We start from the raw sequence: 72,089 nt of genomic DNA, 5'->3' as shown, positions 1-72,089 counted from the left end.
ATAGTTTCTTGAACAAGAATATAGGATAATAGTTTCCATCTCAAATTCATAATTAAACAAGTAAAATCATGTATCTTCGTAAAATAATACAAATTTTTGGGCACAAGAACGAAAGAATGTTCTTGCTGAAAACCCCACATACATTTATGGTAACAGATTTGTTGAAAGATTGGACCCTCAATGTTGATTGCGCAACCCTAGTTATTTTTCTCCTTTAGTGCTCTTGGATGATGAACTTAGATTGATAATAGGGTTATGATATGTTTAGATTCTATTAAATTCGTAAGGTTAAGTTTAGGGGTGTGTAAGGAGTGCCAAAAGACTTAATTGCCCTCAAAATAACTCAAAACGGAGTGTTTTTACTACCTGAAACACCAAGTGTGCACCGTATTGCTTATCACATCATTTACGTGCGATTGGTTAGGCGACGCACTCTACTTCGCAAAGCCATAACTTCTTGCTCGGGTGTCGGATTTTGATGAAATTGGTATCGTTGGAAAGCTAATTCGATTCTCTATCAATTGGTAGGTAGAAATAGCAGAAATCCACATATTTATCAAGTTATGCTCATTCAAATATGACCCTTGAGAATTCAAACACTAAAACTTGATGGATTTCAAAACTCTTAGCTTGTACTACCTTAAGTGACTCATAAAACCACACTTAACACATCATAAGCTCTCTTATAACTAGGGCACTCTTGGTAATTCATGTGCCCAAATATGGCTTACAGAATTGGGGGTTTCACATGTACGAACAACGGTTCGCTTTCTAGCTTAGGAAAGTGCGGGGCATTACAATATCTCCCCCTTGGGGACATTCATTCTCGAATGACGCTGGGTATACTAAGAGTAAAGAGAAAATGAAGGGTACACAGCTGAAGTAACTTGCTAATCTTGACTCTACTTCAATCTACATTTCGGACACAACAAGGAGTGTATGACTCATGAAATCATAGCTGAATACTATAAAATAACTGCTGAACTACTGCAATTCTGCATAGAAAATGAATGATTTAGAGTAGAATGGTACCTTCGACAGGGCTTGCAGAAAACAGGTGCGGATACTTGGATTGCATATCCGTCTCGATTTCCCAAGTTGCACCTTCAATAGATTGGTTTCACCACAACACCTTGACCAAGGGAACTTCTTTGTTCCTTAGTCTTCGGACTTGGTGATCTGAAATCTCAACAGGAACTTCCTCAAAAGAAAGACTATCTTGCACATCAGGGTTTTCTGAAGGATCTACAACAACACTATCACCAACGTGTTTCCTAAGCAGGGAGACATGGAAGACAGAGTGAACGGAAGATAACTCTGAAGGCAACTCAACCTTATACGCTACCTTACCAACACGGCTAAGAACGCTGTAGGGGCCAACATAACGGGGACTAAGTTTCCCCTTCTTCCCGAATCTTTTCACTCCCTTCATGGGTGAAATCTTTAAATACACCAAGTCACCAACTTTAAATTCAAGATCTCTTTTTCTCACATCAGCATACGACTTCTGACGACTTTGTGCGGTTTTCAATCTTACTCTAATCACTTTGAATTTTTCCATAGCCTCAAAGACCGAATCAGGACCACTCACGGTAGCTTCACCCACTTCAAACCAACCTATGGGTGACCTACATTTCCTCTCATATAAAGCCTCAAATGGAGCCATGCCAATGCTAGAGTGAAAACTGTTATTGTAAGCAAACTCTATCAACGGTAAATGCTCATCCCAACTCCCCTTAAAGTCAAGAGCACACGCTCTCAACATATCCTCTAAGGTATGGATGGTCCTCTCAGCCTGACCATCTATTTGCGAATGGAAAGCAGAACTCAAATGCAGTTGGGTACCAAGACCCTTCTGAAAATCTCTCCAAAACTGCGAAGTGAACTGAGTACCCTTATCTAAAATGATGGACAAGGGAACTCTATGCAATCTGACTAATTCCGAAATGTACAATCTAGCGTAATCCTCAGCAGTATAAGAAGTATGCATAGGCAATAAGTGCACAAACTTAGTCAATCTATCCATAACAACCCAAATGAAATCATGATGGTGTCGGGAAGGAGGTAAACCAGTCACAAAATCCATGTTTATCTCTTCCCACTTCCAAGTAGGAATACCGAACTCCTGTATCATACCACCAGGTCTTTGGTGTTCTACCTTAACCTGTTGGCACGTCGCATACTTAGCCACACATGTTGCTATATCCTTCTTCATGCCACTCCACTAATAGATTTCCCGCAAGTCGCGGTACATCTTGGTGGCACCAGGATAAATAGAATATCGTGCGCCATGCGCTTCAGCCATAATTCCCTATCTCATATCATCGACATTCGAAACACATAATCTATCCTGCAATCTCAACACACCATCTCCCTCTTGGGAGAAAACCTCCACCTTTGGTCCTTGACTGATTCTTTCAGCCTGACAAAACTAGCATCTAAGTTTTGCTTCTCTTTTACTTCCGAAATCAAGAAGGATTCGGAACTACTCTGCACCCCTATACTACCTTCAACAGAGTCAAATAACCTAACCCTCAGTCTAGCCAAATGGTGCACATCACGAGCCAACTCTTTCTTACCCTCTTCAATAAGCGAAACACTACCCATAGACACGCTGCTTAGGGCATCTTCCACTATATTAGCCTTACTCGAATGGTACAACACACTCATATCATAATCTTTTAACAGCTCTAACCACCTTCTCTGCCTAAGGTTCAACTCTCTCTGGGTAAATACATATTGCAAACTCTTATGATCAATGAAAATATTAATGTGAACACCATACAAGTAGTGTCTCCAGATTTTTAGAGCAAACACAACAGCAGCTAACTCAAGATCATGGGTGGGGTAATTCTTCTCATGGGGTTTCAACTGTTTAGAAACATAAGCTATCACCTTACCCTTCTGCATCAATACACAGCCTAAACCAACTCTAGAAGCATCGTAATATACTACAAAACCCTCAACCCCATCAGGCAAAGTCAAAACAGAGGCTGAAGTAAGTCGAATCTTCAACTCCTGAAAACTCTTCTCACAAGAATCGGACTACAAGAACTTCACTTTATTTTGGGTCAATCGGGTTATAGGAGATGCTATAGAGGAGAAACCTTTAACAAAATGATGGTAATAGCTAGCTAGACCCAAGAAACTTTGGATATCATTCGGAGAGATAGGTCTAGGCCAGTTTCTAACAACTTTTGTCTTTTGGGGATCAACTCTAATACGCTCGAAAGAAATGATATGACCCAGAAAAGCAACCGACCTCAACCAAAACTAACACTTGCTGAATTTGGAAAATATTTAATGGTTTTTAAGAGTTTGCAAGACAATTCAGAGATGATCTGCATGTTCATTCTCACGACGGGAGTACACCAAAATATCATCTATAAATACGATAACAAACATGTCAAGATATGGTCTGAACACTCGATTCATGAGGTCTATGAAAACTGCTGGGGCATTAGTTAACCCAAAGGACATAACAAGAAACTCAAAATGACCATAGCGAGTTTGGAAAGCTGCTTTCGAGGTGTCACACTCCCTAATTTTGAGTTGATGATAGCCGGATCGAAGGTCTATCTTTGAGAAGTAGCTTGCACCTTGCAATTGGTCAAACAAATCGTCTATTCTAGGAAGAGGATACTTATTTTTGACAGTGACTTTATTCAACTGGCGATAGTCAATACACATATGCAGGGAACCATCTTTCTTTCTCACAAATAACACTGGAGCACCCCAAGGAGAAACACTGGGCCTTATGAAACCCTTATCTAACAGATCTTTGAGTTGCTCTTTAACTCCTTAAGTTCTGCAGGTGCCATACGGTAAGGAGGAATAGAAATGGGTTGAGTATTAGGAAGAAGATCGATCCTGAACTCTATCTCTCTATCAGGAGGTATCCCTGGGAGATCTTTTGGCAAGATATCAGAAAACTCATTGACTATGCTAATTGACTGAAGAGTTGGAGTCTTAGACTTAGTGTCCTTGACTCTAACCAGATGATAAATTGACCCCTTGGAAATAAGTTTTCTAGCTTTAATATATGAGATAAAATGGCTCTTGGGAGATACAGAACTCCCAAACCACTCAAACACAGGTTCATCAGGAAACTAAAACTTGACCACTCAGGTACGACAATATATAGAGGCATAACAAGAATGAAGACATTTCATACCCAGAATAACATCAAAATCCACCATGTCTAACTCAATCAGATCAGCCAATATGACTCTATGAAGGACTGTAACAGGACACTTTTTGGACAACAATCGAATCACCCATTGGGGTAGAAACTAAGATAGGCTCAGGAATATTTTGAGGACTCATTTCAAAATTCACAGCAACTAGAGGTGTAACATATAAAAAACTGGACCCAGGGTCCATCAAAACATAGACATCAAACTGAAGTATACGGAACATACCAGTAACAACATCGGAAGAGTCTTTCTGCTCCTGGCGAGATGGCAAAGCATAGAACCTATTCTAGCGCTGACCGCAAGCAGTGCTAGAAGAGGTGCCCTGAGTTGGGGCTGGGTGAGTCACCTGAACTAGAGCACTAGTAGTCTGAGTCTGAGTCTGAGGGCGATTATCACAACACCCTTGCCTAGCATGTGGGCACTCCCTAAGTTTGTGACCCAAGTCACCACACCCGAAATAACCTTTCTTCTCACCTCAATACTCACCCGGGTAGGTCCTACCATACTTAGGACACGGAGGATAATTTAGCTTACTGCCAAAACTGTACTGGGACCTAGCTGCATATGACCTGCTACCTTGCTCCTGCCTACCCCTAGGTATGGGAGCACTAGCTTATGATGGTGCTGGTGTAGATGAATGGTTCTAAAACTGAGGGCGATTCCCTCCCTGCGATCTAGTCTGACCCTGTCTGTACTGCTCGGACCTAGCACTTTTATTTTCTCTTATTCTATCCCTCTCTTTGATCTTGTCTGCTTCAATCTATTGGGCATGAGTCATCAGCCTGGAAAGATTTATCTCACTATTTAACATAGCATACCTACACTCCTTAACAACATAGCTAGACACTCCTATCACAAATTTACTTATACTGTCCCGATTATCAGCTACTAAGTCAGGAGCATATTTGGCTAACTGATTGAACTTCAGAAAGTAGTCTTTAACAGTCATAGAGCCCTGTTGCAAGTTCATGAACTTCTCTAGCTTTGCCTCTCTCATCTCTAAAGGGAAAAACTTATCCAGGAATGCATCCTGGAACTCCTGCCAAAATGTAAGGGCAGCACCCTTACCTCTACCCTTCCTCCAAGCAACTAACAAATCATAAGCAAGGTCTTTCAATGATATGTTTCCAACTCCACACTATGCTCTTCAGGGACATGCATCACCTGAGTAATCTTTTGTACCTCCTCCAAGTACAACTGTGGATCCACATCTAGCTTGGACCCATAAAATTCCAGCGGATTCATCCGTATAAAGTCATGAATCCTCATAGCAGCTGATTCACCTCCCTACTGCTGTGGAGAAGGGGCCAGATTGGCCTGAACATTCACAGTGACAGCTTGGGCCAGTACCTGAAAGGCTGCCTAAAATTCAGCATGGGACACATTTTCATTTAATGGGTCAGTAGGTTGGGGTTGCAGATCATCATTATTTCTTCTAGCTTGGAGTGGAGGCATATTCTGAAATAGAAGAGCACGAATTAACATCTAAAAGAAAACAACTGTAAGCACGATGGACTTCTGAAAGAAAGAAATAACACTTTTTCCTAAAATGTCTCATAGCCTCTTGCTCATAGATGTGGTGCGCTACACACCGATGATTAAGACTCTACTTAACGTGGCTTGCCAGACTCCCTAGGGCTCCAATAACATTAGGCTTTGATACCAAGTTTGTAACGCCCCAAAAATGGGTCCCGAAGCGTTACACGGAGCTTAAGGCTATAAGTAGCCCCAAGCTAACCCTTTGAGCCATTTTCATACCATTCAACACTCATCCACAGGATTACTATAATCAAACATCAAGATATTCTCCATAATATCATAATTCAAAATGAAAGAGATGCAGAAAGTAACAAAATACGACCTCTCCACAAGACTGATCAATCTAACCATCTAGTCTGACAAGCCTCTACTAAACTGTATAAAATTGAGCCATTGGGACAGACCCCAACTGACCCTAACATCAGGGAATAAAATGATAACTCAAAATAAAGAGTGAAATCTAAAATAACCAGTCCTTGAACCATGAGGACTCACCACTGTAGAAAATATGGACCAATGTGCTCAGAGAATCATGTTAAGCCTGGGAATGAGCACCTGAACCTACATTATAGGGAAAATGTAGCCCACGTCGAATACATAGGTCAGTACCATGGAATATAGATCGAGTATATGAGGGTGTATGCAAGTTTTCATGAAAGTCCTGTATCACAAATATTCATAGAAAAATATGCATGCTATAATAAGAGACTCACATAGCTCAAAACATGTGAGTCATCATAGTAAATCCCAATCATTTTCATGATCATTTTAAAGTCATCAAAACGAGTAGCTTTCATAACAATTCTCTTTAAGATATAGAAATATCCATCAAATTCTTCAGATAGGATAACTTTCTCAACTCACACTTTCAAACTATTACATTTTTCATCTCAATCAGAAGAATACACACACGTACTGGGAGTCTCTTACAACCGACATAAACTATGTAAGCTACATGGAGTTCAACGTCCAACCCACATTAGGGAGAGCTGTCTTATCCTTGCCATCAGAGTAGAACCTTAATCTTTTGTTCACTAGTGATCATTATATCAATCAGCCTTAGGCTCACATCCTACGGGGGCACGTAGTTCTAGAAAGTACCAATCACAGCTGTACCTCCCACTCGGTGCTAAATACTACTCCTGAACTGAGCTCAGATCATTTCAAAAGAAAATCCACAACAGCGCAATTCAATAATTCATATCGAGAGCTATCATGCTATCCCTTTTTCATAATAAATCAACATGTGGATTTCTTTTCTCATTCGAGTTCAAAAATAACTCTTTCAAGACCAAAAGGTCAAATCATTCAAATATCAAGGTGTGTATAACACATTACTTCACCAAAGATCATAATCACAAAGACGGTTTAAATCCCATATATCAACACTTGAGCAAAACATTTCAAGATTCATACTTTGTATAGCAAACAAGTATAACTCATATGAAAATCTAGAAATTCAAATTGAAACATGATATTAACATCAAAATTTAAGGAATTTATCTTTAAGAAATCACAAAAATATCATAGTTTCTTGAACAAGAATATAGGATAATAGTTTCCATCTCAAATTCATAATTAAACAAGTAAAATCATGTATCTTCATAAAATAATATAAATTTTTGGGCACAAGAACGAAAGGATGTTCTTGTTGAAAACCCCACACACCTTTATGGTAACGGATTCGTTGAAAGATTGGACCCTCAATGTTGATTGTGCAACCCTAGTTATTTTTCTCCTTTAGTTCTTTTGGATGATGAACTTAGATTGATAATAGGGTTATGATATGTTTAGATTCTATTAAATTCATAAGGTTAAGTTTGGGGGTGTGTAAGGAGTGCCAAAAGACTTAATTACCCTAAAAATAACTCAAAACGAAGTGTTTTTACTACCTGAAACACCAAGTGTGTACCGCATTGCTTGTCGCATACATTTACGTATACGTCGCATTGCTTATTGCACACATTTAAGTATGTGCCGCATTGATTATCGCACACATTTAGGTATGCACCATATTTCTTATCACACACCTATTCCAGTAGCCCTGTGCGATTGGTTAGGCGACACACTCTACTTCGCAAAGCCATTACTCCTTGCTCGGGTATCAGATTTTGATGAAATTGGTATTGTTGGAAAAATAATTCGATTATATGTAATTTGGTAGGTATAAATATGCATAAATACCACATATTTATCAAGTTATTCTCATTCAAAGATGACCCTTGTGAATTCAAACACTAAAACTTGATGAATTTTGAAAGTCTTAGCTTGTACTACCTTAAGTGACTCATATAACCACACTTAACACATAATAAGATCTATTATAACTAGGGTACTCTTGGTAATTCATGTGCCCTAATATGGCTTACAGAATTAGGGGTTTCACATGAACGAACAACGGTTCGCTTTCTAGCTTAGAAAAGTGTGGGGCATTATAGGTTTCGAGTCACTAGGTGTTACTTTGTTAATGAAGGTTGGTTAGTATGGTTGTGCCTACAGAAAATGTGGTTGTTCCTTCTAGTTTTGATGGGTTTTCTGTCTCTCCAACTCATCCTCTATACTTGTATCCCTCTGATAATCCTGGTACACATTTGGTGACTCCGTTATTTGACGGGTCTGATTTTATTGTATGGCAAAAAACATGATGACTGCTTTATCAGTTAAGAACAAATTGGGTTTAGTTATTGGGTTAGTATCCAAACTTGCACTAAATTCCCCATACTTTCCCTTTTATGAGAGGTGCAACAATATGGTTATAGCATGGATTGCGAATTCTTTATCCACTGAGCTGGCAACTAGTGTTATTTGTTTTGATTCAGCAAAAGACATTTCGTATGACATAAATGAACATTTTGGTCAGTCTAATGGTACTAAATATATTCAGATACAGAAAGAAATTAACTCTACTGTACCAGGTTCTTCTAATATCTCATCCTATTTCACTAAACTTCGTACTCTTTGGGATGAGTTGAGTATTTATTATGTGGGTCCAGTGTGTACTTGTGGGGCTTTAGGGAAGTTTATGGAACAACAACAACTATTTTAGTTTCTCAGTGGCTTAAACGATGAGTACTCCCTTTGCGAGAGTAATCTCCTAATGATGCCCACACTACTTTCCCTCAATAGTTCTTATGCTATGCTACAACATGTTGAGAAGAAAAATTAGACTTCCCCTCCCATTCCTGGCTATTCAAATGATTCAGTTGCTTTTAATTCAGTGTCTCAGAACACTTCTTTAGGAAGAGGCTATAGCCAAAGATTCCAATTTGATTCACAGATAAATCCTTCATTATCTGTGCCATGTGAAGCTAGAAGAACTATTCCTGTTAGCAGAAAATAAACATGGCCTTCCTCTTTTAAATTTGGTCCATCTCTTGCTTCTCTTATTTTCTGCAAATACTTTAAGAAGACTGGTCATCTTATTGACAAATGCTATAAGATCCATGGATATCCTGCTGATTTTAAATTCACAAAAGGGAGAAGGTCTGTGTCTTTTGCCCAAACTGACACCTCTCCTGCTGATCTTTCTATATCCTCTGTGAAGATTGATGATGATGGTTATAGATTAACAAAGGAACATTTTCAACATTACCAACATCTCCAACATCTTCACAGTCCCAGTACCAATGATAATAAATCTTCTTCCTCACATCAAGGGTCTCATCACCCTGTTGAGGAGTTTGCCCATTTTGCAGGTGTGTTTAATCACCCTGCTGTACTATCTACTGCATTTCATGCTAGTGTAGTGTTAAATCTAGGACTAAATCTTTGAATACTTGAATCTGGAGCTACAAATCATATGAAACCTCAAAAGAATCTTCTTCATAATCTCATTCCTTTAGATTTACCCATTTTAATTAGTCTTCCAAATGGTTACAAAGTTAAGGTTGTGTCCACTGGGTCTTTAACACTCAGATCAGACATGATTTTACATAATATTCTCTTAGTCCCCTCTTTTCATCTTAAGCTCGTTTCCATCCATAAGCTCCTTTCCCAACTTGAATGTACAACTATTTTAACCAAATATAACTATATTTTATAGGGACCTTCTCTAAAGAAGCAATTAGAAATTGGTAAAGCTGCACATGGCTGTACTATTTTGCTCCTTCTGATCTTATAATCCCTTCTGTATCCTGTAGTTTTACTAATTCAACTAGCTGTATTCCTCCTTCACATGGCAATAACACTAATGATTTGTTATGGCATCAAAGACTTGGTCATATTCCTTATAACAATATGAAGTCTATTGCTTGTTTAAATGGGAAAATTTCTCCTAAACAACATTTGCTTTGTGATATATTCCCCAAGGCTAGACAACATAGATTAACTTTTATCCCTATTTCTTCTCATTCATCTGTTCCCTTTCAACTGGTTCATATTGATGTTTGGGGTCCCTATCATACTCAAACCTATAATGGTTTCAGATATTTTCTAACTTTAGTAGATGATTTTACTAGATTGACCTAGGCACATCTTTTATCAACTAAATCCAATGCTTCTTGTGTTATAAAGGCTTTTGTATCTATGGTCCAAGTGCAATACAATCATACAATTAAAGTTTTCAGATCTGATAATGCTTTTGGATTGGGAAACAATTTTGATTTACAAAAAAAAAAATTCTACTCATGGTATTCTTCACCAGACCACTATTCCACATACTCAACAGAATGGAGTTGTGGAAAGGAAACACAAACACCTCTTAGAAGTGTCCAGAGCATTAATATTTCAGTCCAAACTCCCCTTGAAATACTGGGGTGACTGTGTTTTAACTGCTACATATTTGATCAACAGATTCTCTGCTGTACCTTTAAATCATGTCTCTTATTCTGAAAAACCTCATGGATACCCTCCATCTTGTGATCATTTGAGAAGTTTTGGATGTCATGTTTATGCAGCCACCCCTGCTCCTCTTAGAGATAAACTCAAACCTAGGTCTATTACTAGCTTATTTTTAGGTTATCCTTTTGGTAAGAAAGGTTATAAGCTTCTAAATATTTCAACTTTTTCTATTTTTTACTCCAGAGATGTTCACTTTCATGAACATATATTCCCTTACCCCACTTCTTCCCCTTCTTATCCTTTTTCTCCACCTCTTGATTTTGCTGATTTTCCTCCCTCTCCTATACCTATTTCTACTCGTACTCCTTCTTTTTATTCTCACCCTCCACTTAGGAAGAGTTCTAGATTAACTCGTCCTCCTGTTCACCTTCAGGACTGTGTCTGCTTCTCTATTATTCCCTCTCCTCTGCCAATTCCCTCCAAGGTATCTAGTGCTGATATACACATGTATGAACCTCTTTTTTACCAGCAGGTTACTTCTAGTCCTACTTGGAAAGAGGCCATACTATAAGAATTTAAGGCTCTTGAGGAAAATCATACTTGGGATATTGTTCCTCCACCTTCTAACAAGAAGACTATTCCTTGTAAATGGGTGTACAAGATCAAGCAAAGGTCTGATGGTACTGTTGAGAGGTATAAAGCTAGGCTTGTTATAAGGGGTGATACTCAGAAGGAAGGAATTGATTATCATGAGACTTTCTCTCCTGTGGTCAAACTTACCACTGTCAAATGTCTCTTATCTCTTGCTGCTAAGCATCACTGGACTGTTTTCCAGTTGGATGTCAATAATGCTTTCCTTCATGGTGATCTCCATGAAGATGTATACATAAAAGTTCTCCCTGGCCTTGTTGCTTCTTCCTTTTCTTCTTGTGCAACTCCTTTGGCTTGCAAACTCAGGAAATATTTATATGGCCTCAAACAGGCATCCAGACAGTGGTTCTCAAAGCTGTCTGAAGCCTTATTATCAAGAGGCTACATTGCTAGCAAAAATGATTATTATCTTTTCACTAAATCTGTTGATGCTTCTTTGGTTATTCTAGTGGTTTATGTTGATTATATTCTATTGGCTGGGTCAAATCTTGATGAAATGACCAGTCTAAAGTCTTTCCTTGATCATCAATTCAAGATTAAATACTTAGGCCGCGTTTACTATTTTCTGGGGATAGAAATCATTTCTCATGATGATGGTTATCTTATGCATCAACATAAATAAACTTCTGACCTGTTTGATGATTTCTACTACTCCCACTTCACTCTTGTGCTTCCCCTTTGGAACCCTCAGTGAAGCTGGGTGATCTTTTACCTGATCCTTCTGTGTACAGAAGACTGGTTGGCAAACTCAATTTTTTACAACTCACCAAACCTGATGTTTCTTTTGTTGTACAACATCTAAGTCAATTCCTGCAGTTCCCTTGTATAGCTCAAATAAAAGCTGGGATCCATGTTCTCCGGTATTTGCTTAACGCCCCAGATCAAGGCATTTTTTTCCCAGCTTCCCCCACTTTCTCTATTTTTTCTTTCACTAGCTCTGACTGGGTTGCTTGTCCTCTTTCGTGGATGTCTGTCACTGTTTATTATGTGTTTTTTGGTGGGTGTGCCATCTCTTGGAAAAGTAAAAAACGGTCCACCATTGCCCTTTCTTTAGCTGAGGCTGAATATTGAGCATTACACAACGTGGTTGCTGAGGTTGTTTGGCTTATATGTTTGTTTGCTGATTTGGGTCTTCATATTTCTTCTCCTATTCCTATTTACTGTGACAGCTAGGCTGCTCTTCATATTGCCAAGAACCCTATTTTCCATGAACGGACGAAGTACATTGAGATCGATTGTCACTATTTTTGTGATTATCTTGCTGCTGGGCTTATATCCTTACATCATGTTCATTCTGCTAATCAGGTTACTGATAGCATGACCAAGTCTCTCAGTGGCCCTCTTCATCATCATTTCCTATCCAATCTGGGCGTGCACACCCTCCAGTTTGAGGGGGGGGGGTGTTAATGAAGGCCCACTCACTAATACCCAAGCCCAATAGCAGTTAGAAACCGGAGGCCCAATTGTATTTTTCAATTTCATTAATGTGTAAATATAAAAGGACAAGGTCCTTCTAGACAGTTCAGTTTTTGGGAAATGTAAGAAGACATTATCCATTGTTTCTCTTTCCCTTTTCCGTTTATGATAGCTAGGTTTTGGAGTTGCATTTTGATGGTGATCTTGAGCTGTGTAGCTCTAACAAGACTAAGCATTACTATGCTGTCATTTCTCTTTTCCGAGAAATGCGGAAATAGGATATTCCAATTAATGAATTCATCTTGAGTAATTTGATTAACAATTATTGTTTGATGCATCGTGTTGATTGTACATTTTTGTTGTTACCCATTTACTTGAAAAGTGGCATTCCATTTAATGTTGTCACCTTTACCCATCTTATAAGGGGATTATTTGCTAAAAATAAAGTCACAGATGTAGTTGTCTTGTTCAAAAAATTGGTGAGGGAGAAGATTTGTGAGCCGAATGAAGTCATGTATGGAACCGTCATGAATGGACTCAGCAAAAAGGGACATACTAAGAAGACTTTAAGTTTGCTTCATTTATGGAACAAGGAAACACTAAGCCCGATACATTTAAGTATAACATTGCCATAGATGCCCTTTGTAAAGATAGAAACCTAGATGCTGCTATCAACATTATGAATGAGATGAAGCAGAAAAACATTCCTCCAGATAGAGTCACATATAAGTCATTAATGGATGGTTTGTGTAAACTTGGTCAGTGGGCAAAGGTTATGACTTTGTTCTCTGAGATGGTGAATCTTAATATTTATCCAAATGTGCATACCTTCAGCACACTAATAAATAGACTATGCAAAGAAGAGAAAGTCAAAGATGCCGAGGAAGTAATGAGGCACATGATAGAAAAAGGTGTAGATTAATGGAGCATGTATTCCTGATTGATAACTGATTGATAACTGAGATATGGAAGATCAGTTTAGTGATTTAGAAAATCAGTTTAGTGATTTAGTTTCTATTTAGGAGAAGATCACAATTCTTTATTAGTTGATACTTTCCTTATTTGTTTTGTGTTCTCTTGTATATATACACATACATATCAATGAAATCAATACAAATTCATCTTCATTCTCTACATTTATACGGTATCAGAGCCAAAATACTGTTAAAAGAGTCCAAGATCCATTTTTTCTTCTTCTCTTTGCACTGATGGCCTCTTCTACCCCCATCATTAATGCCGACGCAGCCCCTGTCCTCAAATACTTGATTCAATTCAATCCATCATCCCAGCTGCCCATTAAACTGACTGGCAGCACTAATTTTACCATCTGGAAAGCCCAGATTGCCATGTTGCTTCATGGCCATGACCTCTATGGTCATCTTTATGGCACCATGTTGTCCCCTGCTCAAACAATAACAACGAACGGCCTTGAGACAGCCAACCCTGCGTATAAGGATTGGTTTCGTTAGGATAAATTAATCCAAAATGCTCTCATGGCCTCTGTAGATGACACAATCGCACCCACGGTAGCTTCTACTATCAATACCAAAGCAGCGTGGGATCAACTTCACACTTCCTTTGCAAACAAATCGCAAACCCACGTCTTAAGCCTTCGGCACCATCTCAATCGAGTCAGTAAGGATAATAAATCCATTGCTGAATATATGCGAGAGATCCGCTCTCTATAATGAACTACCACTGCAGGTTCACCCGTCAATAATGAAGAACTAGTGGTGAAAATACTTAGTGGACTCGGGTCAGAATTCAGCGAGATCTCTGCAGCCATACGGGCAAGGGACTCTCCTATTAGCTATGAAGAACTTTTTGACAAGCTTCTTGATCATGAACTTTTCCTCAAACATTAGGACCTCAAGAAGACTTCTACCCAGATCAGAAGTTGTTGCTCAACAAGCAGCTCCATCAGCCCCACGCAACAATAGGCGCCCATCCAACAACAATAACTGGTGTCCCCAATACAGGCAGCCTAATCAAAACACTCATTCTCAGTATCCAACAGATAATTCTTAGTGGCGTAATCCAATGGATAATTCTCAGTGGCGTAACTTCCCCACCATTCATCACGAGGTCATTGCCAACTTTGTGATAAATTTAGGTATACAACAAATGTTTGTCGCTCTCGATCCCATAACCATTTTAAAGCAAAAGAAAATTTTGCCGGGCACTCAACACCGAGTGACCCCTGGATTCTTGACTTAAGTGATTCTTACCACATCACCTCGGATACCAACTCACTCCACAATGTTCAAGAATTCAAAGGTCTGGACGCAGTGACAATGGGCAATGGTAATGTGATTCCGATTAATCAAACTGGTAATACTTACTTAACTGCATCAAATACTGCCTTCAAACTCTCTAGTATTTTGTGTGCTCCAGCTATCAAACGCAAACTCATTTCAGAAAATCTAACCTCCATAGAATTTTTTTCTTTTACTTTTCTTGTAAAGGATCTGACTACGGGAGCTCCTCTTCTATGTGGCTCGGATAAAATAAGTCTCTATAAATGGCCGTCCCTGACTCGACCAAACATCAACATTGCCATTTCTGGACCTTCCTTACATCTCTGGCATCAAAGATTGGGCCATCCCCACTCTCGAATTTTGCTTTCTATTTTAAACAGTTCCTGTCTTTCATATTCTTCAAAAGAAAAGTTTACTTATTGTAATTCTTGTTCCTGCAATAAAGCTCATAGATTTCCATTTTATTCAAACACTTTGTTCAACAAACATCCATTAGAAATAATTTACAGTGATTTATGGGGTCCATCCCCTGTTCTCTTTATTGATAAAAAAGCGCTACTATTGTCTATTTGTTGATCAGTACACCAAATACATTTAGTTGTACACAATGAAAAACAAACATAAAGTGCAAAAACACTTTCAAAGCTTACATCCTATGCTTGAAAAATATTTTGGTCACAAAATCCTCACACTTTACATTGATGGAGGCAGAGAATATAAAGTCATGAAACCATACTTTAATTCTAATGGAATACAACACCTTGTCTCTCCCCCCATACTCCTCAAAGGGTTGCCTTGGCTGAAAGACGTCATCGACACCTTATTGAGACTGTCAAAAAGTTGCTTCATCAAGCAAGTTTTCCCTCCAATTTTTGGACATTTGCCTGCCATCATGCTGCCTTTCTCATTAATCGCCTGCCCACTGCCACTCTTGATAACAAGTCCCCATTTGAAGTTCTTTTCAACAAAACACTTGGATATGAATCTCTCCGTACATTTGGATGTCTATGCTACCCATGGTTACGACCATACACCCAAAATAAATTAGAACCATATTCCAAACCTTGTGTTTATCTTGATTTCTCCATCACTCATCATTGCCATCAATGTTTTGACCCCACCAGCTCTAAAGTTTTTCTCTCACAGGATGTAAAATTTTTAGAAGAAATTTTTCCATTTGATAATATTTTTTCTCACTTGAAACAAAGTTTTTCATATTTAAATTAGGAAACCACTTTACAACATCAAAATCCAGATGTGGAAATTAGTTCCACCGCTATTAATCCAGATCTCACCTTGCTTCTTCCCACTATTCCATTCAGGACAGGTGCACACCAAGATACCTGCTCAGTTCGCGCTGCGCAGGGAAATAACCCAGAGTCAAATCATTTCACCACTCCGGAATTAGGTAATCCTCAAACTACTTTCCTATCCCCTGTTATTGATACCCAACCATCCCACTTCACATTTCAAAGCCAACCCTTTACCCTCTCTGTGCATCCTCACAATCTACATCGCGGACCAACAATTACTCATGTTTATCAGCGTCGCCCAAAGCCATCATGATCCCTCCATGCTAACAGAGGTGCGAGTAGTTTTTCTCTTGACTTGACTCCACCCACTGAACCCATAGTTCAAGTTCCACAAATAGAGCAAAATTGTATAGTAACAAGATCGCAAAATAACATTGTCAAGCGACGAAAAACTGTTGACTACATTGCCCAAATAACCCAGTCTGTACCCACTATTTTACTTGTAATCTACAAACAAGCACAAAAATTATCATATTGGAGAGATGCTATGCAGGCTTAGTATGATGCACTAATAAAAAATCAGACTTGGGAGTTGGTTCCACCGGACTACACCAGAAATGTTGTTCCCTGCAAATGGTTGTTCCGAATCAAAACAAAGCTTGATGGCTCCACTGATAGGTACAAAGCACGTTTGGTTGAAAAAGGGTTCACCCAAATACCTGGGGTTGATTTTCATAAAACATACAGTCCATTGGTTAACCAACCATAATTTGGACCATCCTCACCATCACTGCACAAAAAAGTTGGCCCTTACATCAAATAGATTTCAACAATGCTTTTCTTCAAGAGAAGCTTCAGGAAGATGTCTATATGACCCAACCACCCGGGTATGAAAGTTCGGCACATCCAGACTATGTTTGTCATCCCCAAAAGGCTATCTACGGACTGGGACAAGCTCCTAAAGCCTGGTATGATGCACTCACTGATCAAAATGGGATTTCGTATGTCTGAATCTGATAATTCTTTGTTAGTTCTGCATAAATTTGGAGTAACTATATATATACTGATGTATGTGGACGACATCATACTCACGGGAAGCAATGAATCACTCCTTCAAGAAGTCATTTCTTCTCTTTCCAAAAGATTTTACTGCACTATTTCTTGGGCATTGAGGTAAACAAGGATGCCAACAGTTTATTTCTTAGCCCATATAAGTATATTCAAGAGGTGTTGCATGACACTCAGATGCAGGACTGCAAAGGCATTCAGTCCTAAATGAGTACATCTGAGGCACTACTGGTAGATGATGGAGCCCCTAAAACTGATGGAAAAGCGTATAGGAGTGTAATGGGTAAACTTTAGTACCTTTCCTTTACCAGACCGGATATCACATATTTGGTAAACAAGCCTACTCAGTTCAACAACTCTCCCTCCGTGGTTCATTGGAAGGCCGTTAAACGCATCCTTCGGTACCTCAAAGAAATATCCCAGAATGGTATTCATATTTCTCCATATCAGTCCACTGATCTTTATGCCTATGCTGACGCTGATTGGGCGGGTGATATTAATGATCGCCGTTCAATCTCTGGCTACATTGTTTTTCTAGGTATGACTCCTATCTGCTGGTGTTCTCGTAAGCAACCTACTGTCTCCCGATCCTCCACTAGGGGTCACATACATTGCTGAAAACGGGTACATCATACAAAAATGAAGCACCTCGAGGTCGATCTTCACTTTGTTCGCAATCAAGTTCGGAATGGCCTAGTCCGAGTATCACACATCCACTCCACTGATCAAGTTGCAGATCCACTCACCAAACCATTGTCTAAGCTAGCCTTCCAGCAGATGCTACCCAAGTTAGGTGTTGTCTCGTCACACCTAACTTGAGGGGGGCATAATGGAGAATGTATTCCTGATCGATAACTGATTGATAACTGAGATATGGAAGATCAGTTTAGTGATTTAGAAGATTAGTTTAGTGATTTAGTTTCTATTTAGGAGAAGATCACAATTCTTTATTAGAAGAAAAATGGAGAAGAATAGTTGTTTGCCAGACAATGCCGCTTACAATGTGTTTGCGCAAGGATTTCTCAGGTGGAGCAAATTTAATGAAATGAAAACTTGTATGAAGGAAATGGCTGATAGGGGCTTCTCTTTTGATGCAAGTACAACTGGACTTTTGGTAAACGTTGTAAGGGAGAATCCTTCTGTCCTTGACATGATACCAGAGCTTCACTCAAAAAATAAGTACTGAATATTTGTTTTGGTTGGTTTATTTGGCTATGCTATCGCTGTGATACGATTTCCTTTCATCCCTGCAAAAGAAATTACACCCAATGCAATTGCAAAAGGTGATGACAAATAGAGCATTGCTTGAGCTTTCTAGTCATCCTTATTGAGAAGGTACATCAATTTTGATTTGCGTTTTTTTGGCCATTCTTCTTTTTCTTAGAAATGCAGTATCTTAACAACTGCATTTGTGATGTGCTTTTCTTAAACTCTTTTCTTCCATGCCGGTGTCTCTAGCATCAGACTTTATGTACAACTAGAGTCTACATGTCTAGAGATGTTACAACAAGCTTTGGTTATGATTACATCCTTCAGCAGGTAACCTTTTGTTGTAATTTTTTTTTTTTTTTGAAATCTAACTTGATTTCCTACTGGCTAATGTTGGGCTTGGCACTTTACTTATGTGCATTTGCAGTAATTTCTGCAGTTTCCTGTTGGCCTTGAAATCTTTTTTCCTAGTTTCTAATTTGGCGGTCTGATCTTGGGTATCTTGGAAATTTGACATCACACCTATTGGTCAATCATGGATTCCTTGTGGTTCGTATTAAAGCTGTCTTGATTGAGGGTCAATATTGTATGAATAGCTTTTGTTGTAATTTCCGAGCATAGTTTTTTCAGAAGCTATAACGTCAAGACCATTGTCATTATTCTCCTTCCTCAATTGTAGGAATTGCAGATCTTCCAGATGCAAAAGTGTTTTATGTTATATCGTTTTGTCTTAGTGGGCGTTTGGCCATGAAAACTAAAATTTTTGAACCTGGAGTTGAACTTGGAGTTGGAGTTGTATTTGTCCATAAGAATAATTGGAGTTGTTCTTGAATTTTTGTGAGAGAAGGAAGATGGAACAAAGTGAAAACAACTTTTTCTTGTTTTTCACTTTTCCAAGTACAACTCCAAGTTGTATTTGAAATTCTCATGCCCAAACATCAACTTGGAGTTGTATTTGGCATATAATGAATTTTTTTTCCAGAAAAGTGAAAAAATTCTCATGGCCAAATGGGCCCTAGTAATTCCATTGATATTGTCGAAGAGGAACATCAAAATATTCATGTTTCTGAGTATAAACCCTCCCAAAGAGAACAGATCTATTATATTTTCTTATGCCGATTTCACCAGCATTAACTACTTGTAGTTGTGTTTTTCATAGGTGTCTTTCATCTTTCTAGGTTTTTCGTTTTTAATGTTTTGACGCTATTGAGTGTTTGTTAAGTTTATCTGCAGGTTGCTGCAGGGCAAATTGCTAGTGCTGGAATGGTTGCAGTGAGTTATGTTCAGAGAATTTCTGAAAAGGTTTTAAGATTTATTAGTATCTTAACAAATGTTTTTGTGACTTGCTTTTCTTAAACCCTTTTCTTCCGCGCAGGTGTCTCTAGCATCAGACTTTATGTACAACTACATGTCTTGAGATGTTACAGCAAGCTTTGGTTACAAATACATCCTTCTGCAGGTAACCTTTTGTCGTTATTATCTTTTCAAATATCTAACTTTATTTCCTGCTGGCTAGTGTTGGGCTTGGCACTTTAATTATGTACATTTATAGTAGTTTTGCAGTTTCCTTGTTGACTTTGAAATCTTTTTCCTAGTTTCTACTTTGGTGGTCCGATCTTGTGTAACTGTACTATTTGCTGCAACTGTGCAGAGTCTAGTAAAAAATGAAAGCTCCAAGTTTAGCACCTCAAAATTGTCATTATCTTTTTCAAAATGATTGTATGCAGACTCCAATAGATCATTTCTTGCTCTTAGGTTTTGACACCTTGATGGTAGAAAAGTGCTAGCATTATTATCCAGTTTACATTATAGACCAGCTACCATCTCTTCCCTGTATATGGCATGGCTAAACTTGTGTTGTGCCTGTGCGTCCACGTTCTTGCTTTGTGATTTTTTTTGTTGACAAGGGAATCCACGACAAAATCCTTTAGGTGCCCATAAGGTACCCCAGTCCAGTCCAATAGCCCGCAAACCACACAAGAAAAGTAAAACACACTAAGCAAGCCCTGTGGGATGAGCTCGGCCACCCTTGCAGATCTTGCTTGCTTCCTAATTTTCCGCTCTCTTCAGGAGTCAGGCTATATGTACTAGTAGTTTTCATTTGTTTTCTCGTTCAATCTGTATGCTATGTTACATCTCATTTCTTTTTGCTATGCAACGTCTTGTTCCTATAATGTTAAAGATTCAAAATACCAAACTCTGGTTGGAACCCTATGCACCTAAATTGGGCATCTTTTGTTGAGAATCATCTCACATAGACTTTCTTCTCTCTTGTTTTGGGATACCGCATGCATATGGGGTATTCTCCCCAAATTGTTATACAAGGTAAATTAACCTAACTACCGGGACTCCTAAATATGATAGAACTAAGGGGTTAGAGGTAGGGCCTAGTAGTATTATTTAGTATGTGGGTCGTTTCTTGTTCTTCTGGCCAAGTGGCATTATTCCATTTTTGTAACCGACATAGTGGAGACGAGTTGAGAGTACAAATCTGAGCGCCTCAACTTGGTCTCAGTTGGCAACCAAACACTCCAACTCCTTTTCATTGTGTCTCGTGGATATCTCCAATGCGGACATGGCACATAGATTTTGAAGGTGTCCAGATGATTATTTTGTAAGTTGGAGTGTTCAATTGACACAGTGGAAACGAGGTTAGGTGTTGAGATGTGCATACTCAAAGTTGGAGTGTTAACTCACTAGCTGAGTCCAAGATTGAGTGTCTGTCTATGTATTATTTACTGGATTTGACTAACAATTCTGATGTGTTGAAACCCAAATGAGTCACCACTTAAAAGTGTACTAAAAGAAGGAATATTCTATTGTAGGTCTCTCAGGTAGGCTGACATAGGACAAGATTAAACTATCTCAAGTGACCTTTTCTCATTTTATCCTCAATGTGTTCTACCTATACCTTCTACTGTTATACATAACGTCATCATTCTAATCTTGCATGATCGCGTATCGATATCAATATTTTTATTTTTCTCAACACTCATCTTGTGGATATGTTGGAACTCTGAGGCTCAACATTCACTCAACAACAACAACAACAACAACAAACCCAGTGTATTCCCACTTAGTGGGGTCTGGGGGGGGTAAGATGTACGCAGTCCATACCTCTACCTCTGATGAAGTAGAAAGGCTGTTTCCGAAAGACCCCCGGCTCAAGTCACGAGATATCACACAAACACATAGTACAGCACAGAAGCAGATGACATAACATAGATACGGCACCCATAAGGAATATAAAACAGAGTAAAGCAGGAATGCAGGAATATACAGCGGAGGAAAGCACACATATTCGTAATAAACATGGAACACGGAACACGGAACATTGAATACGGAATCATAACAGGAATACACCCCCACCAATTTATTCCCTACACTAGCGACCCGAACTGGCCCTAATCCTCTGCCGTAATTCGCATCTTCCATACCTTCCTATCTAGGGTCATGTCCTCGGTGAGCTGTAACTGTAACTGTAATAATTCTTAAAAAAAAAAAAATCACTTCCATATAACATTTATTATGGTCTTACTTACAACCATTCTACGAACTTGCCTTTCTCTTATTCTTGTGAAGATTATAATTTGGTTAGTTTTTTCTTCCAGGTGACTGGTGGCTCTCTTGAAGAATCAAAGGAAGCTCTCACCATTGCTGAAACAGATGGTTAGCATATGTCCTTAATTAGCTAATTTACTCTGAATAATGAAGTTGTTTTCCAGCGAGCTGGCTTCTCAAATATATTGGCATGTCTAACCATGAGAAGTAACTCTTTTTGCAGCAAGACTTTTCTGTACTGTGGGTGTGCACCCAACATGATGCAATGTGGGCTTCACTCTTAATGTTTTGTAATAACCTACTGAAAATATCTACCTGTTCATATATGTTGGATGCTTTGTCATTTTCTTCTTCTGTGCTCAATCAGGAATTTGAAGACAGTGGGGATCCGGAAAAGCATTTGCAGGATCTTTTGACATTGGCTAAAGAGGGAAAAGAAAAAGGAAAAGTACGTATAGTTTTCTGTATATAAGGTTATGGAGTCATTGAACTTACACCTTCTTAGTAAATGCCCTGTTCAATTAGCATATTTTGACAAGCTTTAATATTATACTTCTTAACATGTGAACCCTGAGCAGTTCAAGCTCCTGAGTTAACTGGTCTTGTGTTTCAATTGCTCCAAACTTTTTCGATAAGGATTTGTTCCTATAATGACACTAGTATAACCAAAATAATACTGAATCATTTGCCCTTTTTAAAGAACTTTTGAGCAATTTAAGCTTGTCCTTTAACTGCTTTGAGGTTTCATGCGAATCACAGTAGAAAAAAGGTTTTGCCGCAAAAAGAACTTGGAAGATTTTAAGAATTAGACAAGCTCTTAATTAGACTAGCACATTTGGAGGTCAACTTTCTGGGCTAACTTCCTAACATGTATTAGGGAACATGTCGAACAAACACCGGAGGCTGTAAGTAGTTTTTAATGACAAAGATTTGTTCATAAAATGCACATTTGTAATGCATTTTGATGATATAGCTCAAGTCACCCATCATGTGTTTCATTCCTTTTCTCTCGTGAATGTGAATATAAACTTCTACATGAATCTTTTATGTATTGGCTAGCAAGTTTGGAGCTATTTTAATTGTGACTATATCGCCTAGGTGCCTAAAGATAATTATAGTTTTATCTTTATTTACTTGCTTTGCTGATGATAAAATTCATTTCAAATAAGGTGGTTGCGATTGGCGAATGTGGATTGGACTATGATAGACTTCACTTTTGCCCATCTGATATTCAAAAGAAGTATGTATTTCCTTCAAATCACTCAACCCTATGAATTCTTCCTTCACAATTTACAACTCCCTCTCTCTCACACACATCCCACGCAAAAGCAAGTGGCGGAGCTGTGTCGTGAAAACTTGCTCAATCCTCCCACCCCTCCCCGAATGCCCTAACCCTCTTTCTGGTGGCATTTACTGATTTTCTCTGAAGGAATTACTTCTTTAACTTGTAGCCTAGGTGCACCTTTTGGTGACTATAATTCAGTAGGTTTGCCTTGTTTCCACTTTGCTGATGGTGGTTTTGCTTTCTCTTTCACTATTTTGAAATATAGGTACTTTGAAAAGCAGTTTGAGTTAGCATATACAACGAAGCTGCCAATGTTTCTTCACATGCGAGCAGCTGCTCAGGATTCTTGCGACATTCTAAATGAAATGAGGATCGGTAAATTTTTTGTACATGTTGGAGATAGCACAAGATGGCTTGGCTTTAGTTTTAGAAAGATCAGGTTAATTAACCTAAGATCTTATAGTTTGATTCTTAGTTTTTCCATAAGCCAGTTTAAAAGGGGAAGGAATAAATAAAGTGATGGATGAGCACCATGAGGTCTCAGGTTCAATTCCCAATAGAGACAAAACACTAGGTGATTTTTTTCATCTGTTCTAGCCTTGGTGGACAGAGTTACCCGGTACCTGTTGCTGGTGGGAGGTGACAGGTATCCCGTAGATTTAGTCGAGATGCGCGCAAGCTGGCCCAGACACCACGGTTATGAAAATAAATAAATAAATAAATAAAGTAATCAACCTCCAGTATCTCATGATTTCACAACTATGTCTGACTCCCATATCTCACTCACTGCTTTTGGGATGAAGCGGGGCCCCAATGCTAGAAGGCTCCCACCTATTTGTGTTCAGAGAAAAGTGAATTTAGACACCCTTACCTCCTCATGTCAGAAAATTTTATGGAGCTAGCTTATGCCGAGATATGCTATTGCAAGAATACTGAAGTAAACTTCAAAGGCTGTTTGACTGATAATTGCCTTATGGAGTTGAGGCAGTACCTTAGTCTTGTTTTGTTTGATTAGGAGAATTTAAGCAATGTTATCATGGTTCAAATTTAATTAATGATTAGCATTCATCGTTGCAGTTTTATATATGGCGTTTTCATGTACCAGTTGTGTTGAACAGGTTTGCTGCTGGTTGTGCGTACTCTTTCACTGGAAGTTCTGAAGACTGTGATAAACTTCTTTCATTTAGTAATGTTTTTGTAGGTGAAATTTCCAGTCCATAGTATTCTGTTTTTTTAATTTAGAAGTTGCCATATTCATGTGTTTTCCATCAGATACCTGAGATTGCTAGACCCTGATTTACTCATATCTCTTTATGTCTGTCTGTTTGAACTACTTATTAGGCGTAAATGGTTGCTCTCTCAAGACGGTTGAGAACCTTGAAGTTGTAAAAGGTATACCTGTTGAATTAATGATGATTGAAACGGATTCACCATACTGTGATATCAAGAATACGCATGCTGGGATAAGGTATGTGAAATCCTCGTGGCCTTCAAAGAAAAAGGATAAGCATGATCAAGAATGCCTGGTCAAAGGTCGCAATGAGCCTTGCTTAGTTCGGTGTCATAAAATTCTTATTGCTAGTTATATGATTGTTCTTCCATTTTTTATCACTGTGTTTCTGAGATCGAAGTTGATTGAAAATGAAAGCTACAACTTACATATAATTCACAATTTGATATTCGTTATAGGATACTAGTGTTCAGTATTAGTTTCTCCTTCGTTTATCCACTAAATACACTTTTGTATCTTAAAGGTTTACTTTCAATACTTATGTTGATTAAGAAAAGTAATTTTAGAGTTGGGCAAGGATGTAAAATTGGACAAACTCATTCTAAGTAAAGCTGGAAAAAGAGAATATCGAAATGTGGATGGAAGCAGAGGAGCTAGAACAACCGTCCTTACGACACATTCCACGGAACTTTAAATTGGCGAGTGCCACGGTCCGAAAAAAAAAGAAGAGAGAATCCAAGATTATGTGTGGAAAGTGTTAATCTTGTGAAAGAAGTTGTCTATTCGTCTGGGATATTTGAGCTTTCTTGAAATTTGTCTTTCTATTTATGATCTGTCAACATAAATGCTTCCACTACCATCGGGCCTTTTTTAACCAGTTACTAGAATAAGTATTGTTTGCTTCAACAGTAAAATGTGGTTGGGACTTGTAGGTTTTGAGTTTAAACTTAGGGTTAGAGACTGATGTTATTCTTTGGTAATTTTTTTTCCTTTCCCTTTTTCATCCCATGAACAAAAGCAAAGTACCAGCTTATTCCCTTTTTACTTTGTTCTGGATACTTGTTCTTTCTATTTGCTTCTGAATGAAGGCCTAAAGGAATTATATGCTGTACTACCTACGTTTTAATTTGTTTTTCTTATACTGTACTACCTACATTTTAATTTGTTTGTCTTACTTTCCTTTTTGGTTCGTTTCAAAAAGAATGTCCCTTCCTTTTCTGACAGATCTGTAATTTCAATCCTCTACATGGCATGTTTAAGGCCACAAGATTAAAAGACATTTTGGTAAATTGTACATCTCTTTAATTTAAGATCTATGGATTCATAAGTTTTCTTTATTTTCTTAACCTACGTGACTAGTCAAAACCAGGCAAACAAATTGAAACGGAGTGAGTAATATTCTTTCTGTTGTGGTTTTTCCACAACTTATGCCTCGGCAATATAGTATTACTTCTTGCTGCATATGATTCTCCCTATCTCGAGTTTGATCTTGATTTCTTGAAAAATATCAACTCCCTCCTTCCCAGGCAAGTGCTTGGAGTTGTTGCAGGCACTAAGGGTATCGCTGACATAGACCAACTGGGCAAGACACTGGACCACAATACGTGCAGGTGATTATAACGTTCTCTTTTTCCCATCTTTATTCTCGATCTGCAAGAAAGTAGATGATTTTTTTGTATAGAAAGACAGACATGCTAAACAATTGGGAAAATGAGGATTAATTTTCATTTCCTAAGACAACTTTTTTATGTTCTCTGTTTGGTACACTGTTATTTGTCATGAGCCGAGGGTCTATCGGTAACAACCTCTCTACTTCATCTGAGGTAGTGGTATGGACTGTACACTTTACCCTCTCCGGACCCCATTTTGTGGGAATACACTGGGTATGTTGTTGTTGTTGTAAGACAAAACTTGGATATGAGGTGATTAGGCAATTTATTTTACATATGTTCTCTATTCAGAAGTATTGGGGTGAGGTGATTAGGCACGATATGATGCAACTTCAGCTCATGAGCACATGACCCTTGATAGGAGGATGTGGAGGTCAAGAATTATGTTAAGAGGGTTAGTATGGTAGTTGGACATATTTCTTTTCCTTTTTCTAAGTATTAGTATTATTCTTGTTTTTCTTCATTTTTAGATTTCTATTACATATTCCTTTAGCCTTGGTTATCTTATTTTAGTGTTATGGTTTCTGCTTGTTGGTACTTCCTCTTTTTTATCGTTCTTTAAGCCGAGAGTCTATTGGATACATCCTCTCTACTTTCTCAAGGTATGGGTAAGGTCTGTGTGCACTCTACCCCTCCCCAGACCCCACTTGTGGCATTATATTACACTAGGTTTGCTGTTGTAATGATCTTGATTCACTCATGAAAATTTGAGCTCATTCGCGTGACCATGAATGTTTTCAGGGTTTTCTTTCCTCATGATTTGGATTCGTCAGCGGAAGCCCTTCTTGATAGTGGTAAGGAAGCTCTATGAAGTCGCGCGTTTAAGAGAAAAGCAACACTCAGCTAGTGTGGGCACGTATCCACTAGAAGTCTTTAATATGAGAAAACAAACAGATGGAAAATGCTTTACAACTCTACATGGAAAATTTCTGATTGACAATTTATGCTAAAGCTATCATGAAATGGAATATGTTCTTTATATTTTATATTCCCTCCATTTTAAAAAGAATAACCTTTTTCTTCTTTTTAGTCTGTTCCAAAAAGAATGACCTTTTTCTTCTTTTGTCAATACTTTTAATTCAAATTTTTCACATGACATGTTTAAGACCACAAAATTAAAGGACGTTTTGGTACATTTGACATAACTTTGATTTAGGACCACAAGTTTCAAAAGTCTTATTTATTTTCTTAAACTTCGTGCTAAGTCAAATTAGGTCATTCTTTTTTAAATGGTGGGAGTAGTTAGAAATTAGAAGTTTCATATAACTCTAGTCTAGTTTGTTATTTTGCAAATTGTGCTAGCAAGAGAGTTATATTGACATTATCCATATAAAAATAAATCAATCAAAGTCCATAAATGACCATTCATACATTTGTATTTTCTAAGAAATATATGGATATATAATATCATAGAAGTAGCAAAAATTGTTGGTCTACGTATATATTTTGTGTGAATTGAACGAGTTAGATTTTATTTAATATCCCTGCCATGAAAAGATATATCTGTGGATCGTGTGAGTACTAATACTAGTATCACTTAATATGAACGGGAGGAATGATAAAAAACCCATCTAAAATATCAATTTTTTGAGTTTCAAATCTAAATTGTTCATTGTTTTATTTACTTACCGAACTGTCATTCATATTACAACACACCTCAATGTTGAGTTGTCAAATTTTTATTTCAGTTTTCGGTCGACAACAGACGCGTATAGGTAACTTAGAATTGAGGTGTGTTTTAATATAATGAGTGATAGTTTAGGTAGGTAAATAGAACAATGGATAATTGAAGTATGAATTTATGAAATAAAATCATTTTCTCTCAAAAGAACTTACATTAACTTTCACAATTTATTTATGAGTTAATAATAAAAAATACATCTAAATCATCATTTTTTTTATGATTTTCATACCTCAACTAACCATTATTTCGTTTTCTTCTACACCCTCCTTATTTAAAAATGTCAAGTGACTTTTCACTTGATTAATTTTGTCCATCTATTAGTGATTTCAATTTTTAATTAAATGAATGGTAAGCAAGGTTAAAACTCAAACTTAAGAGTTTCTTTGGTAGAAAGAATAAAAGATAAAATATTTTAAAATTAATTTTAAGATAAGCTTATTTCTTAATTAGTTGGAATAAAATATATAATAATTTATCTTAGAGTTGGTTATTCTGTGTGATTATAATGTTATTTTTATTTCAACTTACGAATATGATAACTAATCTCGAATAGCTAATTCCGAATAAATAAAAGTAAAAATTAAATGAGTAAAAGTGTTGAGTCTTTATTCTTTCCCCCTTAACCTTGCATGTGTAATTAGGGGACACCACTTTTTACATTAACATAACGGAATTCCTCCTACATAGTCAGATATAGTTCAATAATTTATGATTTACGTATGTTTGATCAGTGGAAAAAAATTAAGACGTTGTTCTGTGAAATGATGGATCTTAGCATTTATCCAGATGAGCTCACCTTCATCATATTGATAGATGGACTACGTAATTACTTGGTGAAATTTCACAAAAAGGATTAAAAACTGATAAAGCTGCCTATACTACGTCTATATATATACATGTTTTTGTATATCTAAAAGATCATCCAGTTTTTCTAAAATCTTTTCTAAGATGTCTTTGTTATTCATTTAAACAAATTGTATTCTAGTTTGAACTCTAGATGCCAGATTTCTTGTTCTAGCTCAAAAATACTCTTCTTTTGATAAAACAAAGATTTTTTTGCAAACTCCTGCAAATGAGTTATAAGTATATCGCTCATATATATATATATATATATATATATATATATATATATATATATATATATACACGTCGATCATAGGTGGTTGAAATTTTTGATAATTTTGTTTTAAAAAAAAGGGCAACATATATACTGCATTTTTAAAATCAACCTTCTATATACAACTATTATAGCCCACCAGTTCAGATATAAACCATTCAAACATCAAAATCAAAGCGTTCATACATCAAAATTTACGAATCAAAAATAAACTACAAACCACCAAAACATATAAAATAGTAAGCTACAACCTATCCTCATCATCCTCGTCCCCATCCTCCTCCTCTTTCTCTTCTTCTTCCTCTTCTTCTTTCTCTGCAGTGTAATCCTCAAGTGGACCTGGGCCTCATAGTCCAAAGGGCATCTTTAAAAGGAAGAATTCATGAAAACTGAAGAAAATTATTAATGCTCTTGTATTATTTTCATTTGCGCAACACTTTTGTCTTCTTTCTCCTCGCTTTCAGTCGCTGCAACAAGTTCTTTAAAGAGACGAGAAATCATATTTTGTAACAAAATAACGATTTCTCTACTAACTAGTGAGGTAGAGGAGGATCCACAATGGGAAGACCTAAAATTCTCCGTTAAGCATTTTCTTAAGTAGCGGGTAGAGGAGGATCCATAATGGAAAGACCTAATATTCTCTGTTAAGCATTTTCTTGAGTAGCCATAGGCTACATTTCTAATCAGAGAACCCGCACATTGTGGTAAGTACTCCTCCTCTATATCTTGAGGCATTGGGTTCGCTAACTTTTAGGAGACTGAGTACTACATAATCATTAATTTTTAGCTTATCTTTGTTCTATATTTAAAGTAAATAAAAAATAATAAAAAGACACTAAACTATTCATATTTAAATAATATCAACTTCACTAAAAAAAAGTTATAAGTACGAATGTAGTTCTTACATGGGTAGCTTTTGCATGTGGTTTAACCTACACATCTTCATTCGTTGAGTTTTTTTTTTTTATGTGGGTCTCCATGAATAACTCATGTTGTGTTACGTTCCTACCCAATTTTTTTTCTGTACATGATAAAATTATAAATCTTCCAAAGCAAAAAATTAAAATAGAAATAAACATTTAAATTGATAAAATTTACGTACCATTTTATCATCAATAACAATCTAACGATAGCTCCTGCATTCTGTGGAGAGTCATCCTGATGCTTTGGTTTAACTTCTTTTTTTCTGCAATTTTTGGTATTCTTTGTTATTCTATTTGTTATTCTAATAGTGAAGAAAATCTTGCCACATTTCTGGCCTTATAAACTTTGGCATTTTCTAATTGTTCTTGCATAATCTAATAGACCATTAAGTCTAAGTCCGATTTTTCTAAAAAAAAATTTCTTTTGCAACATGGTTTGATCAATTATACCAAAATATTTCTACAACAAAAAAAATAGTTTAATATTCAAACTTTTTTTTTTTAAACTATTTTTCTTGATTGTTCAAGCAGATCTCTATTTTTGGAGGTGTTGTGATCAAACCAACACCATTCTGAGACTTGGACCAACGACGCGAGCAAAATCCAGACAACTTCGTCATCACTAGTCATTTCACGCATCGATCGAAGCTGTCAGATTTCAATAGACAGATCTAAATTTTTTTCTAGATTCTTGTAGACAAAACTCTCCAGTTCATTTTCTTTCAATTTGCAGTCAATTATTTGCTCAAGATTCCTATGATTGCAGATTTTTTTCAGATTCAAATTTCAGTAAACATTTTGCTTTCAGATTCTTGTGATTGCAGATTTTTTAAAATTTGACTTTCAGTAACTTTTTACTTCCAGAATTCTGCAATTGCCAATTTTTTTTATATTCGGATACATTATGTCCATTAGTTCATATATTTTAATAAACTTGTGATTTTCAGCCACCTAAACTACTCCATCACCACTGAACCCTTGATAGATAGTGCGAACTAATTATCTTGATCTTCCTTTGTTCAGGATCATTTGATTAAACAGGCTAATGACGTTGATGAAAAAGATAAGGTTGAATGAGAGAAGGTTGACACTCAATTGTGTAGCCTATTATGAAAGTGTATTGATTCGAAGTTGATGTTGTTGTTTCGATCACTCCAAATTTACTTCTTGATTTGATAAAAGACTCGTGGATTATACACAAATAACATCTCTCATTTTTATAATATTTTTTCTCTATTGACTAACCTTAGAAAGCAAGATTCAGATATGTGTATATATTTTATTTTTAAATTTTATGATTAATTTGAAGTTAAAAAGGTGAAAATAATTTATTTTATCAAAATTTTACGCCAAACACATTATTTGAACTTAAAAAAATAAATAAATAATATTTATGCACAAATGCCCCCATTTTTTGAAATTTAACTTAAAAAAAAAATTAAATAATATTGATGCCCAAATAACGCCTTAGTCTCACTCTCAACTAGCACAAAAGTTCTCCACAACTTTATTTATTAACACAAAGTTAGGGCACCCAAGTTCAATTTTAGAGATGAGGGGATTTTCTTTGCGTAAATAGAGTAAAGGCCCAAAATCATCCATTATCTTTACTTTAGACACAAAATAATACATATTGTCTTAATTGGTGCACTAATAGTCCTTTTTGTTTAAAAACAACAACAAACCCAGTGTATTCCCACCTAGTGGGGTCTGGGGGTAAGATGTACGCAGTCCATACCTCTACCTTTAAAGAAGTAGAAAGGCTATTTCCGATAGACCCCCGGCTCAAGTCACGAGATACCACACAAACTCATAGTAGAGCACAGAACTAGATTACATAACATAACATAAATACGGCACCCATAAGTATTAGAAAACAGAGGAAAGCACACAGATTCGTAATAAAACATGGAACACGGAATCATAACAAGAATAAAATCCCCACCAAGTAATTCTCTACACTAGCAACCCAAATCGGCCCTAGTCTTCTGCCCTAATTCGCGTCCTCCAAACCTTCCTATCTAGGGTCATGTCCTCGGTGAGCTGTAACTGCTCCATGTCCCGCCTAATCACCTCACCCCAGTACTTCTTCGGCCTACCCCTACCCCGCCTAAAACCATCCAACGCTAGCCTCCCACACCTACGAACCGGGGCATCCATGCCCCTCCTCTTCACGTGTCTGAGCCATCTCAATCGGGCTTCCCGCATCTTGCACTCCACTAGAGTCACACCAACCTTCTCCCGGATAGTCTCATTCCGCACTCTATCCCCTCTAGTTAGCCCACACATCCAGCGCAACATCCGCATTTCTGCCACCTTCATTTTTTGGATGTGGGAGTTCTTAACTGGCCAACACTCCGCTCCATACAACAAGGCCGGACGGACTACCACCCTGTAGAATTTGCCTTTCAGCTTAACACCCTAACTGTGAATTTTTTTAACAGAAGCCTCCTCATGTTCATATCAAGTAAACACGATCACCATTAGGCAAGGGAAATCAATGCAAAAACACATCAAATAAGTCTTGAGGCATCGATGCTGCATTAACAATTCAGACTTCTCTGTATCACTGCATCAACAATTGTTTCAATCTATTAATTTCATGGTCTGATAAGATTCATGAAGATAAAAGATGACGTCAACTTCTATGTTAGGTGATGCCAGATCCTTCAGTAGGTTAGTAGAGGTTGGTTAGAATTTTCATCAACATCGAAGATTTTGGCTAAGAGAAGCTTTATACGCTGCAACTCAGCCTTAGACTACAAAACCTTCCGATTTAACTTCTTTGAGGTGATTAAATGTCACATTTGTGAAACGTTCCACTTGAAGAGATTCTGGGATAGGAACATCATCATAAAAGTAGGTTTTACTGATGGATTAGTCAATGATATTTTACTTTCGTTTCAGTTGCTTGCTCTGTCGTTAACGTGTCATTTTTGGGTCGCAACTATCTTGCAGCGTGAAGCCACTGAAACTGCTCAAGTTCCGAGTTATCAACTCTGTCAGATGTTGGTAATTGCTTCCCTATCCACTGAAACTGCTCAAGCTCTGAGTTATCAACTCTGTCACGCTGATGTTGGTAATTGCTTCCTTATACTACTTATGGTGTGCAACCCAAATATACTTGGTTCGTCCTTGTCGGCCAGCTGTTGATGAAGAGGCTGATCTCGGAGTTCTTGTGTTTATGGGAATATATTTTTTCCTCCCTCATTGATTGTGCATTCAGTCCATGAACTCATGAGAACCCCAAGAACTTATGCCCTTATGACTAAATAAAAATCATAGTGACTAGTGACACAGAAAATCTCAAGGCTCAAATTGATTCAAGCCCTTGTCAGCAACATTTTGTAGGTGAGGTTTTTTTTGGAGGAAAAAAAATAGTGTGATAGAAAGGTAATTGGCTGATGTTAAAAAAAATTAACAGTGTTGGGGTGATGACTAAAAATGCACCACTTTTTAAAAAAAAGGACTATTAGTGCATCAATTGAAAAAATATGTATTATTTTGGGCCTTTACCAGGTAAATACAACAATTGTATTCCCTCTCTTCTTCCGCAATTAGATGTTATTCTTCAGTAAAGGGTAAAGTTGGGGTAACCATCAATGTTGAGAATGAGGTAAAGTGCTTAGATGATGCTGTTAGTCTCTTCCATCGAATGAATGAGTCCTCTTCCTTCAGTCGTTTCTCTTTTTCGAGAAATGCGGATATTAGGTATCCCAATTAATGAATTCATGTTGAATATTTTGATTAATAATTATTGCTTGATGCATCGTGTTGATTGTGCATTTTCGCTGTTACCCATTCACTTGAAGAGTGGCATTCCACTGAATGTTGTCACCTTTACCACTCTAAGGGAATTATTTGCTGAAAATAAAGTCACAGATGCAGTTGTCTTGTTCAAAAAATTGGTGAGAGAGAAGATCCTTGAGCCGAATGAAGTCATGTATGGAACCGTCATGAATGGACTCAGCAAAAGGGGACATACTGAGAAGACTTTAAGTTTGCTTCATTTAATGGAACAAGGGAGCACTAAGCCCGACACATTTAAGTACAACATTGTCATAGATGCCCTTTGTAAAGATAGAAACTTAGATGCTGCTATCAACCTGCTGAATGAGATGAAGCAGAAAAACATTCCTCCAGACAGAGTCACATATAATTCATTAATTGATGGTTTGTGTAAACTTGGTCTGTGGGAAAAGTTTAAGACTTTGTTCTCTGAGATGGTGAATCTTAATATTTATCCAAATGTCAATACCTTCAACATACTAATAGATGGACTATGCAAAGAAGGGAAAGTGGAAGATGCCGAGGAAGGAATGAAATGCAGGGTCGGAAAGGGTGTAGAGCCTGATATAATCACCTACAATGCGATAATGGATGGATATTGTTTGCGTGGTCAAGTGGATAGAGCAAGGAGAATTTTTGATATAATGATAGATAAGTGCATTGAACCTGACATTATTAGCTATAACGTACTAATAAATGGATACGGTAAGAAAAAGAAAGTGGCCAAGGCCATGCAATTGCTTGGTGAAATTTCTCAAAGGGGATCAAAACCTAATACTGTTACCTACAATACTATCTTGCAAGGTCTGTTTGTTGTTGGAAGAATTGGCGATGCAAAACGAGTTTATGCCGAGATGCTATCTAGGGGGCCTGTACCTAATTCATCCACTCATCGTACATTGCTCAAAGGTTATTTTAGGTATGGACTTGTTGAAGTTTATTTTAGGTATGGACTTGTTGAAGAGGCTATGTCACTCTTTAATAAGTTGAAAATAAATAGAGAAGATACTGATATTGAACTTTACAATGTTGTCATTAATGGATTGTGCAAAAATGGTAAACTGGATGAAGCTCAGTCTGTTTTTGAGAATCTTTCTTTGATTGGATTGCCTCCGGATGTGAGAACATACAATACAATGATAACTGGATTTTGTATACAAGGATTGTTAGATGAAGCTAAAAGTATGCTAAGAAAAATGGAGAAGAATCGTTGTTTGCCAAACAATGTCACTTACAATGTGTTTGTGCAAGGATTTCTCAAGTGGAGCAAATTTAGTGAAATGAGAACTTTTATGAAGGAAATGGCTGATAGGGGCTTCTCTTTTGATGCAAGTACAGCTGGATTTTTGCTAAACGTAGTAAGGGAGAATCCTTCTGTCCTTGACATGATACCAGAGCTTCACTCGAAAAATAACTATTGAATATTTGTTTTGGTTGGTTTATTGGGCTATGCTATCACTGTGATACAATTTCCTTTCATCCCTACAAAAGATATGGCATCCAATGCAATTGCAAAAGGTGATGACAAATAGAGCATTGCTTGAGCTTTCTAGGCAGCCGTATTGAGGAGGTACATCAATTTTGATTACTCTTTTTTATCATTCTTCTTTTTCTTACAATTCAAATGTTATTGCACTCTTAATATGAGAAAAAATGGTGACCAATAATGATCTTTTAAAAAAAGGAATAATGGTGAGTTCCCCTATGTGTACAAATTATAAGTGTAGTAATATCATTTTCAGTGCTATTTAGTTATCTTCAGGAACATCAAAATGTTCATGTTTCTGAGTAACCCTCCCAAATAGAAAAAACATTTGTGTTTTACAGTGTTGTCATTAATGGATTGTGCAAAAATAGTAAACTCGACGAAGCTCATGCTATTTTTGAGAAGCTTTCTTCCATTGAATTGCTTCCGGATGTGAGAACATACACTGTAATGATAAATGGGTTTTGTCTTGAAGGGTTGTTTGATGAAGTTAAAGGTATTCTAAGAAAAATGGAAGACAATGGTTGTCCTCTAAGCAATGAAACTTACAATGTTATTGTGCAAGGATTTCTCAGGTGCAATAAAATTAGTGAAATGGCATCTTTCATGAAGGAAATGGGTGGAAGGGGCTTCTTGTTTGATGCAACTACAACTCGACTTTTGATAAACATTGCAAGGGAGAATCCTTCCGTCGTTAACATGATACCAGAGCTTCACTCCAAAAATAAGAAGTGAATATATCTTTCAGTTGGTTTATTTGGTTATTATACCATTTTCTTTTGTCCCTGCATGAGCAATGGCATACAATGCAGTTGCAGAAGTTGAAAAATGGCAATTAGAACACCACTTGAGCTTTCCGGGCAGGCTTCAGAGGAGGAATATCACTTTTGACACTTTGGTTGTTTTTCTACTCTTATTTATCTTGACATCATGTCAATGCACTCTTAATATGAGTAATAATATGAGATCCCTTTATGTGTCTATATTATAAGTTTAGTTTCCTTTTATGTACTATTATTTTCCATCACTTTGAGATTCAATAACAGCTGCCTGTAACATAGAAAATATTTTGGAAAATCTTTCTAACTCAACCCCTATAGTATGAATATTTGTAACTTTCATGAAATTAAATAGAACTTGTTCAAATATGATAGGGTATATATATATATCTGATGTCTATGATTTTTCAGCTGACAATACAGATACGTGTTGGCCGGAAAGTTTTAAATCTCTTTTTTCTGCTGTCTAGTTTTGCAAGATGATTTATTGGACGCCGACATAAATAGTTGGTCATAGTTAGACATATGTAATGTATTACAACCAAATGCTCTTTGTAATTTCTTTGTCCCCTCCTCTCTCTCATTAACTTTCTTGAATTTGATTACATCAGGAAAGTCATAGAACTGGGAAGATTATCCAAGTAACGGACATTGCGGACTTTTTGACAGAAGAGGTAAATTTGAAGCTAATGGAACCAGAGGAGGCATATTAATTCTGTGGGCTGGGAAAACATGGAAAGGAGAAGTAAGTAGTGTGGGAGCGTCTTCTATATCCTGTAAGTTCACTGGAATGAATCGAGATTTTACTTGGTTTCTCTCTGGAGTCTATGCACCTAATAACAGAGTAGAAAGAGAAGAAGTGTGGTGGGAAATTGGAGCAGCTAGAGGACTTTTTACTGGCCCTTGGGTAGTCTGTGGAGATTTCAACACGGTTAGATTTCCTTCGGAAAAGAAGAATTGCTTTAGAATCACGAGGGCAATGACTGATTTTTCCGACTTTATTGAGGATATGAATTTGTTGGACCCTCATCTTGTAGGGGGAAACTATACTTGGAGGAAAGGGGATAGACACGACATAGCAGCAAGGTTAGATAGCTTTCTAGTATCTAATGAGTGGGACGAGGGGTTCAGAAACATCAAACAGTCAATCCTTCACAAGGTTACTTCTGATCACACACCTATAATGCTTCATAGTGGGAACTGGGAACTGGTAAGGTCGTATTTCTAATTCGAGAATTGGTGGTTGCATACAATGGGTTTTTTGGATAGAATCAAAGAATGGTGGAAATCATTTGTGTGTGAAGGAAGGCCAGACTACATCCTAGCCTTCAAGTTGAAAGCTCTAAAAGATAAATTGAGAGAGTGGAGCAAAACCATCCAAGGAAATCTAGCAATGCAAAAACAGAGTATCCTCATCCATCTTGTAGAATTAGAAGAAAAAGAAGACCAAAGACCTCTTAGTGAAGAAGAGATCCATGTGAAAGCTGGACTCCTAATTGAGTTTGAAAACATAGCCAAGCATGAGGGGATAGCATGGAGGCAAAGATCAAGGTTTAACTGGTTAAAACAGGGAGACAACAACACCAAGTTCTCTTCCACCTGCTAACTCACCCAGAAGATATAGTAACATAGAAGAGCTAAATGTGGGTGGAGAAGCTAGTAGAAATCCCGAAACTATAAAAAGGGAAATTGTTGACTTTTATTAGAAATTATATTTAGAGACTAAGGTATGGAGACCTTCTGGTGGTTTCAAGGAAGGCAATAGAATCTCTGTGGAAGAGATACTGCTGCAAGAAGACTTTAGTAGTCAGGAGATTTGGGAAAGTGTGAAACTTTGTGCTGGAGACAAAGCTCCTGGCCTGATGGATACACCATGGCATTTTATGTTCACTGTTAGGAGGTAGTAAGTGAGCAGGTAGTTGCTGCAATTCAAAATGTCCATGAGAGATGTGTTTTTGAAAAAATCTTCAACTCTACCTATGTGGCTTTGATCCCCCAAAAAATGGGTGCAAAGGAGTTAACGGATTTTAGACCCATCAGCTTAATTGGTAGTTTGTATAAAATCATCTCTAAGATGCTAACAGAAAGACTAAAAAAAGTGATGCACAAGTTGGTGGATACTCAACAGCTAGCTTTCATCAAAGGAAAACAAATAATGGATGTCATTCTTATGGCAAATGAATGTGTGGACTCAAGAAAAGCTGGATATACAAAAATCTTATGACCATCTTAATTGGAATTTCCTACTGGAGACCCTATCAAAAAGGGGTTTTGGTGGCAGATGGATGGGAGAAATTTTATACTAGCACTGTGAAATTTTATATTTTAATTAATGGTTCTCCTACTGGTTTTTTCTCTTCACAGAGAGGCTTAAGACAAGAAGACCCTTTGTCCCCTTTCTTATTCATCATTGCAATGGAGGGATTGAATGATATGCTAAAAATTGCCCAAGAAAAATCCTGGATGAAAGGTGTCAAAGTTGCAAATCGATTGGGGATTGACATAGAGATCACTCACTTGCAATATGCCGATGATACACTAATTTTCTGTGATGCTAATAGAGAGCAGCTTATGATGCTCCGGACCATTTTTGTTCTCTTTGAGGCAATTTCAGGACTACACATTAATTGGAATAAAAGCTTCTTGTATCCCGTTAATGAAGTGACCGGCCTACCTTCATTGGCTAGGACCCTCGGGGCAGAATTGGTGAACTACCAACTATATACTTGGGCATGCCACTGGAAGCCAAAAGTAGGTCAATAGATATATGGAACGGGGTAGTGGAAAAATGTGAAAGAAGACTTGTGAAGTGGAAAATCCAATACCTCTCTTTGGGGGTAAAACTTACACTTTTTAACAGTGTTTTGGATTCCATGCCTACTTACATAATGTCTCTTTTCCCTATTCCTAATGGTGTTATTCAAAGACTCGATGCTCTAAGAAGGAACTTTCTCTGGGAAGGAAATAGGGCCGTTGGCGGCGCAAAACGAACTAATCCGCGACCAGCAAGTTTTCCGAAAGCAAACTGAATAGAATTGTTACTTTCCAAAAATCTTGCTTCAAATCAAAGAAAGAAGGTCTATTTTCCCACGCAGTTCGTCGGTCAAACCAACAATTCTCTTCTCAAAGTAATAGAGAGAGTCTTTTTCTTGTTAGACTTCTATCAATGGAATGAAAGAACCATCCCTTCCTATTTCTTTGTGGGGGACTAGGGATAAGGAATTTGAAAACCCAAATCCAATGTCTTATGATGAAATGGCTTTGGAGATTTGCATCCGGAGAGCAAGCTTTATGGAAGGACATAATCAAGCTGAAATATGAAATGGATGGTCACTGGACTACCAAGTTGGTCACTAGCACTTACGGAGTTGGCCTTTGGAGAGCTATCAGGAATTTATGGCCAAAACTAAGAGAAAACTGCGGTATGAAGATGGAAAATGGCATGAAGGTTTTCTTCTGGGATGATAGATGGCTGGAGCAAGGCACTTTAAAAGATTTATTTCCTGACATTTACATCCTCAACCAGCAGGAAAATGCCACTGTCACAAAGGTATGGTCAAGCCAGAGATGGAATTTGAGCTTCAGAAGACCACTAAATGATTGGGAGATTCAAAGGTTAGTAGAGTTCTTTAGAACACTGGAGCAATTCAAAGGAACAACCACTTCACAAGACAGTTTGGTATGGCAGAATCACAATCAAGGCAGATTCAATACTCGGGAGGCATACATGAAGTTTAATACTTTTAGCAATCAAGTTGGTAGTTGGCCCTGGAAACTAATTTGGAAAGTAAAAATCCACCTTAAAGTTTCATGTTTTACTTGGTTATTGACTAAACAGGCAGTGCTTACCAAGGAAAATCTAATGAAAAGAGGTTTTAATCCAAATCCAACATGCTTCCTATGCGAAGAAGTGGATAAAACAGTCGCACATCTCTTCCTACATTGTAGGATCACTAGTTATTTGTGGAAAATCTTCATCAACATGAAGGGACTTCACTGGGTGATGCCAAAGAGGATAGTACAAACACTGAAAATTTGGAGCAGCTATGCTAGTATATCTGGCCACAAAGAAAGATGGAAAATCATACCTGCATTTGGTGGTCCGTGTGGAAAGAAAGAAATCTCAGATGCTTCCAAAACAAGTGCAACAACATACAGAAGGTGAAGATGAATTGCATGGTTTTATTTCATTTTTGGTGTAAACAGGAGTACATGGAAGATCTAGAATCAGTTATGGATGTTTTAGGCTCATTATAAGTTTTTGCTATAGGGTTGAAGATCTTCTTGTTACTCGCCTACAATTGTAACTATGGAAACCTGTAACATTTGTGGCAGGTTTGATTGTTCTGGAATAGAAAACTAGTTGTTACCATATCAAATATATATATATATATATATATGGTTTTCACCTGATTGGTTTTACCACATTGTATTCTGAACAGAGACTACTGCCCTTTCTTCATAACATGTCTTTAGTTTTGAGCTGGTTTGAATTCTCTGAAGTTGATTACGTGATTTATAAAGTTCATAGAATGACAAAATTATTCTTTCTTTTACTGCTTGGAAGAGGGATGACTCATATTTGGTGTTCCGCTGTTTCTCCAAGTTCGAATTTCATGCATCAATGTTTAGTTGGTTGGATTTGAATGGTCTCTTGCAATAGGATTTGAAGTTTATGGGTTTTGAATTTGTCACCGAACCCAATAGCTTGTCTTAGTTACTGGACTCACACTTAAATATTCATACATGTTTAATGAAATTCCCGACACAAGTAGTATGTGGTCTAAGCAAATGCTATTGGTTTCGTCCGAACCCATAGCTAATTACTCTCTCTCTGCTTTTGTTCTTCGGAAAACTTATGGACCTATTTGTTATGTTGCAGGTTCATATATTTGTTTGTCGGTATTGGAGCAACAACAAAGAACGGTTGGAAAGCCTTATATTTATTTCATCAATATTTTGAAATGATAGGCGTTATGATGTTGGAGAACTTATGATTTGGATGAATAGGAACATTTTCAGTCAAATCTTGAGATCTTACCTGTATAGCTTTCTATTTCAAGTTTACTTTGATGAGTTTTGGATCATTTGGGCTTAATCTAGAGTCGGTCACATGTTAGGGGTGATTTACAAGAATGGATGTGGAAGTGGATGGTCTTGAACTTTTCACCACACTTGTCCCATGTGCAAAACTTCAAGTTCAACAAGTTTTGACTTTCACCTCGAAAGGTTTGTCCTTTGAGCAATTGGAGGTTAAAAGTTTCAAGGCCACCTTTTTTTAAGGTCATCGGGTGTAATTCCCTCCATGTCAAGGGGAGATGGATTGGATAACATTTTCTATTTATTGCCTTTTCAATTTCTCCTCTTACCTTTGTTGCGCTACACTTAGCGTCAAGAGCTTGGTGTTGTACTAGTATTTCTTGATTTTTTATCTTGTAGTGTTTTTGTAACTAGTATTTCCTCTTTGATCAACCATGAAAGTGAATCTATCATATGAGTTTTTGTTGGTTATTACCTTCTTCACTGTTTCTTTTATCGTTTTATTTACTTCCAATCTGAAAAATTGATCGCACAAGATGTTGAAGAGATGACGGGAGAAGACAAGCTTACAATTCTTGTCCCGAATAATATCCCGTTCTAAGAAAGTCTTGAGCACCACCAGAACAGGTTCTTCTCTATTATTTCACCATGTTATCCAGTAGGTTGAATTTTGTTACTGGGGCCTACTTTCCTGGCATACAGGCTGATCCTGATGGAGTTCAGATAAATGTGCATTATGCTTTTGGGATGCAGTACCAGCATATTTTTGCACTTATATGTCATGTCCACCACAGCCACACATCTTTTGTTTTAAGCCATGCTACCATTCGAATCCCAGATCTTGGTAAGACGATCAGGCAGTCTTACAAGTTGCAGCGGATGAGGGTAAGTTCTAGCTTGATTTTTCTTTTGTATAGATTTATACGTTTTTGATACTTTCGAGACTAGATACAATATCTGTGTTTGTGATAAAATGGAAGAATTTATCATGGTTATTAATCATCTACCTTCATGAACATGTTGTCTAGTCGCAAAAGCAAAAATTTCCAAGAGAAAATTGCTGGTCTTAGACCTTCCATACCATTCCTACATAGGAGTATCATTAAATGTATAATGACAATGTTGGAGTTAAAATCATACTAAATACAGAAAGATGTGCTCTTTTTTTAACAGGCTAAAAAGGAAGTAACACGCATAAATAGAAATGTAGAGAATATATTTTCTTTGTAGATTACTCTTTTTCTAGTACTTTTGTCCTTACAGGTGAAAAAAGTATTAATCTTAGTTTGCATATGAATGTGACTGCAGGTGCATAGTTATGATGACGAAATCGGTCTTGAGGATATTGCACCTATTGTAAGGACAACCTTAGGGCATTTCCTTATGCGCAAGAACCAAATGTATCCTTGACAGAGCGAGGCCTTGTAGCTATCTCCGCGGGCTTCCCTAAGCTCCACTCAGTTCTATACTTCTGCCGCAAAATGACAAATGCTGCCTTAGTTACTATTACAAGGAACCGTCCTAACATGATCCGATTTTGTGTGTGTTTAGTCAAGCCTCAATCTCCTGATTACCTAATCCTTGGACCGCCCGATGCTGATTTTGGGGCCATCGTCCATCACTGCAAGTTATTGCGACAACTTTCCCTTTCTGGCCTCCTTACAGATCGTGTGTTATATAACATCAGGGCCCATGCTGAGATTCTAGAGATGCTCTTCATATATCGAGGCCTCTCCTTGGAGATCAGAGACTGCTCCTTCGGCGGCAAAGCTGTTGGTCATTGCTGCAGGGCTGGAGACGATGCGGTATGTTTGGATGTCTTCTTGTTCAGCAAGTTATGGTGCGTGTTTGCTGCTAGCTCAGAAGTTGCCAAGGGTTAGAGTCATCCGGACACGAGACCAGAAAGTTTCCCAATCGAGAAACTCTTCATATACAGGACAGTGGCAGTACGGAGGTTCGGCATGACTGATTCCATTTGGACCATTGATGAAGCTGCAGCAGCATCAACTTCATATAGAACCGGGTACTGATCCACCGTTCTGCTTGGGAGAACTGCAGTTATATGTTCTACGTTGATCTTTCTCCACAATTTTTTAGCTAGAGCCCCCTATGTAGTTTTAGTGTGCTGGTTGTAGTCGATGGAACATGGTAGCTAAAGGTTATTGAAGAAAGCTTTTGAAGCTCATACACCATCAATTTCTCCCTTGACCATGCGAGTTCACTGCAATAAGTAGAAAAAGATACTACATCATTCAACTGCTGGGGATGCAGGGTGGTTGAATTCATGTGCACCAAGGAGACTGCGCAATATGTCTGCCGAGTATGGAGACCTAAAAAATAGGTGCTCAACATTTTCATCAGCAACTTAACATAGAAGACATTCAGTAGTAGTACTAATATTCCAATTGAACCAGCTATCTCTTGTATAGATCCTCCAATGTGCCACCAAAGTGAATAGGCACAACCACTTACACCTGCAATGAGTATATGATACGATCCTGATTCATCACGACATTAATCTTAAGATAATTAGAAAAAATGAGTTTAGAAGGGGTAATAGGAACTTCGGATATAGTTAAGGGGTACCTGTGCCTTATCTCGTTAGAAAACTTAGAAACTTTTATAATTAGTTTCATTTGCTTATTTGTTTGTTTTCACACGTCACGAATGATGTATGTTGTATTGGGGTGACACAAACACATCCTGTATGCATTCTTGGATTCCATTACTCAAATCAATGTGCAAAATGGCAGACAGGTAAGGCCACATTGAAATTGAATCCCATACTGTTCTAATAATCTTGGAATTTAATTCTTCTTTCTGTTGGTAAAACTTTCAAAATTTGTTTGCTGAACATTAAGTGGTCAAAAGGTAAGATTATAATAAATTCAGAATTTTGATTACCTTCTGTTCTTTTTCCTTTGTAGACTTTGGCTTCTTTCGAGGTTTGCTTCATTAGCTTCTGCATGACGTTTGATTATTTGGTCCTAATAGTAACCATGTCATAATATTTGTGTAAATATAAAGCTTTTAATTAAGAAATTATAAGAATGTTAATATTATTTTTACGATGTAATAAGAAAATAATGTCAAACAAAATGAAAAGAAGGAAATAATATAAAGTGAACTGTTGGAGTCCCACATCGGTGGGTTAAAGGGTCCTTGGTCTCCTTATAAGGCTTAGGCAATCTTCCTCCTCATAAGCTAGCTTTTGAGGTGTGAGTTAGACTTAAGACCAATTTTAACATGGTATCAGAGCCAGGCCCGCACAATTAATTTATTTTCGATGTTAGCCCCCCATCTTATATTGTTCAGATGTCTAGTCCTGGGCGTGGGGGGAGGGGTTGTAGGAGTCCCACATCGGTGGTTTAAAGTATTGAGAGTTTTTTTAAGAGTAAAACATCGAGTACCGCTTGAACTATGATCGAATTTGCTACAACACACTCTAACTTTACAGGGTCCTATTACCCCCGAACTAAATTTTAACATATTTTTGTCAACCTTTATTAGCTGACGTGGCATCTTTTGTCAGCCTTTATAGCTGACGTGGAACCTTTGATGTGGGCCCCATTTTTTGTAATAAGGGTATCATGTCAGTACAAAAGAATGACAAAAACACGTTAAAATTGAGTTTGGGGTAATAGAACCCTTGTGAAGTTGATGTGTGTCGTAGTAGCTTTGATCAAAGTTTGAAGGGGTACTGAATGCTTATCTTTTTTATTAACTTATTCTTCTGTATCCTTTTAGACTTGTGGTAGACAAGCTGGACCCATTTCTTCACCCTTTTACTTTTAGCATTTCGGCATAAATTTTTTTCATCCTTTTATTTTCAACATACGTGCGCCTATATGGACTTTTAGTGTGTTGATTCACTGATGTACCACGTTTGTTTCACGTAGGCGCTAAGGTTGTCAAAAATATGATTTTAATTAGTCCAGGGGTAATAGGACCCTCCTTAAGTTCCGGTGTGTCTAAACAATTTCTTCTATAGTTCAAGGTAGAAACAAAGCATTTTTCCTAATCCTTTAGTACTTTATGTAAAAAAAAAAAAAAAAAATTGTCAGAAAATACCCTGACATCGAAAAAAAAAAATCGTTCGTCAAGAAAAAAATTCGCAGAGTACATGTTATGCTTTAAAAGGTATTACTGAACAAGATAATTTCGGAGAATAGGTTGTCCATTATCCAAAGAATACAATGATTTAAACGCATGTAAAGAAAATGCTAACTAAGATAACTAGAATTCTAAATCCATAGAAATCAATAAGAATATTATATACAAGTGAACATAACTTTATGATAATCTAACACCTCCCTCAAGGAAGAGTATAAAAATTGATCATGCCCAGCTTGGTACAAATAGGGGTGTGCATCAGTCGGTTCGGTTCGATTTTATATATTATCGGTTCAATTTATCGATTTTCAATTTTTAAGTATGCTAAATCAATAAGATATTTTTTTATCGATTTTTGGTTTATTGTTTTTTAGTCCTTAACAGTTCGGCTTTCAGTTTAACCGATAAAAAAATACTCATAAAATAGAAATAATAGTAACTAACATGAAGAAAATCGAATCTTAGTTGCAACAAAAAATTATACATGATGTATTTTAATTTACAAGAACCATCAAGTTTGAACTAAATATTGTTAGGAGAAATTAAGAGTTTGTATAATTGAAATAATAGGTTTGTTAATTTCTAGAAATTAAAGAGAAATTAAGAGAAATATATATATATATATAATATATATATATATATTGGGTTATCGGATTACCTAATAACCCAATAAGAAAAAATCGAACCGAACCAATAAATCAATAATTTTTTTTTATAAAATCATTAAAAAAACCGCTAATCCAATAACCCAATAGCAATAAATCAATAACATTTTTATCAATTCGATTTATCGATCAGTTTGATTTTTGCACACCCCTAGTTACAAAGTTATTTTATGAAGGAATTCTCATTGTTGTCATCTCACCTAGACGCAAGTATACATGGTCATCAGGTCAAATAAGTAGTCTCTCCATTCCATCTACTTTGTTATAGTTTGACTATACGCAAAACTTAGCACTTTTATGGCCAATAGATCTGAAGTTTGAAAGAAGTGACAATATTCAGGTTGAAATTTGAGCATATAAGCACTCTGCTACTCTTGCTTCTTAATTTTCTGTGAAGCAACAGACTATTGAGAAGCTCGTTAGAAATGCAATCACCTAGAGGGATTGGATCACAAAGTCTAATGCAGGAAAGTTCGGATGGGGATGAAGAATCAGTTGCTCGGAGTCATTCAAATACGGTTAGAGCAGCGTGGACATATCACCGTGGCATCTTCCTAAATCGCCAAAGAGGAATCCACTATCCATTTTACGTAGAGCAAAACATATGGAGGAACTCCCGATATGACAATAAATGCAAGACGTGCAGACCTTTCTGTGAAGCTAGATGCCAAGAAAGGTGCAACTAACAAAGAGAAACATTATTAAATTACTTTAAAGCAACATGATTTGATGAGGCCAATGTGATTTGATGAAAGTCTCAACTGAACTATTTGTGAATGTTAAAAGAAATTGAATAGATGAGCATTTGTTTTCCCCCCACATTTTCAACATTTTACTTGTATAAAGATTGGCTAGATTTTTTTTTTTAAAAGAGTAAAGCATCTAGTACTCTGAATTATGACCAAATTTGTTACGATACACTCCAACTTCACGAGGGTCTATTGCCCCCTAACTAAATTTTAGCATATTTTTGTCAACCTTTTTAGCTGACGTAACACCATTTATCAATCTTTATGGCTGACGTCGAACCTTTGACGTGGGTCTCATATAATAACAGAGATAGAGTATCACTTTATTGTGGAACATAACAGAGAATATTTTGATTATTCCCATTTTCACCAAAGTCAAAAGTATAAAAGTAGAAAGAAAAAATAACCCTGTCAAATCAATTACGTAAAATAATTGTTGCCACTTGATTAAGTAATATATATTATAAATTTCATTTTTTAATTGCACCAAATTAAATTATTTCATTTGTTGTATGAACATGGGTCCAATCACTAAAGGGTCACTTGGTAGGAGGTATAAGATGAGACATCCCATTGATAAGTTTGAGATATTTCAAGGATAAAATTTAGAAAAAAAAAAAATAAACATAACCTTAACCTACTATATTTACAGAAATTTTCATCCTTACAAATCAATTACAAAAATTTCAACTAATTATTTAGCTTCATTGGATGTATCGGGAGCTACTTATGTATGTCTAAAGACCCGAAATCGAAAAAAATATATTGGGAGCTAATTATGTATCTTTACAAAGAAAAATGTATCTTTGTTGAATGTATTATGTATCTCGACTTGTCAAAAATCAAAAAAAATGTATCAGGGGCTAATTATGTATATTTACAAAGGAAAAAATTTATCTTCACTAGATGTATTGTGAGATAATTATGTATCTCGATAGACACAATAAAATTGAGACTTTCAATAATTATGAAAAATATTAGGATTTTCTGTAATTAAGCTCCAAACAATCAGAATTTATGTTGTTTGTCCTAAAATTTAAACCATTTCTGTTGATGGTATAAATTTATCGCAGAAATAGTTTATATCATTAATCAAATATGCATAAAACTAATACCACGACTTTCGGTGGGTGTTAGCCTATAGATTGATTGGGTGGCGCGGACTCGGGAATTATTTTTGGCGGAATTTCTTGGGCGAGCTTCCGACGACCTATTAAAATGGACAGTGTTGCTTTGGAGGGATAGGCGGAACTTTTTTTAGGTCAAATGAGCCAAACTACAGAAATTGCAATTTTTTTTGAAAATTTTGGTGGGTGCTAGCACATGGATTGATGGGGGTGCCAACTCCTGCTTTATTTTCGGGCGATTGAGCCTATGACGATCAATTAAATGGATCGTATTGCTTTGGATGGGTGGGCAAAGCTTTTTTTTAGGTCAAATGAGTGAAAAGGCAGAAATTATGGATTTTTGGTTAGTTTCAATGGATATTGGCCTATGAATTTATGGTTTGGGGGGGGGGGGTGTTGCAGACTCTAACGTTATTTTTGGATAAAAATTCTTGGGCGGGTCCATGATAACTAATCTATAGATTAGCTTACTTTGGAGGGGGTGGAAGAATTTTTTGTTGATCAAATGAGCGAAACGACATAAATTGGAGATTTCTCGCAACTTTCGATGGGTTTTAGCCTATGGATTGATGGGCTGCGACCTCCAAAATTATTTACAGTCAAAACTTCTTGGTCGGCCCCCTGACAACCTATTCAGTGGGTTGTGTTGCTTTGGAGTAGAGGGCAGAGCTTTTCTTTAGGTGGTCAAATGAGCGAAACGACTGAAATTTCGGATTTTTTGCAACTTTCGGTGAATATTAGCCTATGGATGGATGAGGGTGATGGAATCTGACTTTATTTTTGGAAAAAAATTCTTGGATGGGTCCCTGGCGACCTATTAAGTGGATTGTGTTACTTTGAAAGGGAGTACAAAGCATTTTTAGGTCAAATGAGCGAAACGGTAGGATTTGTAGATTTTTTTGTGAGTTTTGGTGGGGGTGTTAGTCTATGGATTGATGGGGGTACGTCCTCTGCATAAAGGGTAAATACTTCTTGGGCGACCCCTGATAACCTATTAAGTGGATTGTGTTGCTTTGGAGGAGTGAGCGGAGCTCTTTTTAGATCAAATGAACAAAAAAACAAGAATTGCAGATTGACATAATACATAAATGTGACCCTAAACTTGACACCAAATTATAACTTTGACCTTAAACTTTAATAGTGCACAAATAGGACCTTTAACTATTCAAAACCTGAACAAATATGACTTCTGATTTTGCAACCTCCATGCGTGAGTTTCACTAGCGCCTACGTAGATATGTAATCCAATCATATGGTGTCACGTCATTAAAAGGAATGATTGGGAGTACTTTTGATCTGGGACTTAAAACATCGTCATTTTGCTTCTATAAGTTAAAACAACGCCGTTTTGCTTATTATTATTATTATTATTATTATTATTATTATTATTACTACTACTACTATTATTATTATTATTATTATTATTACTACTACTACTATTATTATTATTATTATTATTATTATTATTACTATTATTCTACTACTATTTCTGCATATTACGTATTACTATTGCTTCTATCAATACTACTACTATTTCTACATATTACGTACTACTATTGCTTCTATCAATATACCACTACCACTACTACGACTAATTATTTTTATTATTATTATTATTATTATTATTATTATTATTATTATTATTATATAACAACCCAAATTTTGGAATAGAACATAAACCGTCATTCCTACTCGTAGATGTTCCAAACACCATAAATCTAATATAAATATCATGTATTAATCAATTATGTAGTGTGTGAATCTAGTTGAGCATGAATTGTGATCATAGAGGTCCCTTAACTCAAGGATAAGTTGAATGTTTTCCTATCGTTCAAGTTTTAGTGAGCGTCAAAACATGGATCAACTTCAATCAGCCATAACTCTTTGTATATATCGAACTAGAGGGCCTTCTATATATCAAATGAAAGCTCTTCGAATTAGCTTTCGAACGATATCAATTTTCCCAAAATTCGATAACTGAGTGAAAAGTTATGCCATCTGAGGTAGTGAGGGATCTCGATAGCCCCACGACGCGAAGTCTGCTTGACCCAAATAGGGGTCGCGTCGCGAGGGCTACTTAACCCAACTAGGGGTTGCGATCCGGGGGCTATTCCCCCGTAGTTTTAGCTTCTAAAGGGTCAAGGGTCACTTTGGTTCTTTCCCCTCAACCCCAAACATCCAAAGGACGATTTATATCACCAGAAAGGGAGGTATTTGCCCATCTTCTTCAACATTAGTTCACCAAAAATACCCCCTTTCCTAAGAACAAGAAAAAAATCCCTAACTCCTAAACCAAGATTTCAAGGAAATAAATCAATACTCGGGTTTCATCTTTCAGATCTGATAATCTAAGGTATGAAGGGTTTTCCTAAATCTACATGGGCATGGTAAATTTGTCTTAATCATGTTAAAGGTTTAGAAATCATGAATTTACAAAAAAAAAAAGTTTTGAATTTATAATTAGATTCATGCTTTTAAAGCTTTTGATGATATTGATTTGGTCTTGAGGTCTTTCCCCTAAATAGATTTGTAGTCTTATATATATATATATATGTATGTGTTTAAGTTGTTAATTGAATTGAGAGCATGATTATTTACGTTCCCTCTCATGTTGCAACACCTCTTGATTTTAGAATATTATTTATGTAACACCCCATATTTTCAAACTATAAATCGGATCGTCATTGTGACACCCCGCAAAAATCCCTCATATGTTATCTCGTAAGTAGCATGCTCATAGAGTGAAAAACTTGAAAATTTTTCTAAGTGTCAAAGAGACTTAGTCGTATTTTTTAACTCTCAATCTTTGGAGATTTTATTTTCGACCTTCCCGACATCCGTTTTTTGATTTTCAAGTTACGTTACGATCGGACAAGCTCATAGTACATCTCGGATAAGTTTCAAAATTTTTAGACCTCGTTTAGGGCACGTTTGGATGCTCAAACCAGTAGTATCATGCGATTAGCATACGTCGTATGGTCCATTCCACTCCTGGCACCATGCGACGCATGCTCCAGTCCGGCGGACTAGAGCATGCAACACATGCTTTGTTGCACGCATCTTGGAATTTCAGCTTTTAAACCCATCTCATTAAGGGTATTTCGGGTATTTTCCTCCCTCTTATCAGCTTAAACACGGGATTTCAATCCCAAAACACCATATTACTCATACTTTCATCAAAAGTCCACAAGAACACTCTCTAGGGTTTCTAACTAAAGCCCCAAATAACTCAAGATTCAACCATGGATTTTAAAAGATAATTAGAGATTTGGAATCCCCAATCCATAAGCTTCAAGGATCATCCATTATTTTCTGACATAGAGGTACGTGGGGTTTATCCTAAAAACTACATGGGCTTTAAACCATTAGAGCATGATTTTAAGTTTTTTATGCATGAATCTCAAAGGGGTTTTTGGAATCTATATTTAAATTTCATATTCCGAATGTTTCAATGTTACTATTGTTTTGACCTTGTGGTCCTATCCCCTAAATTGATTTACATGTATACGTATATGTATGGAATTGAGATTTTAAATTATTTGAGATCATAAATTATGAACTCCCCCTCTTGTATTGAATTAAAGATTATGGTTTTATGGAAAAGAGTTGGAATGCATGTTTTGTTATTTGAAAGATATTTTCACAATATCATAGTGTTTGACATGATTTGGAATTGTTGAGAGGGTGTTTCTTGATATAAATATGTTCTTGTGTTTAAGAGAAAGAATTACATGTGAATTGAGAACTTTGACATGACCACCTTGTATTATTGAAATGCTTGACAAAGAGAGTTCTTCGCATGTGTTTACATGAGATTTGAGAAAGAGTTTCTTTAAATTGATTTATTGAAATGGTGATCCCAAAACTTGTGTTTTGAAAATAGAGATTTATGATAATCTAATAATGGCTCAGAGATGTAACTTACAAGTCAGTGGTATGACGAAACCATAAGTATGTATGCCATAACAGAGTAAGAGATTTTAGAGTATGTTTTCAGAAAATGCATGATTTTAAAAGAGTTAAAAATGGTCTAAAAGAGGGTTAGGTGGTTACCCGAAGAGGGATTTAGTTCAAGTAACTCTTAGCCTGAAACCGTATTTGCCGATACAGGTAGATTATTATTGTACGATGGCGACGGTGATATGGCGTAGTAGATACAGAGACTCCAACCCTTGCGGCACACTTTGGTTAGGGGCTTGGCTATCGAGTTAATGGGAGTTTCCATATATACCATGGAATTTTAGAATTGTAAGGTATACCACTTAGCACAGAAGTTAAACAAAGAGTGTCACTGAGTTCAGATAATTTCACGGAGTTTTTTTTTTAAATGCCCATGTGATTTTTTACTATATAATATGTTTACGAACTGTTTTAAATTGCTCTCATATATGTTAAATATAAATATAAATTATTATTTTGGATTTGCTCGGTGTACCAGTACATCTGTATTGACCCCCTTCCTCTACCTCTCGAGTTTCGAGGCTCAGCCTAGGGGTCCTGTTAAGCTATAGATATTTCGGACAGCAGAGCAAAGTTCAGTGGTGAGCCTTCTATATTCCATAAGGCCTAATGTCTTACAGTTATTTATCATTTCTATAGTTTTGGTCTACTGGGGGCCTTGTCCCAGATTCTAGACAGTATTGTTTTGAGATATAGTAGAGATTTCGCAGACTGAGTCAGACATTATTTAGATGTTGTTGAATTGCAATCTTCATTATTGTTCTGAATTCAGAATTGACCATGATTCCATATTATGGTTTGTTCCGCATCATCTCTATTTATATGAATGTTGTGCATGATTACCAGATAGAGAGGGGCATCCGCTCCTTCATGGTTCGGGATGCTCGTCACGGCCAGGGCCTCGGTTCAGATCGTAACAATTTAGAAGCATAATATCAATGTTCTTGATTATTATTAAACGATTTAAGATTGATTTTAAATTGATGAGAGAGGTTTTTACATGTTGATAAATGCTGAATATATATAATAAAAGAATTGCATGGTTTGCTAAAAATACATGACCACCACATGTTGTTGAAATGATGGAAAAGAATGATCTTTGCACAAATTGATAAATGTTTCGAAGAATGAATCTTCTTGAATTGTTTGAAGTATGGTGGTCTAAACTTTATGTTTTGAAAGAGAAACCTATGATATGATATTTTATGGCTCAGAAACATGACTTGCAAGTCTTGGTATGATGATACCAAAATAGACAATGCCATAACAAACACAAATAGAATAGATATCAGATTTTACTCAGACTTTCAGATTTAGAAATTCAAAAAAATGCATATTCAGAAAAGCTAAAATTGGGCATAAAGAGATGTTAGGTGGTTATCCGAAGAAGGTACGAGTCCATAAAAATCATTTCCCGAAATCGTGTTTTTCCAATACGAGTTATTTTGTCCTCTAGAGGGATTATACACTGGCCTAGTGCCCTGTGGCGTATCAGACTTAGACACTCCAACTCTTGCGGCAAACTTGGGTTGGGGGCTTGTCCGCCGAGTTAAGGGCAGACTCCATATAGCCCGTGGGGTTGTAGACATGTAGGGTGTACCACCTAACTCAGAAGTAATACAAAGAATAGAATTGCATTGACAAGAATGTTTTATGTTTATCAAAGATTTGCCATGTACTTTAAACTATATCATACATGATGTTTCATGGCCTGCTCTTAGCTATTTTATGTATATAAATGCATTATTTTAGATTGATCCATGTACCAATACATATGTATTGACCCCTCTCCCCCTCCATCTCAAGATCTGAGGCACAGTCCCGGGGTCCCGTTCAACAATAGACTCGAGTGCATTAGAAGTTGCAATTGGTGAGCCTTCTTTATTTCGGAAGATCTGAATTTTTAGATTTAGTTGTTTTTCTTTGGTTATGGTCTACTGGGGGCCTTGTACCAGTGCTAGACAAGATATTGGCTCTTATGTATTAGAGATTTCACAGACTGTTATTAAATGTTGTTAGAAGTTATGGAACTCCATTTTGAATTGTTCCTTCAAATTATATTCTTTGACCATGATTCCGTACCGATATGTATTTCCGCATTGTCTTTTATATTATGTGAACATTGTGCATGATTATCATATATAGAAGAGCGTTCGGGCCTTCATGGTTCGGGATGTTCGTCACGGCCAGGGTCCTGACTCGGGTCGTGACATATTGATAACAATATTTTAATAAAATTTTCATCTTAATAACATTTTAATAACATTAATTTAATATACTACTACTGCCCTTAATAACGTTTTCTTAATAACGTTTTAATAACGTTAATATAATAATATTTTAATAACGTTAATTTAATATACTACTACTACTGTCCTTAACAACCTTTTATTAATAACGTTTTAATAACGTTAATTTAATATACTACCACTACTGCCCATAATAACATTTTATTAATAATGTTTTTTAGTAACATTAGTTTCTTCATCCTCTCTGTAAATCTAGTGTGTATGAAAATCGATCCTAACAGGATCTTTGTGTGCAAGGAGTTATAATTGTCATGCAGGCTGGTGGAATCAGCCATCGATAGGAATTTGGAGTGGAGGTGCATCAGTAAGTGCTACTTAAATCCTATTGTTCCTATTAATGCATCGATTGATGGGAATTGAATGAGTCCAGGTTAAGTCCAGGTTAATTATTTTCCAATTTTGGATACTCTCTTTTCATCACTAATATCTTCTAACCTTGGTGTCATTTCTGTAGATGGCACCTTTAAGTCAGTTAAGTATAGAATTGATGAGCTTTGGTAGACAAATTCAAAAATTAACTTAATGAGGTAAAGTTTGAGGAGTCACCAGATGTCATTTCTAACTCTAAGGTGGCAAGCACATACTATGCGAAGGGCGATTTTAAGCTCATTGTGTTTTTCCAAGTTTGTTCCAAAAATACACGAGATGCAAATGGTTAGTGTTTCAAGAACTTCCATCTTCCCTTCGTTGTGTTTTTTCCATGTTTGTTATCCGTGTTGTTTTAGAAGTGTTGCCTCTGGTTTGTCAATAAGTATAATATGTAAGTATGTTTTTGCTCAGTGACTTTGATCAATAAATGATCGTCTTAAACTTTTGTTTTCGCCAGTTTCTGTCTCCTTTTCCCTTTGCTAAATTTATCTTCAGTTTCATATGTGGACTAATCATATTGGAGTCTTTATGTTGAAAACATATATAAAATGTTATGGTTAATCTTTTAGTGCTTCGGAAGTACAACTTTGACAATGTGAAGTTACTTTGTAACATAACGGATCTTAGAAAATGAAGAATCAACGGAAGGGTAATTTTTAGTGCAACTTCACTTCTAATGCAGAAAACTCAAATCCTTCATCCTCTATATCTACCGAGTGGCATGTCCACTAGTGCATATTGAGCAACAAGTTGATGCACATGTGATGAAATAAAAATGTCACAACCCAAACCGGGACCCTAGCCATGACGAGCATCCCGAACCATGAAGGCCCGGGCACCCTTCTAACTTGTAGTCACATATACTGTCCTCATATGAAAAAGATAATGTGGAAATACATAATGAAACGGAATAATGGTCATTAAATCTGAATTCAAATCTTAATGAAAATTGTAATTCAAAACATCTGAGTTATATCTGACTCAGTCTGCAAAATCTCGCATAAACCTAACTATCTAAAAATTGGGACAAGGCCCCCAGTAGACCAAAACATAATAATGATAAATGATTGAAGTAAACTAGGCCTTCTGAAATATAGAAGCTCACCACAGAACTCTACACTTCTGTCTAAAACCTATTGCTTATCGAAACCCCTAGATTGATCCTCAAAACCTGGAAGGGAGGGGGGTCAACACATATGTACTAGTATGCAGAGCAATCCAAAATAATATATTTATATATAACATAAGTGATAGCAATTCATAAAATATTTTACATGTAATATATGAAAACACATGGGCACATTTTAAAGTCTGAAACATTTCTTTGAAACCATGACTCACTCTTTGTCTTACTTCTGAGCTAGATGGTACACCCTACAATCTGTAATTCCACGGGCTATATGGAATCCTCCTTTGACTCGGCGGCCAAGCCCCTAATCCAAGTTTACCGCAAGGATTGGAGTATCTATAAGGAGGACACGCAAGATCACACAGCAGGGTGTCAAAATCCCTAATCAAATCAACATGTCATGGTAGTGCACAAGATCACAAAGCAGGGATCCTAACCATAGTCCCAATTTGGGATGACATGAATCAAGATACACAAGATCACAAAGCATAGTACCATAATCCCGTGTCGGCAAATCACGGTTTCTATCATAGAGTCTTTCAACTCGTACTTTCTTCGGATAACCATCTAACTCTTTTTAAGCCCATTTTTAAACCTTTTCTAAACATGCATCTTTTTGAATTCATAATCTGATTTCAAACATGTGTTCTATTCTATTCTAAATTACTATGGCTTTAACTGAGTTGGTGTCGTCACACCAAAACTTGCAAGTCCTATTTCTGAGCCATATTGTACCATGCATGATTCTTTCATTAAAACATAATTCAGACCACCCAAACAGGAAAATAGTATAGGAAATTTCATGTTTCGAAAGCACAAGTCAAAACCATGCTAAGATTCTCATTCTTTCAATAACCATGTGGTGGTCATGTATTTTTGGCAAACATGAAATCCTTTCATTAAAAGTGTATTCAACATTTATCAACTTGCAAAATCCTCTCTTTTGGATTCAAAATCATATTCAAGTCATAGCAATAATCAAGACATTTCAAACACAATTCATATCATATAAAGGATGAAAAAAATCATAACAAGAGAGGGATTCTTTAGGATTTATGCTCTCAATTGTATATTCAGCCTTAAACACATGCATACATGTATATAGAGTTTCAAATCAATTTGGAGGAATGTCTAAAGACAAAAAAAATACTGATTAAGGCTTCTAAAATCAATTTGGGGGATTTAATCTCATGTTATGGTTGAATAGGGGGTGTAAAATATCACTTTTGTCCTTAAAAATGTGAAAATAGGACCTGGAAATTGGGTACGTGCGACAGAGCGTGCATTGTATGCTAATCGCACGATGCTATCTCGGTCACAAAAATGGCCATAACTTTTTGCTCGGGTATTCGATTTTGGGGAAATTGGTATCGTTGGAAATATAATTCGAATATCTTTCATTTGATATATATAGTAGGCCCTATAATTCATTATATACAAAGAGTTATGGTCGATTGAAGTTGACCCAAGTTTCGATGCTCACTCAAACTGGAACGATAGGAAAGCTTTCAAATCGTCCTTGAGTTAGAGGACCTTTATGATCTCAATTCATGCTCAAATAGGTTCCCACACTACATAATTGATTAATATGCCAAATTTGCATAGGATTTATGGATTTTGGATCATCTATGCATAGAAATGATGGTTTTCATTTTAGCCCAAAATGTGGGGTGTTACATTATCTCCCCCTTAGGATCATTCATCCCAGAATGATGGGTAGGAACGTTGAAGCTTAAAGGTATGGAATAACGCAGACATGATGCGTCTTCTAAGAAAGGATATAACTGATCTAAAACATTTAAACTTCTATCATGAAACTGAATTCTATAAGGAGTTGATTCATGCTGAGAGTTTAGGATTCCCCCGAAGTGTTTATGCTCAAATCACATACATTGGATTTGGAAGTGATAACTTATGTAAGTACGAATCATGAGGCAACAAGAATTAGGTTGTACATAGGTATTACACTGTCTGATCTAAAATAGCTGGAAAATTTGAGATTATGTGCTGAACTCTTATGAACTAAGTCATGACTAAATAACTGAATCTGAAACATGATGCTTGGACTGAACTGAGTTCGAAACTTACACGGATGGAATAGATTATCTTTTGGGATGGTCATACGCATTGGACGTCGGATAGTAGGACTGGGTGAAAAGGTGGAAAACCACAGTAACTTATCTGCCTGACTGTTAAACTGAATTATACTAGACACTTATACTTAACTGGAGTTTCTCTTCAACACATTTTCTAAAGAAGTCCTAGTAGCATTAAGGAGTAAAGAATCTCTGGCATGAGTTACATAAGACATCCAACTAAGGAATCACAACAATAACACTACATGGAATATAGACATATAACTCGTAAACTAGGACAGAATTACAAGGCCTTAGGCAATGCAACTTCTTACTTTCAAGCTTAGCACACTTCTCAAATACTCCCTCAACTATACATTTTCCCTTAAATATCATACTCATCCGATTCAACTTAATTTCATAGGGTCATTGATAAATCTTTCTATATCATTTTAAAGTTTACACCCTAAGCATAATGTGCCTTACCACTTCAATGACCAACTCTGAACTCTTACTATGGATTCACTAGCGCATATTGCATTCCTCCACTTAAATCCCAACATGTCATTCAAGACTATCTTTATAACCACATATGAACTTCAAGGAAAACACCCATAAAGGCATACTTCATACATTCTCTAAACCACTATCGATACAACTCCCACGCGCTACCTCAAGAACACACACACACAAATTTTAACTAACCATCACATGCATCAAAGACTTGGCCCCAATCTTACTTCACACTTATGGCTTTATCTAAACAAGCATACAATGATCTTTCACCAAAAAGAAACATTTACCCACCGCCACTATCATTACATAAGGAGGAGTCACTAAAATGTTAGAACATAAAACCTTGAAGCATGGAAGGATATTATACGAGACTTAACACATAACTGAGGCCTGGGGAATAGCAAATCAACATTAGAGATTTATCAAAATGATCTGGATTGAGGTATCCATGACTATAAGATGAATCTCACCAATCATAAGGAGTATAGCATGAGTTATGGGAACTGAGAACACTATGAAGCATGAGTAAATGAGTCATGAGCTGCATGACCTCAATTTGGAGTTCATAACATATGGAAGATGATTCCGACTACTGAATGGACTGGAACTCCTCATTTTGGGACTGGAAGAGTACATGACTCTCTATCACAAGGATGAACACGAACAATAATCATGAAATTGAAACGTAAGGTATGAGTAGGTATTGGGATAACTGAAAAATACAGCGGTAAGAATGGGTTGAGTCTTACCCTCACTTTCTGATGTTCCATGTCATACTGACATCACTACTAGAATCTGAGATCCTGACTTGGTTATTCTTCCTATCATCTCCCCCTTCGCTTCAAGCAATCATCTTAAGTTTGAGAGATCCCTTACTAGCCTCTAAACTGAACTACACTTATTGCACTCTGGGGTCTGGAAATTGACAATACACATATATCATAGAACTTAACCCGAAAGACTACACTTGAAAGTGGAAAACCCACTGCTAATACTACCTTCTGAGACACACTCCTATCTTTCTATAGCTCCAATAGTCATTATATAATACTTGAACACTTACTAACTTCGAATCTTGATGAATATCCCTATAGTCGGGGTGCACACCCTCTAGCGCTTCAACTCTTATTTCTATTTTAGTTCAACCTTCCAAAAAAAACTCAACTTAGATTCTAACACTTAACATGGATATCACCGAGTCTTTGATGAACTAATTCTACTTCCGTCATAGCCCACCAATATCACAACTCCAAACTTATATCTCTCTACTATGAGAATCAAGATCATATCAAAAGGCTCAACACTATTAATCAAAACTTCTTAACATGGCCATTTAGAACACCATGTACCATCTAACTAGTTTTTCTCCATCTAGCAACTTAACGGTACTACTTGCCACACGCAACATGCAATAGCCTTAGAAAATGCCGCAACTCCATATCACTTTGGACATATTTCTATATCATACATACAACATCATACTTCACTACGGCTCAAATAAACCTAAGCTCTTGCATAAGCTGTTTAAGCCTATTAGATCACTTCCCTATACCTAGTATCATTAACCAAGAAATCATCACATCTACCTTCATGGCCATCAACTGTTCAAACTTAATGTCTAGTGCTAAACATGGTTTACAATCCAACCTTACACACAATTCTCACTTGAAAAAAAATATATGAAATAAATCATCAAGAAACACTAGTACACTAGAACTCCATAACAACAACAATCGATCATAATCATATGGCCTACCCTATTCACAATCCATTAACACATACTCTTTCTACACACTATTACTATCTACCCTCTTTTTTATAGATAAACTTAGTCCATAACTCTATAAGTTTCAATTAAACTTCCTCTTACAATCTCAAGGACGCCTAAATTAACTACACTCATCCACCAAGTGCCTTCATCAATAACCTATACTCTTCTTGCACAACAAACACCGTCAACAACTCTTTTCATACTTCAAGCCAACAACAATTCACCTTAACAAATAACTCCTTAACTTTTACTAAACTAACACACAAGGACGTATCACTTCATTACCAACTCAATCTCATGCAAAATGATTCAGCTATACATATATTCAATAAATCGCCCTTACCACTTTTCTTGCCATTGCACCACTAAACCCCAGTTCCAACCAACACAAGAACAATAAGTTGCTAGTGAATCGAAATAGGCCCTACACGGCTCCACTAGACTTTGATTTTGTATTTTGAACAAGAAATGAGATGAATGACAAGGCAACTATGCTAGTGAATCGAAAGAGTGCCACACGGCTTCACTAGACTTTTAATTTCAACAATACAATGATAACAAGATTACAAAAGATAAAAACTTGACACACAACATTCAATGATCTAAGAATAGACATCTCACTTTGTATAAATAAAGAAATCTGAGTCAAACACTTCCCCCACAGCCTACCATACAATCCACACATGCTACTAGCTACCACATTAGTCTATCACTATAAAATGGTAAATTATCTCAAATATCAGTTATTCAACTAAACACATTTATATGCACAAAAGTCACCCTCACTCTGATTTCTAACCTTGCAACTTCACATCACCAATTTCTTGGTCCAATATCACTAACAATAGGTCATGACACCGCCACTTTAACTTAAACAACTACTCGGGTGGAATTCAGTTCCAACATTCTGCTACACACCATTCCCTCTGAGGCATGATGTCTGTAACATAAATTTTGAAAAGGACTGAATACACTTAATACTGCAGGCTGAAAAGATCGATTTCATCAGAATAAAAGTTCACACTAGAATCAATACACCTTGGAGCACTAACGGACTCTTCTCAAGTCCTTGCATAAATTTTAAAATCTTATATGGCTTAATCAAAAAGGACCATACCGTTTAGACTCTAAAACTTCTGGACTTGAATCACCCCAATAATGAGACATATCTAAGCACATCAAAGTAAGAAAAGAATTGGGATGACTTTACTTCCATATGGGTGACACCATAGCATGAATTAGAGTATGTAAGAGAAACATTCTGACTCCATAGCATGAACTAGAACATGAAGAAAGAGAAATATTCTTAAATGCCTAGTAGCCTCCTACCTATAAGTGTGGCGTGCTACACACCCATAAACAAGACTCTACCCGATATGATTTTGCAAAAACCCTGGGACCATGAACTGTGCTTTGATACCAAGTTTGTCCCCACCTGAATCGGGACCCTAGCCGTGATGAGCATCTCGAACCATGAAGGCCCGGGTTCCCTTCTAACTTGTAGTTATATACACTCTCCTCATATAAAAAAGATAATGTGGAAATACACAATGAAACATAATAATGGTCATTAAATCTAAATTCAAATCTTAATAAAAACTAGAATTCAAAATATCTGAGTTATATCTGACTCAGTCTGCAAAATCTCTACTACATGGATAAACCCAACTGTCTGAAAACTAGGACAAGGCCCAGAGTAGACCAAACCATAATAATGATAAATGACTGAAGTAAACTAGGCCTTCTAAATATAGAAGGCTCACCATAGAACTCTGCACTTCTGTCTAGAGAAAACCCACTGCTTATCAAAACCCCTAGATTGAGCCTCAAAACTTGGAAGGAAGGGGGGTCAATACATATGTACTGGTACGCAGAGCAATCTAAAATAATATATTTTTTTATAACATAAGTGAGAGAAATTCATAAAATATTTTACATATAATATATGAAAACACATGGGGACATTTTAAAGAGTCTGAAACATTTCTTTGAAACCATGACTTACTCTTTGTCTTACTTCTGAGCTAGATGGTACACCCTACAATCTGTAATTCAATGGGCTATATGGAATCCACCCTTGACTCAGCGGCCAAGCCCCCAATCCAAGTTTGCCACAAGGATTGGAGTATCTATAAGGGGGACACGTAAGATCACACAGCAGGGTGCCAAAATCTCCAATCAAATCAACATGTCATGGTAGTGCACAAGATCATAAAGCAGGGCTCCTAACCATAGTCCTAATTTGGGACGACATGAATCAAGGTACACAAGATCACAAAGCATGGTACCATAATCTCGTGTTGGCAAATCACGGTTTCTAGCATAGAGTCTTTCAGCTCATACTTTCTTCGGGTAACCATCTAACTCTTTTTAAGCCCATTTTTAACCTTTTCTAAACATGCATCTTTCTGAATTCATAATCTGATTTCAAAAATAGGTTCTATTCTGTTCTGAATTACTATGGCTTTAACTGAGTTGGTGTCGTCACACCAAAACTTGCAAGTCCTATTTCTGAGCCATATTGTACCATGCATGATTCTTTCATTAAAACATAATTCAGACCACCCAAGCAGGAAAATAGTATAGAAAATTTCATGTTTTGAAAGCACAATTCAAAACCATGCTAAGATTCTCATTCTCTCAATAACCATGTGGTTGTCATGTATTTTTGACAAGCATGCAATTCTTTCATTAAAAGTGTATTCAACGTTTTTCAACATGCAAAACCCTCTCTTTTGGATTCAAAATCATATTCAAGTCGTAGTAATAATCAAGACATTTCAAACACAATTCATATCATATAAAAGATGGGAAAAAATCATAACAAGAGAGGGATTCTTCAGGATTCATGCTCTCAATTGTATATTCATCCTTAAACACATGCATACATATATATATATAGAGTTTCAAATCAATTTGGGGGAAGGCCTAAATAGCAAAACAATACTAATCAAGGCTTCTAAAACATGCAAGTAATCGTAAATTCAAAACCTCTTTCTTAAAAATCATGATTTCTAAACCGTTGGCATGAATTAAAGATGGTTTCTTTGCCCATGAAATTTTAGGAAAACCCCAAGTAGCTTGATTTATAATTCTTGAATGAACTCGTGCTTTAGGGATGTTATTCGAACAATTGATGGGTGCTTCTTGTAGCCCTCGCAATGCGGATTCCAAATCTCGAAGAATTATTGAAAACTCAAGGTGAAATCTTAAGATATTTTGATCTTTGGGTTGAAACCCTAAGAAGTGTTCTTTGTGATTTTGAGAGAGAATGACCTTATTTTGGTGTTTGGGGGATTTTAATCCCATGTTATGGTTGAATAGAGGGTGGAAAATATCACTTTTTCCCTTAAAAACATGAAAACAGGACCTGGAAATTGGGTACGTACGACAGAGCGTGTGTCGCACGTTAATCACGCGATGCTACTGTCTCAGTCATGAAAATGTCCATAACTTTTTACTTGGGTATCGGATTTTGGGGAAATTGGTATCGTTTGAAAGATAATTCAAAGAGCTTTCATTTGATATATATTAGGGCCTCTAATTCATTAAATACAAAGAGTTATGGTCGATTGAAGTTGACCCTAGTTTCGACGCTCACTCAAACTCGAACGATAGGAAAGCTTTCAACTCGTCCTTGAGTTAGGGAACCTCTATGATCTCAATTCATGCTCAAATAGGTTCCCACACTACATAATTGATTAATATGCCAAATTTGCATATGATTTATGGCTTTTGAATCATCTACGCATAGAAATGACGATTTTCGTTCTAGCCCAATATATGGGGTGTTACAAAAAAGAAGCTCGGTATGATGAATTTGAGATATTGCTGCACAGGCTGCTACACCCTACACCTGCTTCAACTGTTATCGTGCCCTGTAGTTGATGCACTAGCCTCCGAGGGATATATCGCTCGGGCTTCCACAAGATCCAGCAGGCTGTGATAATGACCATATATATTTAACTTACGTGCAAAGGCAAAGAGCAAGATCATCCAGTTACTTTGAAACCAACAAGATTTGTTAAAAATATGTTGTAGACCCTATTATGATTGTAATATATCTGATTTTCTCTTATGTCAGTAAAACTCTTTGATGATTATAGGATATGTGTTTTTCTTCTAGTTGGTGTTTTTATAAGCTTGTTAGTGAATGGTTTGTCCCCTCACCGGGATTAATAAAAGTAACTGGTTGGTTGACAATTGTATGGATTAAAAAAAAATAGACTTTTTGATTTGTTTTATAAAGAGATCTAAAAGGGAAAATATAGCTTTCAATTTTATGATTTAGAGCAGACATATTCTTGTTAAAAAAGTGGTGCATATATATCTTTATTGTTTAATAAATAGTGCATACAACACCTATTTTTTTGTTAGCAGACCTATATCTACTGAATCAAAAAACAAAATTCAAAATTGGTTTTAAAAGTATTTCAAATTCTTAAAAAAAACATCAAAAACTTGATTTGAGATTTTGAAATATAGACAAGAGGGAGTTGTTCGGATGATAAATACAATCACTTTCAACCCGAAGGTTGTAAGTTCAAGTCACCAAAAAAGTAAAAGAGTGGGAGCTTCTAGGGATAAAAAATAGTTTTAGAAATATATGAATTGGAGTCGGTCCACCACCAACCCCTTAAAAAAAATAAAAGAATTGGAGGTAGGTATTACCCCTTTTGCTTATAATATAAAAATGGGTAGATTCCCTCTAGTTCAGAAATGTGATTTAATATGTTGGAATTCGAATCTAGTTGTTTGATTCTTGCATTTCAACCACTTGTTTAGCCAATTACTTACACAATTGATCAATCGTTATCTCCATCATTACTACAATTACTACTACAACAACAATATAGTTAGTATCATTCCACAAGTGGGATCTGAGGAAGATAGCTTGTAATCCCGCCTTACCCTGCAAGTTAGAGAGGTCATTTCCGATAGATCCTCATGTATGCTTCCTTGTTTCTCCTAGGCTTTGTCTTAGAATGGTTGCCTCTTATGTTTTTGGCAAGGCGGAATAAATCCATAAATCATATCCTTTCTCTTAAATATACATGGTCAATTGTGTAAAGCACTCCCAGAAAAGAATGGGATTCGGGGAAGGGCCGAGCCACAAAGGTGTACGTATTGTAAGCATTTTTTACAAGAGGCTGTTCTGTAACAACGTAGTGTTCTAACTGTTGTAGCAGAAATTGGCAATGTTAAAACATGATCCATATTACTTTACTTGTATAATAAATGGCTGCCCTACCAACTGTGCTTCCAATAGGCCAACTAAATAATAATAGATTAGTGGCTAAGTAGGATAGTAAAAGAATAATAGATTATTGGCATTTTAGACTACCAATAATGGCAGAATTAACAATTGTTTAATGACGTTGGGTATTAAAAATAATTTAAAGGAACATCATTGAGTTGAATTTATAATAATCTTGGAATTGTAAAACACTCTTTCCATGTGACCCAGTCGTGGTGGACATAGCTGCACAAGATATCTGATGTTGGTGGGAGGTTGCAAGTATTTCGTGTACTTAATTAAAGTGTGGAAAAGTTGGCCCGGACACCACCACAATTTATAGGTCACATATATATTTCCAATATACAAGAGATCGACGTGCAAATAATTGATTAAGTCCAAGTCAATGATTTGTATTTTTAATATTGTTGTTTAATGAGAAAATGCATTGTTTACACCCTAAACTATAAACGAAATTGCTGAGACACACTCTAACTTAAAGGGGATCCTATTAACCCTGGACTAATTAAAACCATATTTTTGGCAACCTTAGCGCTTGCGTGGCACATACGTGGCACACTGCATGAATCAATACACTAAAGGTCCAAGTAGGCACACATATGTGCCATGTAGGCACTAAGGTTTCCAAAAGTACGATTTTAATTAGTCTGAGGGTAATAGGACCCTCGTTAAGTTTGAGTGTGTGTTAGAGCTTCAAAGCTCAAGATCGCCATCAAAATGAGAGAAGAAACCCTAACAACCATAAAGAAGATAGAGAGAGAAAATATCTTCTATTTTTATTCCAAAAAATGAACTCTCTCGAAGGTCTATTCAGTTCACCTCTTCTATATATACACATGTACATATTAAAATGGACAAAATGAAAAATACAATGTACAAAAAAATGGGCTCCGGTTATGGACACTGTTGGGCCTAAGTAATTGGGTCTTCAGTGCCTTTGTTAACACCCCGCCTCAAGATGGAGGGTGTATGCACTCCTAGTATGAAAAGAAGAAGATGATGAAGAGGACCACTCAGTGGCTTGGTTAGGATATCAACAAGTTGATCAGCAGAAGGAACATGATGGAAAGATACAAGTTGAGCAGCAAGGCAATCACGAACATAGTGGCAATCAATCTCAATATATTTAGTACGCTCACGAAAGATAGGATTCTTGGCAATGTGTAAAGCAGCCTGGCTATCAAAGAAAATAGGAACATGAGCAGAAATAATGAGACCCATGTCAGCAAATAAGAGAATCAACCAAGTAACCTCAGCCACTACTTTTCGTAAGGCCCTATACTCAGCCTCAGCAGAAGAGAGGGCAATAGTGGGCAGCTTCTTACTTTTCCAAGAAAGAGGACAACCACCAAACACTACATAATAATCAGTAACCGACTTTCTAGAAAAAGGACATGCAGCCCAATCAGAATTAGAGAAAGCAGATAGCAAGAAAGAAGGGGAAGCAGGGAGAAAGATGCCCTGATCTGGGGCATTTATGAGATACCAGAGAACATGTATAGCAGCTTTCATATGAGCAACACAAGGAGATTGTAAAAATTGACTCAGATGCTATACAGCAAAAGAAATATCAGGCCTAGTATGCTGCAAAAAATTGAGTTTATCCACTAACTGCCTGAAAATAGAATGTTCCAGTAAAGGGTCACCCATAGAAGGAACCAACTTCATAGAAGCTTCCAAAGGAGAAGCAACAGGGGTGAAATCTGAGCATTGAAACTCATGCAGCAAATCAAAAGTATACTTATGCTGATGCATAAGATAACCATCATCATGAGATATGATTTCCAACCCCAGAAAATAGTGAACCAGTCCTAAATCTTTGATCTTGAATTGATGATCAAGAAAAGATTTTAGAATGGTCATTTCATCAATATTTGACCCAACCAACAAAATATCATCCATATAAATCACTAATACAACCAAAGAATTACCTGAGGACTTGATGAAGAGGGAGTAATCATTATTGCTAGCAATGTAGCCTCTAGAGAACAAGGCTTCAGACAGTTTGGAAAACCACTGCCTGTTTGAGGCCATATAAAGACTTCCTGAGCTTACAAACCAAAGGAGTTGCACAAGGAGAAGAGGCAAAAACTTCAAGACCAGGGGGAATTTTTATGTAGAAATCTTCATGAAGATCACCATGAAGAAAAACATTGTTGATATCCAGCTAGAAAACAGTCCAGTGATGTTTAGCAGTAAGAGCTAAGAGACACTTAAGCTTAACCATAGGAGAAAAGATCTCATGATAGTCAATACCTTCTTTTTGAGTGTCACCTCGGATGACAAGTCTAGCCTTATACCTCTCAATAGTACCATCAAACCTTTGTTTGATTTTGTAGGCCCATTTACATGGAATAGCCTTCTTATTAGAAAAAAGAGGAACAATATCCCAAGTATGGTTGTCTTCAAGAGCTTTGAATTCCTGTAGCATAGCCTACTTCCAGGAAGGACTAGAGACAGCCTGCTGGTAAAATAAAGGCTCATGCAGATATATATTAGTACTAGAAACTTTGTAATTAACCTGGATAGGATCAGAAGAAGGAAGCAGGAGGATGTGAGGACCTGGAACTCCTTCTAAGAGGAGGAGAAGAAATAGAAGAGGAAGGAGTAAAAGAAATAGGGGAGGAACAGGTGAAACAGTAGGAGTATGATTAGTAAACTCAGGAGGTGGAGAAAAAGGAGAAGAGAAAAAAGAAGAATTAGGATAAGAAAATATATGTTCAAGAAACTGAACATCTCTGGAGTAGAAGACAGTAAAAGTTGAGAGACTAAGAAGCTTATAACCTTTCTTTCCAAAAGGATATCCTAAGAAGATGTTGGGAATAGATCTAGGTTTAAGTTTATCTCTAAGTAGAGTAGAAGTAGCAGCATAAGCAAGACACCCAAAACTTCTCAAATGGTCATATGATAGAGGGAACCCATGAAGTTTTTCGTAAGGAGAGACATGGTTTAAAGGAATAGTAGGGAATTTATTAATTAGATAGGTAGCAGTTAAAACAAATTCATCCCAGTACTTCAAAGGAAGTTTAAACTGAAATAATAAAGCTCTAGACACTTCTAAAATATATTTGTGCTTCCTTTCCACAACCCCATTTTGTTGAGGAGTATGTGGAACGGTGATTTGATGTAAAATTCCATGATCAGAAAAAAACTTTTGTAAATCAGTACTATTTCCCAATTCAAAAGCATTATCAGATCTAAAAACCTTAACTATATAATTATATTGAACTTGTACCATGGGGCAAAACCTTTTATGACACAAGAGGCACTAGACTTAGTGGAAAGTAAGTGAGTCCAGGTAAGTCTGGTAAAATTATCCACTAGAGTAAGAAAATATCTGAATCCATTGTAGGTTTGAGTATGATAAGGGCCCCAAACATCAATGTGAACAAGTTTAAAAGGTAAGGATAAATGAGAAGAACTAAGAGTAAAAGGTAATCTATGTTGTCTAGATTTAGGACATATATCACAGAGAAAATTCTGTTTGGGAGAAATTTTCCCATATAAGAATACAATAGACTTCATTTTGTGATAGAGAATATGACCAAGTCTTTGATGCCAAAACAAATCATTGTTAGTTACACTATGTGAATGAGAAATACAACTAGTAGAATTAGTAAAACTATAAGAAACAGAAGGCACTGTGGAATCAGGTGCAACAAAATAGTACAGCCCATGTGCAGTTTTACCAATTTCCAACTGCTTCTTCACCAATTTCCAACTGCTTCTTCAGAGAAGGGCCCTATAAAATACAGTTAGATTTGGTGAAGAGAGTAGTACATTCAAGTTAAGAAAGAAGCTTGTGTATGGAGATAAGATTGAATGGAAAGAGGGGACTAAGAGTACATTGTGTAAAATCATGTCAGGTCTAAGACTTAATAACCCAGTTGACACAACTTTGACTTTATACCCATTTGGAAGGCTAATCAAAAGAGGTAAATCTAGAGGAACTAGCATTAAAGGCAGTAGAAAGTACAGCAGGGTGATTGAACACACCTGCAAAGTGAGCAAAATCCTCCGTATGTTGATGATGAGACCCAGAATGTGTACAAAAGGATTTTCTATCAAAGGTACTATAAAGTTGTTGAAGATAATGATAATGGTGGAATTGATCCTTAGTCAATCTATAATCACCATCCTCAAACTTGACATGAGAGGCAGAAGGGTCAGCTGAGAAACTTTCATATTGTGCAAGAGACACAAACCTTCTGCCTTAGTGAATTTGAAATCAACAGGATAACCATAGAGTTTATAGCACTTATCAATAAGATGTCCAGATTTTTTGCAATACTTGTAGAAAATAGGTGAAGAGGCTGAGGGACCAGAGTTAGGAGTAAGAGATTTTCTGCTATCAGGTTGAGTTCTTCTAGCATCATATGGCAGAGGGGAGGAAAAAGGTATTTTAGAATCAATATTAAATTTTTGATTGTATCCTCTTCCTACAAAAGTGTTCTGAGACACTGAATTGAAAACAACTTAATCATTTAAGAATCCAGGGATAGGAGGGCTTTTCAACATGTTGCAACATAGCATAAGAACAACTAAGGGAAGGTAGTGTGGGCATCATTAGAAGGTTACTCTTACAGAGTGAATATTCATCATTTAAGCCGCTAAGAAATTAGAACAATTTTTATTGTTCCATAAACTTCCCTAAAGCCCCAAAAGTATGTATAGGACCAACATAAGAGGTACTCAACTCATCCCAAAGAGTGCGAAGTCTAGTGAAATAGGATGAGATAGTAGAAGAGCCTTACACAGTAGAGTTAATCTCTTTCTAGATCTGAATATATTTAGTACCATTAGACTGATCAAACCGTTCATTTATATCACTCCAAATGTCTTTGGTGGAATCAAAACACATTACACTAGTTGCCAATTTAGTAGACGAAGAATTCGTAATCCATGCTATAACCATGTTGTTGCACCTTTCATAGAATGGGTAATAGGGAGAATTGGGTGCAAGTTTGGACACAAGGCCAGTAACAAACCCCAATTTATTCTTAGCATATAAAGTTGTCATCATATTCTTACGGGAAACAACAAACTCAGTACCATCAAATAATGGAGTCACCAAATGTGTACCAGAATTATCAGAAGGATACAGATATAATGGATGAGTCGGGGAGATAGAAAATTCCTCAAATCCAAAAGGAATAGTCACATTTTCCATAGACATAGGTCCAGATGTAGTCATACAAACTGACTTAAGACCAAATGTTTTTCAGCACTTCTCAATTTTAGTGAAACAAAAAAAATTACAACAAAGCTATAAGCATACAAGCTAGATCTTAGGAAAATATATCAAAAACTAAGAACACAGTGGCTAGAATGTGGGTACATCAAAGCTAAAAACGCACATCTCAAAAATTTTCATCATCGAGAGAGTCACAAGCTAGGACTAAAAGTACCAACAAACGGGCAACAAATGTATTTACAAAAATAATTATCGTCCTTCTTCGCAACCTGAAGAAGTAAGGGCTTTTATAACTTGGTTTCTATGTGAAAAACCCCAAATGTGGGACAGGAATCGAACATTCATGTGATCAGAAACACCAACAAGGGTACTATCAGAAGCAAGAGGAAGTTGCAAGGATCACAAACCTGTCTCTGATACCATGTTAGAGCTTCACAACTCAAGATTGCCATCAAAATAAGAGAAGAAACCCTAACAACCATGGAGAAGATAAAGAGAGAAAATATTTTTTGTTTTCATTCCAAAAAATGAACTCTCTCGAAGGTCTATTCAATTCACCTCTTCTATATACACATGTGTACTTATTAAAATGGACAAAATGAAAAATACAATGTACAGAAAAAATGGGCTCTGGATATGGACACTGTTGGGAGTAAGTAATTGGGCCTTTGTTGCCTTTGTTAACAGTGTGCCTCAACAATTTCGCTTATAGTTCAGGGTGGAAACAATGCATTTACTCTTTTTAAATTGATTGCTTTTAACTTTGTTGGTGGTAGCCTTTCAAGTTCATCCGTAGCCAAGTTGAATAAATAAACAATCTGCCCATCTAAATTCTTATCTCAACAGTACCTACTAATCATGAAGCATTTACACAAAGAACAAAAATTAACAATTGAATAAGAAGACTAAGATGATAATGGTAATTAAAACAATCCAAAAGTCACTGAGTTGTATTTTAATAACCTTTGAATTGTAAATCTGGATCTACCTATTTCATTTTACACTTGATTTAGCAAACTACTTCAACTACTATGACAAAATCATTTTGATCCAATAGATACCATACTCTATTTGACATTGTTCGAGATTATTTCTATAACACCCCGCATTTCGGGCTAGAATGAAAACCATCATTCCTTCGTGTAGATGTTCCAAAAGCCATAAATTTGATGTACATATAGTTTTTTAATCAATTATGTAGTGTGTGAATTTAGTTGAGCATGAGTCGAGATCATAGAGGTCCCTTAACTCAAGGACTAGTTAAAAGTTTTCCTATCGTTCGAGTTTTAGGTTTTAGTGAGCGTCAAAACTTGGGTCAAATTCAATCGGACATAACACCTTGTATATGACTAACTAGTTGGCCTAATATATATCAAATGAAAGTTCTTTGATTCCTCTTTCCAATGCCTCAAATTTTGCGAAAATCCGATATCGGAATAAGAAGTTATGCCCATTTTAATCCAGCATATCATCCTGGCAACTGAGTGACGACAATTCTGACGGCTTATCACAAATCTGACAACTTGTTAGAATATGTTGTCAGTCTTAGGCAGAAACCCATCAATTTCAGCTCCCAGATGATGACAAAAGCTGACGGCTTGTCAGCCTTGGTCGTCAGCCGAGAATTTCAGCAACGGGGAAGTGATTTCGTAGGGGTATTTTGGTCTTTCCCTCACTCCAAAAACCTTTCACACAAATTAAATCACCCCTTAATTGTTATTAATCAATCATTATCAGTTTTACAACATCAAAAACTTCCTTTTCACTCTCAAAATAAGATCAAATTAGAGTTTTCTCCAAGAACAAGAAAATCAAGCCTTAAGTTCAATATCTCCAAGAAAAAAATCAAGATCTGGGTTTCATCTATATAAATATCTAGGTTCTATCTTTCATATCTTATAATTTAAGGTACATGGAGTTT

General features: G+C 36.6%; 3 protein-coding genes, 1 non-coding gene and 3 pseudogenes across 10 annotated transcripts; all 7 read left to right on the top strand.

Moving 5' to 3' along the window:
* LOC124899431 overlaps nt 1-13,503 on the top strand; it is a 15,858-nt pseudogene extending 2,355 nt beyond the window's left edge.
* Nucleotides 13,504-18,204: 4,701 nt separating this feature from the next.
* On the top strand, nt 18,205-19,848 carry LOC107856191. Of its 4 annotated transcripts, none has more exons than XR_007056352.1 (4): nt 18,205-18,495; nt 18,619-18,699; nt 19,603-19,671; nt 19,745-19,842. It is a non-coding gene; the product is annotated as an uncharacterized LOC107856191 (transcript). The 4 variants fall into 4 exon arrangements; XR_007056349.1 differs by having other exon boundaries at nt 19,592-19,671; XR_007056350.1 differs by having other exon boundaries at nt 18,205-18,699; nt 19,592-19,671; nt 19,745-19,848.
* A 1,974-nt stretch (nt 19,849-21,822) lies between these two features.
* Nucleotides 21,823-27,053, top strand: LOC124899430 (annotated as a pseudogene).
* A 6,418-nt stretch (nt 27,054-33,471) lies between these two features.
* Nucleotides 33,472-41,427, top strand: LOC107873692 (pentatricopeptide repeat-containing protein At1g62670, mitochondrial). 4 transcript variants are annotated; one of them, XM_047413456.1, is made up of 3 exons: nt 33,472-35,199; nt 36,506-36,568; nt 40,777-41,427. In XM_047413456.1, exon 1 carries the CDS (start codon nt 33,500-33,502, stop codon nt 35,048-35,050), a length of 1,551 nt encoding a protein of 516 aa, XP_047269412.1. In that variant the 5' UTR covers nt 33,472-33,499; the 3' UTR covers nt 35,051-35,199; nt 36,506-36,568; nt 40,777-41,427. The 4 variants fall into 4 exon arrangements, with proteins under 4 accessions (XP_047269412.1, XP_047269414.1, XP_047269413.1 ...); XM_047413458.1 differs by lacking the exon at nt 36,506-36,568; XM_047413457.1 differs by lacking the exons at nt 36,506-36,568; nt 40,777-41,427 and adding an exon at nt 35,691-35,824.
* On the top strand, nt 35,422-35,988 carry LOC107874533 (pentatricopeptide repeat-containing protein At1g64100-like; the record flags this gene model as incomplete). The annotated part of the gene is made up of 1 exon (XM_047413459.1): nt 35,422-35,988. A coding segment is annotated over one exon (429 nt), but the record flags the coding sequence as incomplete, so codon positions are not given.
* Nucleotides 39,145-40,059, top strand: LOC124899409. Its single transcript, XM_047414307.1, has 2 exons — nt 39,145-39,444; nt 39,733-40,059. Exons 1-2 carry the CDS (start codon nt 39,145-39,147, stop codon nt 40,057-40,059), a joined length of 627 nt encoding a protein of 208 aa, XP_047270263.1.
* A 613-nt stretch (nt 41,428-42,040) lies between the features above and the next one.
* Nucleotides 42,041-43,476, top strand: LOC124899408 (annotated as a pseudogene).
* The last annotated feature ends 28,613 nt before the right edge of the window (nt 43,477-72,089 follow it).

This window comes from Capsicum annuum, chromosome 6 (genome assembly GCF_002878395.1).
Source record: "Capsicum annuum cultivar UCD-10X-F1 chromosome 6, UCD10Xv1.1, whole genome shotgun sequence".
In the NCBI taxonomy this organism is placed as follows: Eukaryota; Viridiplantae; Streptophyta; class Magnoliopsida; order Solanales; family Solanaceae; genus Capsicum; species Capsicum annuum.
Note: the sequence above shows the minus strand (reverse complement) of the source record. Positions and strands in the feature narration are given on the sequence as shown.

Excerpts from the sequence above, each read along its gene's own strand:
- LOC124899409 (XM_047414307.1), top strand. The coding sequence starts at position 39,145 with ATGAAATGGCTTTGGAGATTTGCATCCGGAGAGCAAGCTTTATGGAAG. Across the intron at positions 39,445-39,732 it reads AAAATGCCACTGTCACAAAG|GCAGTGCTTACCAAGGAAAA; the intron begins GTATGGTCAAGC and ends TTGACTAAACAG.
- LOC107873692 (XM_047413458.1), top strand. The coding sequence starts at position 33,500 with ATGAGTCCTCTTCCTTCAGTCGTTTCTCTTTTTCGAGAAATGCGGATA.